Source organism: Symphalangus syndactylus, chromosome 23, assembly GCF_028878055.3.
Source record: "Symphalangus syndactylus isolate Jambi chromosome 23, NHGRI_mSymSyn1-v2.1_pri, whole genome shotgun sequence".
Classification (NCBI taxonomy): domain Eukaryota; kingdom Metazoa; phylum Chordata; class Mammalia; order Primates; family Hylobatidae; genus Symphalangus; species Symphalangus syndactylus.
The window spans coordinates 39,278,481-39,339,428 of record NC_072445.2 but is presented as its reverse complement, the minus strand read 5'-3'; the positions used below and the strand labels follow the sequence as shown (position 1 = coordinate 39,339,428).

The following is a 60,948-nucleotide window of genomic DNA, read 5'->3' as shown; positions in this document are numbered from 1 at the left end:
AATGTACATTTCAAATAATGCATTTCATTTTATGCAAATTATATCCAAATAAATCTGAATTCTTAACAGGTGGAATGTACCTCCCTGGGTCTAGAGAATATTTATTTAGAACTCTAGGTTTCCCTTTGGCCAAACTATTAGTGGCTCAATACTAATATTTATGCAATTGCTAATTGTGTCTCTGATTATCTGTAAACCTTTGTGACATGAAGAAACAAGACTTAAACTTGGGAAGAATGTGAAACAGAAAGACAATTCCTTTTGAGCACATTTTATTCTGGCACTGTACAACTGTGTTATAATTTCTATTCTACTATTGAAGCCCTAAGGTTCTTGAAGCACAGAGCCCTGCATTTCTGAGCTGTGATTTCCCCTGCACAGCTCTGCACATGTCCTCCATCGGTGAACATGATGTGGTCGGAGAAGTGTGCTTCTTTTGGTTTTATTTTTAAATCAGTTAACTTTGTGAGTTGAATATTGAGATGATCCACAGACCTGGATATCATACAGGAAGATGATTCCTGCTCCCTGAATAATGTGGTTTCAGCCCTTTGCAAGTGAGAGAAGGGAGCTACACTGAGTAGCTCACATTAGAATTCCTATCATTCTGTAGCTCAGTCCCGTCCAAAGTCTCCTGGGGTGATTTTTATTACTTCCACTTTCAAAGTAGCTGTAGAGAGCTGGGGGCAGACTGCGATTTTCTCCTTAGATTTGCTCTAGAACAGGCATTCAAAAGCCAGTGCATCTTGGCTTGACCTTCTTCGAGGAGGTGCAAAGTCTGTTTGGTCTATTGGCTGGCCTTGCTTCCTAGCCTTTGATCTGCTCGATTTTGCTCAGGACCAGTTTCACTCACATTCATTTCCTGTGCTTAAGACCTGGCAGCTCCCTCAGGCAATTCTGAGAATATGGATTTTCTTCCTGATTGCTTTCTGTTCCAGATTCCCAGAAATGTGTCCTTCCTGACAGGTCAAGGTCTGGTAGTAAACATTAGCTGTGTTATATTTTTTAGCCAAAAAGAGATGTAGCTGAGCTTCTTAATATATTTCCTCCATTTGAAGAACTGGAGTAGGACTCAGTGAGACATAAGAAGATCCATACCAAGTGATATTAGGTTAAAAAACAGCAAAATAACATATAGCCTTAGAAGTCAGGATGGTCATTATTCTTGAAGACCATCTTCAATAATTCTGGTAATGCTATGCTTGATAAAGGTGCTGGCTGCCTAGATCCACTTGTAAACCTGGCTTCTGGTGAATTAAAAAAGAGGGGAGGAAGTAGAAAGGGAAAAGAAAAGAATGAGTGTAAAAAAAAATAGAATACTTGACTTCTTCATGGACTACCTTTACCTGGATACCTTCATCTTTTAGATAATCTCTACTCAGAGGAATTAAGAAAATTTGAAAAAAAAAAGTACAAAGGGATATTGTTTAAGGAACTGACTACCAGAAGTCTTATTATAAGCTCAGAAAGATCATTTTCCTTGAGACTCCAATGAATGAAGTAGAGAGATATAGATAGATATATAAATGTTTTTCTGAAAGAACTCAACATTGGCAAATTTTACTCTGCCCCTTTTCTATTTTCTTCTTTCTCCTTGGGGAGAGAATGTGTGGCAGGCCCTGGTACAAGTCTTTTTTTTTTTGAGACCAAGTTTCACTCTTGTTGCGCAGGCTGGAGTGCAATGTCATGATCTCGGCTCACTGCAGCCGCCTCCCAGGTTCACGTGATCCTCCTGCCTCAGCCTCTTGAGTAGCTGGGATTACAGGCGGCCGCCACCACACCCAGCTAATTTGTTTGTATTTTTAGTAGAGACAGGGTTTCACCATGTTGGCCAGGTTGGTCTCAAACTCCTGACCTCAAGTGATCCACCCACCTCGGCCTCCCGAAGTGCTGGGATTACAGGAGTGAGACACTGTGCCCGACCTTGGTACAAGTCTTAGTGTAAGTTTTAGTATCAGTTTCAAGTCTGCTAAGGTTTTTGAACCCCAGATACACATTTCTCTCATGGGAGAAAGAAAGAAACACTGTCTTCCCACCAAAAACAGTGTGCTCCTTCCATCTCCCTCCACTGGCACTGCTGTGTAATGTTAGGGATTTCCCAATGAAGAGGCTAGGTCTCAGATGAATGACGCTCCTCTCAAGGCCCGAGTTCTAGTCCTCACATTCATAAGGTAAGTCCAGAAAATGAAGGAATCAAGCTGACATGCACAAACTAGGGTTTGTTTGTTTGTTTGTTGTTGTTGTTTGTTTGCTTTTGCCAACCTGAGGTGCAATGGAAAGATGCAAAGGGAGGGAACATATCATCTCTCTCTGAGGACAAGACCTATGATGATGATGCATTGTTTCAGATAGATGTATCCCTCATAGTGTGAGACAGCTCAAAGGGAAAAGTGTCCTGCTCCATGAAGAACTCCTTGTTTGGACAAGAGCAAATGGAAACCACTTCTATCTGAGGTTAGAGTTGCTTATTTTGGGGACAAGAGGAGAATAGGAAGGGAACATTTGGGACCTGGGATGGGATAGGCTTGTTGGTGCATGTTGTTGATGAGGTTTTGGGACCTGTGTCAGATCCCTTCTTCTCTCCTTGGGAGGCAGCATTTGCTGCAACTTTCCCCATACTTCTGATTTGCATGAGTGCTGTTGTGTTTTTGGCCTGGAAAGAAAAACAGAAAAAAAGAGGAGAGCATGGAAAGCCAAGAAGAAAAAGAGAAAGGAAGGCCAAAGGTAAATCTGTGACTCAGCCACGGTAGGGTTTGTGAATTCATAGGTTTGTAAGCATGGCTATGGAGATAGGTGGCACCTGTTGGAACATAGAGACGTGTAGGATTGTATTAGAACTCTAAGACCTCAACAAGTCATGGAGCCTGGGGCCCCCATGAGAAAAAATATTAGAATCCAATATAGAGAGAAAACTCATTGATATAAAAACATGAAGTGAGAAAAATATAGTAATCCTCAATTAAGGTAAATTCCTTGATCTAGTTATATAAAGGTGACATTTAGGATTTGAGCTTGTAATATAAACAAGAAAATAAACTTTGGACATTATTTTTCTGTGAAATCTGTTTTGTCATTTTCTCTTTCCCCTCGTCCTCCACCTCTTCCTCCTCCTCCTTCTTTCTTTTCCTCTTCCTCTTCTTCTTCTAGTTTAAAACCACTCAGGAAGGAGTTTAGTAAATTCTCTGTTTTCTCTGAGTTATAGAGGAGGTTGAGTCCTTACTCCATGCTGTGTACTTGGCATCTCACAGGCTGTTCTTCCCTTTCAGTAAGAAGGAAGGAATTGTATCAGCAAGGTGAGTTACGCTGAAGTGATGGTTGGGCTAACCATCTCATCTGCCCCACTGTTCTGTTGCCTTCTCTCACCTTGTTGGTGAGGGAGGAATCCCTATACTAAATAGTGTAAGTTGGTCAAACCCATGACACCCAACAGTGGACAGATGAGATGGACAGCAGTCGATTAGCCACATAAACTTGGACCTCGGGGAGGAGGACACTGCTTGCCGTGCAGGACCTCACGGGGTTGCTCCTTGGGAGCAGAGTGGACCAGCAAGGGCTATAGGAGGCAGGCTTTGTAGTAACAAGAGGGTGAGGTGTCCCTTGTTTTCCAAGGAAATATTGATTGGCTTGCTTGAATAAATGCGGGCTGACAGGAAGATGAGGCCTCATAGGCTGAGAACCAGGCAGGGTTCAGCTGGCTTGATGAATAGGGGAATTAACTGGGTGGGAAATTTTCCCACTTGGTGGGGGCATATCTGTGAGAGCAGGGGAACTCATGGTTATGCGTCTGGATCTATGTGAGGGTTGAAAGTGTCAAGGCAGCACATAAATATTTCGTCTTTGCAACACACCCCACGATTCAAGCCTATCCTCCTCTTCTCCCGAAAGGACCTCGTGTTTCATTGCTGATGTTGGTGAAATGTGGAAAATGTGGAAAGTAGAACAGGAGATGTAAAAAAGACAAATACCCTGAACTGTTCTTAAGAAATGATAAACCTAGAAATATAGGACTGTCATAAATCTTCAAGTTTCATGTGGTCTCAGTAATTTCATACTCTGAAGTGAAAGTTTTGTGAATGAGAGAATGTAATTCATTTGTTTTATTTTAGACTGGAGAAAAGCAAAGCTATATGCTAGTGAGTAACTCTAATGTTGTCTTGTGGCTTCGACTGCCCCAGGATTTAATGAGGCATTTCCTAGGCATTTTCCAGAGACGTGCCATCTTCTGGAAATTTTATTTTGAAGCCAGGAGTCCAGAAAGATACAGGGAGGAGGGAGGAGAGTATCTCAGTAGTACATAAGACGTGTTCTTGGCGTTATTTCCCGTGTAATTTTTTTGTTGTTGTTATTGTTGTTGTTTTGAGATGGAGTCTCGCACTGTTGCGTGGGCTGGAGTGCAGTGGCGTGATCTCGGCTCACTGCAACCTCCGCCTCCTGGGTTCAAGCAATTCTCCTGCCTCAGCCTCCCAAGTAGCTGGGATTACAGGTGCCCGTCACCATGCCTGGCTAATGTCTTCATATTTTTAGTAGAGATGAGATTTCACCATGTTGGCCAAGCTAGTTGCAAACTTCTGACCTTGTGATCTGCCCACCTCGGTCTCCCAAAGTGCTGGGATTACAGGCATGAGCCACAGCGCCCAGCCTGTTGTTTCTGTTTTTGACTGAAGAAAGGGTTGAAGCAGGTGAGTGACCTTATTATTTTGTCCCACATAATCTCCTCCATACAAATGGGAAACTTTTGCGTTTGTTTATTGGTTATTCATTCCATGGTTTTCACTCTCTGTCTATATTTCATGCTGGAATGTTAGCAGATTTTTTATGTTCTGAGACCATTCATTCATTCATTCAGCATAAATATATACAACCATTTATTCAATGTCAAGTAAGTAAAGCAGATCAGATTTCTGGCTTTATGAGAAAGTACACAAACAAATTGTGATGAATGTTATGAAGGTATAAGAGATTTCCAAGAGACAAAATAGTGCATTCAAAGAATTCCTCCAGTGAGGTGATATTTAAGCTGAGACTTGAGCAACCTGGTGGATGTATTCATAGTTTGCTCAGAAGAAGTCTATTGTTTAACCAGCCTGAGATGGAGAAGAGCTTGTTGCATCTCAGTGAAGTGGAAAATGGCCCCTGACCATCTTAGAGTCTTTCTAGAATTGTGGGCTATCAATTTCTAATGCATGTCACTTTACTCCAAATAGCCCTGCACCTACAAACATTTCCTAATTAATTTAATCCTCCCCAAATTCAAACATATTCTAATTTACAAATACAAATTCTGATGAGAAAAATTTTAATTACTGAGGATGTTTGGTTTGAAAAGAAGATTAATTACTACCAGTATTAGTACTATTGCTACTATCACCTCTGCTATTAGTGTTACTATAAATATTGGAAGCTAAAATGAACCAAGTGTTCATCACAGAGAAGTCATAGTATTAAGTTCCCTATACGCTATCTCGTTTATTTCTCACAATAGTCCTGTGCTGAATGTCATAAGTATTTGCCTTATTATGAGAGTTAGGTGTGCCTGAAAGAAGCAAGGTAACGTCACCAAGATCAGAGCGACTAAGGAAAGAGCAATTACCAAGATTCAGATCTTTTTGACTACAAGGCCTGGGATTTCAATCACTGGAAATATAATAAAGGTGTATGAGAAGTGGATGGTCCAGTTATTACATAAACCCACAGAAAATGAAAATGAAGAGGCTTAAATGAAAGTAGACACACCATGACTGGAGATACTACAGGACTTAAGTTTAAGAACAAGCAGTAAAGTAACCGGCATTTGAAGAATAGGGAGGACCCCATCCTGAAAGCCTCACCCCGGAAGAGTTTCAGGTGTGACAGCCGTCCTGGCTAGACAGTCCTAGCCTGGCTGGAATAGATGGTTACTGAAGATCCTGTCCGACCGTAGCCTTCTGGCACTTACACATCGTGTGTCTCCTAGGACGGAATACAGCTTTACCTAACCTTCCACTTTTCTCCCTCTTGTTTTTCTCCATTCTGCCTTCCCAGTATTTGCAGCTTTCCTCCCTTTTTTTTTTTTTTTTTTTTTCCAACTATACATGCAATGGCTGTTTCTCTGGATCCAGATGCAGCTCATCCCAACCTCAACCGATCTGAGGGTAGAAGATACACTTCTTCAACAGAGAATGTTCCCCAGAACTGTGATGCCCCCACACAGCAAGGACAAGGGGAATCCGAAACCATCTTCAGTGTTCTGGGTTTACCACAGGGGAGACATTACTTTACCACAGGGGAGACAGACATTACTGGGAGGTAGAAGTAAATAATGGGGACAGAAGTTGGACCAGGAATGAGATGAGCTCTGGGTGTTTGTTCAGCACAATGAAGAGAGAGTGGTGGTTTGTAGAAAGTCCAGAGAAGAATTTCTGCAAGGTGACATGTGAAGAAGGAAGGGTCATGGCTCTCACTTCCTGCCCGGAGACTCTGTCAGGAGCCTCCCTGTCCCCCCATAGGACAGAAGGTTTCCAGGACAGCAAGGCTGGAGATGTGTCTTTTCACAACAAGGTTGATTAGTCCCACATCTATTCTCTTACTGGAATCACCTTCTGTGGGATTTTCCATCCTTATTCTAGCCTTCAGGGTGCTGGCACGTCTGTGTCCTTCTGCTTAGATCATCGTGAAAATTGTCCTGATTCTTTTCCAGTTACCTCTGTAACTTCTTTAATGAGTTGTGATAGAGATGTTGCCCAGGAAGCTAATGTTCTATTAGCATAATAGGCAGCGAAGTGTTGGTACCTCTGCTGTCTCCACTGGAGCGTCTTCTAGGTACATTCACCAGGAAAGCTGTCCTTGGATGGTGAGTAGGTCAGTTTCACTAGGTGTGATTCCAGCTTCTATCAAAGAGGGAGAGGCAGAAAGTGAAGTGAGAGAACTGGAAAATGTCCAGGGAAATTTCCTCCAGTGCTACCATTTGTGGGCAGCAACTATTTCTCACAAGAAAACTCCAAACAAGCACATGCGTTTCTCATCTGTTTTCATGCTGAGTGTGTGTTGGAGTATATAATTTTAAAGCTACGTTTACAGAGGAAATCTCTTCTTACTATTTTTGTTATCAAATATGGAGGAAGGGAGGCGTTTGAAGGGAAGTATTGCAGTAGAGTGAAGTCTCACTACGTTACCACTGTTGGAGATGCACAGGAATCTGTTCAAGTCCTTTAATAGTTTAGGGTGTTTGCTCTTCAGGCTCTAGTGTACCATCAACTACTAATCTTGGACTTTGACAAGGGACGGAGAAGGCTCATGAATAATTGTAAATCATTGGAGGAGGAGCCCAAGCCTTCTGGAAGGAAAGAGCCCTTTTCTTTAGTAAGTTCTCACTGGTCAGCAAGTCCAGAATTGTGTCCTATGTGAGAATGTGAATGAAAGAGGAGTCAATGTTGCAGTTTATACTTTAGGAGAGAAAGCAGTAAAGTAGAAATAAAGAAACATCTGTAGCAAGAGTCATTGCTAACAGTAACATTCTTTTTCTTCCTGACCTGTTCTACCCACTGTTGAGGGTTTCCCTTGTCCTTGCTGCATCTAAGACTTCTCCAGCTGTTTATCATCAAGTTTGTCTTCAAGGATATAGAATATGAGCTTCTCCTGTTGTTTGTGGTTTTTTTTTTTTTTTTTTTTTTTGATGGAGTCTCACTCTGTCACCAGACTGCAGTGCTGTGGTGCGATCTCGGCTCACTGCAACCTGCGCCTCCCAGGTTCAAGCGATTCTCCTGCCTCAGCCTCCTGAGTAGTTGGGACTATAGGCATGTACCACCATGCCCAGCTAATTTTTGTATTTTTTTTAATACTTTTAAGTTCTAGGGTACATGTGCACAATGTGCAGGCTTGTTACACATGTATACATGTGCCATGTTGGTTTGCTGCACCCATCAACTCATCATTTACATTAGGTGTTTCTCCTAATGCTATCCCTCCCCCTCCCCCCACCCCACGACAGACTCTGGTGTGGGATGTTCCCTGCCCTGTGTCCAGGTGTTCTCATTGTTCAATTCCCATGCAGCCATAAAAAAGGATGAGTTCATGTCCTTTGTAGGGACATGGATGAAGCTGGAAACCATAATTTTTGTATTTTTAGTATAAGAGACAGGGTTTCACCATGTTGGCCCGGATGGTCTCCATCTCTTTACCTTGTGATCTGCCCGCCTTGTCCTCAGAAAGTGTTGGGATTACAGGCATGAGCCACCGCACCCAGCCGAGCTTCTCCTGTTAAATGATCCCTTTCTTCTTGATGTTGGAAGAGATCCCCTTAGTTTTTTTTCTACAGTATTTGCAGATCTGTAAACCACAAGTCCCTCTAACAACCTCTCCTGCAGATGTATCTCCTTGGTGAAATTTTGCGTCACACACTAAGTGGCAAAGCCAGTATTCGAAGCCAGGAAGAATCAATCCAGAGCCTAGTCCTAATTTCACTGACCCTAAAGGGAGGCTTACATATTTCATCAAGAAATAATCAAGGCAGGACAGAGGTAAATAAATGGTGATAAAATATTAATAGTTAAAATCAAATGGACATGGTGGATGAGAAGGGATTTCTGGACATGCGAGCCCTAAACGTGGGGGTAACAACAAAACAGGAACAAATGAGGTGGAACTGTGGTATAGAACACGAAGGGTGACAGGTTCAGCCTTAGACATTTTACTTTTTTATACACTTAGGACATTCAGCATGAGGTTCAAGAGGAGTTTTTACTATCTCTTCTTCAGAGTCTAAATTCTTATTTTTTCTACAGCAAGATTCTTAACTTGTCACTTCTTTACTCATTTTAATGGGTGTTTGTCCTTCTAAGCCTAGAGACTGGGCAGCAGTGGCTGGAGGTGGACAAGGTAGAAAATGTGAAGGTAGATGGCCTGTTGGACTCAGAGCTTTAGACATGTCAGGGATAACAGTGTCCATCTTATTTTCATTTGTAGCTTTGAGTAAATCAATAAGTGGTGCAGAGTCTCCAAGTGGCCTATCCTTTCTGGAAAAGTGAATTCACCACCTGGCTATATCAATTAATTCTTTATTGCTGGACTACTCTGGCACTCCCATTTTTAGTAAAGTTTATGAAGGTATAATAAGACATTCCAAAAACAGAGTGACTCCACTGCAAAAAAGACCTGAGGGAAGGAATTATGTCTTATTAAGGATTGTATCTCTAGGCCTTAGCATAGTACATTCAACAGGTAAGATATTCAATAAATATCACTTTTTGAGACAATTCATGCATTTTACAAATGTTTATTGATCAATCAATATCTGTCATTTTTATAGGTTGTGGGGCTAGACAAAAAAGAAGGAAAAATCACTATCCTCCTGGAAGTTAAATTGTACTGACAAAGGAGGAAAATGTCAGGGAGTTAACAATTTAGTCTCTGTGGCTTCCTCCTGTCCTCTCCCTGAAACTGAGATCCAGCCAATCTGCACATGTATTCTGAGAGTGGCCCCGCTTTAATGACTACACCCAGCTGTCTATACACCAGGAGGGGAGGGAACTGTATCCTGAGGCACCAACCCAATTACCCACCCATCAGCCACAGAGACTTCCAGTGACTGGGGCATCATCCTCACGCCCCCAACCCCTCTCCTTCCTGTGGCTTTTCTAACTGGAACTGGAACTCAGAAAGTAAATTAATCACCAATTGGGAAAGCCATAGGAAAGTATGTTTTCTAATATACAGTGAGAGAATGTGACTGATAAAAACCAATTTTCGTGAGATTTTCTCCCTGGAAAGTGAATATATTTATTCATAGGGCCTTCACGAGCACAGACTAACAAGCAAAGAGCTACATTCACTAGGAAAGAAGACTCAAAAGTAAGTGAAAGATAATAGTTAACCTTTAGATGTTGTGCAATAAATTATTTTTAATTACATTAAATCAAAATAATGTTAAAATATTTTCAGGTAAACCTAGTATATTTACTAATAAATTTAAGTCTTCATAAATATAAAGATAGATCAATATAAATGTAAAAATCATTTGTTAAACTCCAGAGATCATATAATACAAAAAGTGAACCTAGTGTAAACTGTGGACTTTAGTTGAAAATAATGTGTCACTATTCTTTCAAGGGTTGTAACAAATGTGGCACGCTAATGTAAGATATTAATAATAGCGGAAATGGGGGAAGAGAGGAGGGATCTAGGAGCTCTCTGGATTTTCCATTTTATTTTGTTATAAATCTAAAACTGTTCTTTAATGCCTGTTAAATTTTTTTAAAAAAGGAAAGAAGCACTGATACATGCTATGACATGGAAGAACTCTAAAAATATTAGGCTAAGGGAAAGAAGCCACATACACATACACAGATATTTTATGGTTCCATTTATATAAAATACTCAGAATAGAAAAGTTCATAGGGACAGAAAGTAGATTACCTGGGGAGTAGGGGGTGAAAAATGGGTAGTAACTGCTTAGTGGGTATGGAGTTTCCTTTAGGGCGATGAAAATATTCTGGAACTAGAAAGTGATGGTGATGGTCACACAGCAATATCATGTACACAATACCACAGAACTGTACACTTTAAAATGGTTAAAAGGGTAAGTTTTATTTTGTGTTATATATTTTACCACAATTTTAAAAAGTTTATTAAAATTAATGTGTAAACATTTGTGGAAGAATAATGTGTAGTTTCTAACATTTATGTGTTTAAATTTATGAGTTTAAAAATAGAAAAAAAAATGATGTTCCAGAAGAGCAAGTCCAGAGTGCAGTTCATGAGTGATCCGCACGGGACCGCGGTGCACCTGATGTCTGCCATCCTGGAGAGCAGCAGAGCGTCACTGGCAGGCCTTCGTCTTCTCACTTCATAACATTCTTTCCAAAAGTCTTGTTGACATTCTTCCGTCTTCCACATATAGTTTATCTTCTTGAACTCATTATGACTTTAAAATATTTTTACTGTGTTACATGTACTGCTTATATTTGTTTCTTTTATAATCATTAATTTTAAATTGTGCACTTTATTTTGCTCTAATGATAAAATTGACATGTTCATATAGATGATAAATAATTTTTCGCTTGGATCGGGAAGTCTAAAATTTTTTTCCTGACTCAATTTCCTATATTAACTTTCTCAAAAAGTCTGGAGGAGGGATTTTACAACACTTCATAAGATTTTCAAGATTATATTTTAGTGATCAGATTTTTCTCCCTCTTATGCAGCTGTATTTTCTCTCACTTTTTTTAACTGTATTTTTTTTTTTTAAATTTTCTCAGTTCCACCTATGTGGACAATTAATTGTCACCATCTTAAATAAACTGATCAGGCCAGGTGTGATGGCTCATGCCTGTAATTCCAGCACTTTGGGAGGCCAAGGCGAGTGGATCAATTGAGGCCAGAAGTTTGAGACCAGCCTGGCCAACAAAGTGAAACTCCATCTATACTAAAGATACAAAAATAGGCTGGGCATGGTGGCACACACCTGTAATCCCAGCTACTCATGAGACTGAGGCAAGAGAATCGCTTGAACCCGGGAGGCAGAGGTTGCAGTTAGCTGAGATCACGCCACTGCACTCCAGCCTGGGTGACAGAGTGACACTCTGTCTCAGAAAAAAAAAAAAAAAAGAAACAGAAAAAAAGAAACTGACCAAATACTTGATTATTCCTTTCATTTCTTCCTGTAGGCTAAATTGTATTTCCCATGGGGTTTTCTAAGGGTCCTTGATTATCAGATGTCAGATTGTGATTGATAGGCCGGATCTCAGAGAACCTGGAACAGGATAGGTCTCTGAAAAGATCAGTCTCCAGCAGATTTTCCTGAGTAGAATTAAAACACCTTGAGTTGGTACTTCGATGATCATGGGAGCCCCCTTCAAGCAGTTAGAGAAAGGAGAAATGATCAGGACTCAGAATATCATTCTGGTTTCCAGAATCCCAGATTGTTATTTTCCTGATATGTTGGAGATGTTCTTGTGGGTACAGAAAAAATGTCCAGAGAACCTACATTAGGGAACTAAAGAATGAAGCGGGGTGCAGAGTCCCAGAGAAGGAAGTTTTGGGGAAGGTGTAGATAGGGCACTTGCCAACCATGTTATATAAGAGGAGAGGTATTCAGAGGCATGGTCAGGAGGATTCTGACTTGTTCAGGGGCCACCTTCAAGGGGATGGGGCTTGGAAGAGAGGGGATGGCCCAGAACTCATTTCTTTTGCAATCCGTTGCCTAAAACTCACTGTCAGGTGACACAGAGACGACTCTTTCCTTGCAACATGTGCTTGGCAACCTCCGGGACCCATCGTGCCCCGTCCCCAGTCTCCACCTCTCAGTACCAGCTCCCTGACAGGAGTTCCCCCTGGCCCATGGAGCAGATATCAGATCTCTGTGGGATATCTGGCTGCCTGAATGTCCATGGATCACACTCTTGTTTTGTTCAGAAGAAATCAGTTTCAGGTGAGCTGTGTTTCAAGCGAATGTCACATTCACTGTAAAGAAAGAGAATCCATTCTGATAATTAATCAATATAATTTCATTCTATTAACAGCCAAATGGGAAGACAAGTGTTTCACGGACATAAGAAATTTAAAGTGGAAGCACTTTCTAGAGCACACAAAACAGCCTCCCTAACACGAGAAGTCACCAACACAGAAATCACCAACAAGTAGGTCACCACATTTTTAAAGATCATAGGAAATTGTTCATGCCAACAAATCTCAGTGAACCTCAGCTCTCAGCCTTGAAAACAAGGATGGCTGTACCACTCACTTTTTTCTTCTTCCTTAATTAGATCACTGGGGAATGGGCAGCAGGAAATCAAATCATTATCTTTTAATCATTTTGCTTCTATTACAAGTGGAAACACTGACCTCATGCATCACTGAGCCTGGATTGCATGATAAGCCCTGGGCTTTCCTGTTTCTCACATTTCCTTAGTTACTGGATATTCACTGACTGCCTCCCGTAGGTGACTTGTGGAAAGGGAGGCTCGGGGAAGTACGCAGTACGGTTCCCACTGCAGTGTGCTCTGCTGTTTCTGTTTCCCTGACTTACCTCTTTCAGCTCCTCTTCCTGAGCAGGCCTACAGCCACAGCAAGAAGCAATCCCCAAACAAGCAGTGTCTTCCCCAAAAACGTCATCCTGGACTCTAAAATGGAAACCCAAGAATCCCATGAAACTGTGAAACTGGGACAATATTAAGATTGCGCTTTTCATCTGAGCAGCTTCTAGGCTGGAGAGAAGGGAGAGAATTGGGCCTCCCGGGAGGCAGTTGGCCTGCTCCTCCCTGCTCTGGAGATGCAGAGGAGAGAATGCAAGTATTTCGTGTTTGCTCATCTCAGAAATGTACACATGCACAGACAAGTTGTTTTCCCTTCTCTCTTCCAACTATATCACACAATCACTGGAATGACTTGAGGAGGAAAGGATAAAATTACTCAAGCCGCAACCATGAAGATGGTATTAATAAAAATCAGTTTCTAATCCAGAAGAAAATCCCCCATGAGGGGGAAAACACAAAGTTCTGTAATTTAATTGTTTTCACATCAGAAGAAGGGAATTTAGAGAGAGTGAAGACAGGGTCAATTACGAGAATTTAGTGTATATCCAATGATAAATATGATTGCAGGGCGCTAGTTGAGGGTGTCAGAGAGAAACTCAGGGGAGTAGAATCCCTGGGTGTCCTGAAAACCAGCTTTGCAGAGGATAGCAGGAGACCTCGTCAGAGAGCAGCAAATAAAAATCAAAAAGGAAGAGCAATACGATGAGTAAGTCTGAGTTGGTCTTCATATTTATTTTCCAAACCTGAAGGAACATAAGGAATCACCAACCTGAGAGAGAAAAAGTTGCGATTTTCTCCTTGCCCGAAAAGGGGATGCTGATGGAACAAGTGACGTCCACAGTGGAGATGTTTGTGACCCTTAGCAATGTCTCCACGTGGAACAGCCCATGGCTGCCTTGAGTCAGGGCCTCGAAAGATGATGGTATCGTCTTTCCTTCCATGTCCCTCCACTGCACGTGGGGCTGTGGGAACCACCCATCTGAAGAGCACATCAGCTGCATTTCTCCATCTTCTTGCCCCTCCACAGTGATCAGTGGGGAAGAACCCAGATCTGGGGACAGAGAAAAAGGAACCAAAACCTGGAGTCCTTTCAAGTGGATGAGTGGGCAGCAATTTTACTGGGAGGAAAGAAGGGGATGTGGAGGGCTTGGGGAAGGGAGCAAAGCTTAAGGGGGATTGCACTCCACTTAGGGATGAGGCTGACTGGAGCATTTTCTTGTTTTGTTTGTTTGCTTATTTTTATTCTTTGTATGCCTAAATCATTCTGGGATGATTAAGAGGTAAGGTAAATGTTCAAATCCAACATTTATTCTGTCCCTGAGAACAAAATAACTATGGCCAGGGCATGGGTCACATGGACAGGATTAAAATAGGGAGTAGGAGGATATTCTCAAAAATTGAAACATTGTAAATATCTACGTCCAATGGCAGAAAATACGAGGCTGATGAAACTTCTCAATATACGCTCCCGTGGCTAAACGTGTTTATTAATTTAGAATCAAAATCCATGGGAGAAACATGTAGCATATCCAAGACTTGGGCCTATATGTACTCAATGGCATCTGCTAACCTTGGACATTTCAATTCTCACACACACGGACAGTGGGAAATGATGCTGCAGGGAGTGATTTCATCTTTCTTCCCCTGTCCCTGCCAAAACTGTCAATATTTATAATTTTGGTTTACACAGTGGATCCAGTTTAGTCTTCAAATGATTACAGTTTCTAGAATTTTATTGCATTTCCCAGAATTCTAATAACACACTGTGAAACAATGAGTCTTTGTAAAATATGTAGTAAGGTACTCAGATTTCCTTAAAGATATGGTCAGTTTTTGAAGATACTGGAGAAGATACAAGTTCTATGCCCAAATAATTACATTTCATCCATTTGAGTTTGTGGATTTGAAGTAACTTTGACAGTTTCACACACTGGAGAATTTGATATAAATTTGATGATGAATGAGCATTAAGAAAATTTCAAATGTCAGAGAAATTGTCCAGGAACTAGCATATTAAAGTGGTAGGAGCAGGTATTGAATGCAAAATATCTATCTAGAATTCTTACCTACCACCTTCAGATCCAAACTGGCCTCCTGGTAGACATCATCTTTTTCAAAAAGGCAGCGGTACTGCCCGTCGTCCGAAGGTCTGGCACTGAGTATCTGCAGGGTCAGTCTGCCCTCGTCAATGGCGTCACTCACCAGCACAGTCCTCCCTCTGTATTCTGCCATCTGCTGTCCAGCCACATGGTCCCCATCCATATACATATGCACAGCAGGGTAACGGTGGGATCGGACCCACCTCACCTCCATGCTCTGTGCATTCGCCTTGGGGGACAGGTAGCAGGTTAGCTGTATATCTTCTCCCACTCTGACAAGGATGGGCTAGGAAGGTCCAATCGCTTTTAAAGAAGCTATTAAATAGAGTGGACAAAACACAATGAAAGAATCAAAATGGAACCAATAATGTCGTCTCTAAGAACAGCTCCATTGGAGTTTAGAAACCATGAGCATCCCAGGGTTGCTGTGAGGTTCGAGGTCATCCTTAGGTTAGGTGGGGGTTTCATGGACTCAGGATAGAGGTTGTTCTTCTTTAAGGAGGAATCATTCCATGATGTGTGTCAGTCCGAGTAAAATAGTAATTGAATCCCTACCTACTTCTACCTGTATTTTTTTTCAGTTTACAGACCAATAATAAAATAATTTTGCAATTAAAACTCCTAGAATAGGCCAGGCATGGTGGCTCAAATCTATAATCCCAGCAATTTGGGAGGCCGAAGTGGGTGAATCACCAGAGGTCAGGAGTTCAAGACCAGCCTGGCCAACATGGTGAAACCCCGTCTCTACAAAAATACAAAAATTAGTCGGGCATGATGGTGGGTGCCTGTAATCCCAGCTACTCAGGAGGCTGAGGTGGAAGAATTGCTTGAACCCCGGAGGCAGAGGTTGCAGTGAGCTGAGATCATGCCATTGCACTCCAGGCTGGGTGACAAAGCGAGACTTTGTCTAAAAACAAACAAACAAAAAACACCCAGAACAAAGTGAACAGTTTATAAATTTGGCCCCAGATGCCTCTGTACCTGACTCCTTATATAACAAACTGCAATCTAACTTGGTACGTCAACTACTGAAAGCCTAACTTAGGCTGCAGTTTGTTACATAAGCACTCAGGTACAGAGGCATCCTGGGGCCAAATTTATAAATTGCTCATTTTATTCTGGGAGCTTTAATTGCAAAATTATTTTATGAATAAGCCTAACTTAGGAGCTAAGCCTAACTTAGGAGTACACTTTTGTAATAAATAGCTGAGTAGCAGCTGCTGCACTTCTGTCAGTTGCAGGCGGCCAACTGTTGAAACCCTGTTCAAATCGACAAACGCCAGGCTGCAACCAGTAGAGCTGTCTCTGACCTCACTTCTGTTTTCTGTACCTTATTTCCATGTTCTGTCCATAAATGCTGTCTGACCAAATTGCTGCTTTGAATTCTCTGAAACCGTTCTGATTCTGAGGGATGCCTTGTTTAGTTTGCCTTTGGGATGCCCTTGCTCAGTTAGACTCTGCTAAATTTAGTCTGTCTAAAGTTTTTCTTCTGACACTTCCATTCTTTATGATTTTAAACTACTTCTTAATCTGTCTTAAACTACTTCTTAATGCCTCAGTTTCTTAAACTATAAATTTGCTATAAAACTACCAAAATCGTAATGTTTCAGCGTTGAACAAAATAGTTTGCATTAAGTGCCTGGAAGACCCTGCAGTGTGAGCAGAGGCACACAGACCTGTGAGACTTGAAGGCATTGGAGCCATCTCCACCCTCTGACGTGGTAATAGGGAGGGGTTTAAAAACGTGTCTCATGAGGATTTTTGGTAATGATATTTGAAGAAGCTTTCCTCTAGGTAGTCTTTATAGTACCTTGTAAGTCTGGTCCAGCCACTATATTTTATTTTCCCAATGCCCCACATGGGTGGAGTTATAGACACACACCAGTTGAATGTCCTCAAATGATTTTGAAAATTAAGATTAACATTTTAAGATCAATAATTGGGGAAGTCGGCAAAGTACAAATTGTGAAACAATGATGAATGTAAAAAAGGGGTCTAATTCTCCCACTGTGCCAAGTGGGGAAAGATGTTCTCTGAGGGCTTTCCTGGGCCCAAGCTATGTTACATTTTCCATTCTCATCAGGCCCTGCCCATGCCAATTTTTCTCTATTCTAAATTAAGTGTCGTCCTTTTCTATTAAATGATAAGAATGGTTTTGCATAAGGTGTGATCATTTATAATAGAAACACAAGCATAAAATTGTAGGTTCTCTGCACAGAGTCACTGGCCAAAGGCGTTAACATCCCATTATGTCATTGGCCAAAAACTGCCAGCTACCTTTGTAGAGAGGAAAGTCACTGTCAACACAATTTGAATTTTCAGATTATTACCTTCCATTCCAGGTAATAGTTGACTCCCAGTTATTTCCAGCATTTTGTTTGCTTTGTCCTGTAATTTTGCCTAAAACAATATTCTTTTCCTCTCCTATGTATCTATTAAAGTCTGAAGACAAGAATCAGAAAAAATGGACTAGGGATTAGTTTGGGGCTGTTTCTCCATCCACATGTCTTATGGTAAATTACTTAATAAAACAGACTGTTTCCTCATCTCCTTTATCCATATGAGGATTTTATTCCCTGTCCGTGACCTGTGGCACATATCAGATCTTAAACTGGCTTGCCCTGCCTGACATAGGTAATTAAGAGCTAAGATTGACTTCAATGGAGACTGAAGGAAGCAAAATTTAAGTATGGAGATTCAATTAATTTGGTGCATTATAGATACAGACAAAACTCCTTTTGTCCAGAATCCAAGTAAAGCTAAAGTTTAAAGTGCTAGAAAAATCACGCAGCCCTGTTTGTTAGTAATTGATGTTCTACTAGAATATAAGCTCCTTGGGAGCTGCTATGCCTAACCCTCTGTTTTTTTCTTTCAATGTTAAGTTCCGGGGTACATGTGCAGGATGTGCAGGTTTGTTACATAGGTAAACGTGTGCCATGGTGGCTTACTGCACAGGGCATCCCATCACTCAGGTGTTAAGCCCAGCATCTGTTAACTATTCTTCCTGATGCTCTCCCTCCCCCCATCCCCCAACAGGTGTCCAGTGTGTGTTGTTCCCTGCCATGCATCCATGTGTTCTCGTCAATCAGCTCCCACTTACAAGTGTGAACATGCAGTAGTTAACCTCCTTTTTCTATACAGTTTTGTACACAGCCTTCCAGACAATTTTGTGCTGAAATGTATTGCTTTGTTTTGTTTTGGTTATTGTATGTATGTTCTGAAATGCCTTCTGAATATCCATTGAAAAATTAATTCCCTTCTGGAGTGTGAAGTATACTGAATTATACACTGATTCCTCGAAACCTGATAATCTCATCATCATACCACATAATCCTCTTTCAATCAGCATATTCAATTAATGCACTATCTCATTTCTCAAATATGCTAAGTTATATCTAATCTCTTAGAACTGGACACTACATTAGAGATTAAATTCAACCTGTTCACTTTAAAGATGAGAAAAATAGAGATGAATGAGCTGACAAAGTCACACGTAAGTAATTAAGGACTTGCACTCTTAAGTTAGACAGATGTAGATTAGAAGGTCAACCACCATTTCTTCATGATTTTTGGCAAACCATGTATGTCTCTAAGATTGTTTCTTAGCTGTAAAATGAGGATAAAGCAATTAAACTTTATAATTATTGTAAGAAAAAATGAAATAATTCCCATAACACATTCAGCATCATGCCTGGCATACAATTAATATTTTTAAAAACTATTATTTTTATAAATGGAAAACATTATTTGTAAGAGTACGAGCAGCGATTTCAGTGTTAGGACTTCCATAGAGAGCTGGGTGTCCCATCACCAGAGCGCAACTGCAGAGCTTCCGTGCCCAGAGCCCTCCTCTCCCACCTGACAGGAAGCAAAGGGAAGCTCCATCTTTCCACCTTGGTTAATTGTGGCCCTGGAAGGTCACCATGACTTAGGAACAACAGGACATGGGGTCGTATTTTGTGTGCTGGGTCTCCAGTGGGTCTCAGAGAACTCAGAGGAGTGACTCTTCCCCTAAAACCTTGAGAGACAGACTTGTGTCAACCTGCCCCAAACACTAGCTTGGCTTCCTGATCTCAGAAGGGTAAGGTACACAGGTATGTGTCTCTCTCCAGATTGTGGAGTTACTTTGAGCCTTCCAGGAACCCTTCCCTTTATGTTTATGGCCTAATGTGGTTGAAGGTGCCATAGTAGACTCTGGTAGAGATTGGGTTGTGTTTGTTATCCTGATTTTCCTCAAAAACTCTTTTGTGGGCTGAAAGGTGTGCTTAAACTCACCTAAAGCACACACATGGGCACACATTCCTGGAGCAGGTGACTTGATGGAGAGCAAGGTATTGATGGAAAGAGGACATAAGGGATCCACGTTTTATGCACCTAGGCAGGGAGGCAGGCTGGTTGCCTTGGGCTGGGAGAAGAGGCCATAAAAAGGTGGGAGCAAGTAAGGAGGTAAAGGGGAAATTCAAAGAGGCTCAGACATTGGCTGGTTATGTTTTAAACCACTTATCTCAGGTACAGCAAAATAATACCCTCAGTCCAACTCCAAGATTTAAAAAACAAAAATTAGGCTGGGTGCAGTGGCTCATGCCTGTAATCCCAGCCTTTTGGGAGGCCAAGGCCGGCGGATCCCGAGGTCAGGAGATCGAGACTATCCTGGCGAACATGGTGAAATCCCATCTCTACTAAAAATACAAAAAAAACCCCACCAAAAAACAAAACAAAAAACAAATTAGCTGGGTGTGGTGGCACGTGCCTGCAGTCCCAGCTACTCAGGAGGCTGAGGCAGGAGAATCGCTTGAACCTGGGAGGCAGAGGTTGCAGTGAGCCAAGATGGCGCCATTGCACTCCAGCCTGGGAGACAGAGTGAGACTCCGTCTCAAAAAAAAAAAAAAAAAAGGCCCGTGTGGTGGCTCACACCTGTAATCCCAGCACTCTGGGGGGCTGAGGTGGGGGGATCATGAGGTCAGGAGATTGAGACCATCCTGGCTAACACGGTGAAACCCCATCTCTACTAAAAATACAAAAAATTAGCCAGGCGTGGTGGCGGTCGCCTGTAGTCCCAGCTACTTGGGAGGCTGAGGCAGGAGAATGGCCTGAACCTGGGAGGTGGAGCTTGCAGTGAGCTGAGATCGTGCCACTGAACTCCAGCCTGGGTGACAGAGCGAGACTCCGTCTCAAAAAAAAAAAAAAAAAAAAAAAATTGCCACAGTCACAGGATCCCAGGTTGCACTCTGAAAGTAACAGCTCCCTCCCAATAGTGATTAGCTTAGGGGTCTACTGGGGTGAGGAGCAGGTGCAGGACCCCATAGCAGAGTTGAGCAGGGAGGTGGTGGGTGCAACCCTGGTTGTCATAATGATGCTACCCTTGTTCACACTTGAAATGTTTTCAAAGGGCCTCCAGGCCCGGCCAGCTGTCTGCCGTCATCCCCCACACACTCTGAGGCAGCTCCCTTTCCCCTCAACACATAGAGCAGAGATGATGCCGTGCTCCCTATAGGTGTCCATCTGATGCTCACTGGAATCTCCATGAGCCCCCAAAGTGTCAGGTAACACAGCTGAAACCTCCTTGAATGAGGCCATCACTTTGCTGGTCTCCTCTGGTATTTAATGAACATAAAACCTGGCAAAATCGTGCCTCGGTTTCTCCTCTGGGTTACATGGTCTCGTGGTAGCTCCCCTCCCTCTGCTGGGGAGGGCAGAGGCTCCCTCCGCAGGTGTGTGCCAGCACCTCGTACTTACCCAGCTCAGTCTGCAGTTTCTCTGGAAAAAGAACAAGAATAACATATTAAGGAATTTGGTGTAAGGGAAAGGAAACTATTTTTTTAAAAAGAAAGCAATTTATACATTATATAGGAAAGCTCAATTCATAAAAAAATTAAATGCAGAAAAATACTGATTCTTTCCCACAGAGTAGCCAATGATATAGCTTTTTTTCCTTTTCTCTGCACAACAAAAATGCTGTCACTTCTATCTCCCCATGATTCTGTTGGTTTCTTCTGATATTTACAGCATAAATACTTAGCTATCAGCTATGAAAATAACATATGTTCCTTTTATAGATACACAGAAAGTACAAAATTATATGGACATAAACAGTATCACCTATAATTACAAAGTGGAGAGACTAATTATAAGTAATATACAATCAGCTTCATTTAAAATTAAAATATAACATTAATTTTAAAGTTTTTTAAATCTTTCCATTTATATGAATAACTGTATACTTATACCCAAATGAGGAGGGTATCCTGAAAGTTTTAGTGCAGTTATAAGTTATTTAAGGCCAATAATTTTTATGTGATTGGAAATGTCAATTTATAGGTAGATGTCATGTTTATCATTGAATAGTGCATCATGAGGATTTTTTCAACCATTAAAATTATTTAAAAATATCCTTTTTCATTAATGCTACAATGTATAGTAAGACAAGATTCCACACTGTACTGTTGTATTGGGGGGTTGGTTATTTTTGCTGCTATTTATAAGTAAGGCCATAATTAATATTCTATTATGCAAATAGTTGTCTACATCTGTGATTATCTTCATATGATAGATTTCTAGAAGTAATCAGCACAAGATAGCATAGGAAAACACTTCAGTTGAAGAAATATAGCTTTATTTTCTTTACAATGCAATGAATACTTGTGAGTAAAAACAATCAATGCAGAAGAAGGAAAGGTAGAACTCAAAAATAACGGAAGCACCATAACAGCTATTCGATTAAAATGTAGTGCATATATTTCCAGTCATAAATGTTTTATAGCTTTCAATAAATATTACTATATGATAGATAATGTCTCTTGATAAAAATATGAGGTGCTGTGGTGCAGTCCCTGGGACCTCTCCTGCTGATCTGAGCATGTTGGTCCTACAGGCAGAGCACTGACCTGGGAGGCTGATGACCGACCCCTTCTCCTCAGTGAGGATGGGGTTGTGGACGAAGCAGGACACAGACTCTGCAGAGGCGTTCCTGACCACAAGGGTGGCTTCCACATAGAACAGGCCATCTTCATCTTGGATGTGATGCTCAGACATGGCCAGCAGCTTCTCTCCCCGGATGTCTTCCCAATACACCTGGGGCTCTGGGAACCAGCCCCTTGTAGTGCACACAAGCTGGACTCCACTTTCCCCAGGTCCCTCCATGTGGATGTTAGGGGCAGACTCCAGACCTGCGAGGGAAGCCACAGCTCTGACACCCAGGGCCCACAGAGGCAGAAATCACAGAGGCTGAGATCCCAGTGATGTTGCTCACAGGGAGATGGCCGGAGTTCAGGAGTCTGAGGAGCAGAAAGTCGACCACAGTCTCCCCATTCAAATCTGAGTTCAGATACACTTTATTTGTTCCCCGGTCTGGGTCTTTACATTTTAGCATCTGACCAGTACTTTTCTCCAGATCCAGAAAGGGGGATCAGAGAAGGGGGACATCATGACATTTTGCAATGCCTCTAGTACTGCAGACACAGATGTGGTATAATTTATGCATTAATTCCTCTGTGCCATGAACTCTGCCCTTTCCATCTTAAAATTATCTGTATTGGGCACGTAGTCTGACATTTTAGATGATGTCTCGAACCCAATTTAGACTGAATATTTAACACAAAGTCAGAAATCACTCCCCTGGGGCCTGTTTTTCCTGCATCTTTTGCGGGTGGCTGTGATCTTCGGAAGCAAGTGGATAAACGGGAGCATGTGAAATGCGAATCTCCATGAGGAATTATTTGTAGCTAAATATTCTATTCTCCAAGAGGAGTTATTTGTAGCTAAATATTCTATTCAATGGGTAAGATGGTTTTGAGAAATCCTAGTTTAGAACAATTTATGAAATCATGAATTTTTTTTTCTCTATTTAACATGAAACTCCCAAACCCAAACTAAGGGGCCTATATTTTCCATAAATGGGAATTCTGTCTTAATCACTTGCTGATAAAGGAGAGACCCGTTCCCTTCCCTTGGAGCCTTAGAAAATGTGTGACTTATTTGTAAATGTTCCTGATATTGAAATACATCAGTACGTTCCCTGTCCCCCCATGTCAGAAATATATGTATTCCTCTATCCATTTTGAATCATCTTGAACATAATAACAGTAATGGATGTTAAGAAAAAAAAGTTATGAGGAAACAGCCTCCCAGGGAAGTAAAGAAGGAAGCAGTATCAGCTGGAGACATTAACATCTCCAGGGAACGATTTTCCCCATTTACCTTAGTAATTGGATTTACTTGATTTTCTCTTTAGAGCATGGAGGAGTTAGCCCTGTCAGGGAATCATATGATGGTTTACTTTTCATAAGACAGATCCATTCTTCAGTTGTCCCCTTCCTCCCTACCCCTTCCTGCTTAGCCAATACAACAGCAATCTGAAGAACCTTCCCATTCACAGTGGGTGTGTCCAAAAGCATCTGTGAGTCCCCAGTTCATTGAACACTAGTATATGACAATCTCCAAAGCACAACATTCTTAGCCTCTTCAGTCTTGTTGCTAGCTTTCTAACTGAGGGCATTTCACAAAGAAAGAACATTTTCACGTCTCAGTTTCTGCATAGATGGGATTGGGTAGAGAACAACCAATGCCCTGTGATACAGATGCGGGGACGTCAGCTGGGTTCACTCACGCAGCAATTGGTTTGCTCTTGCGCACCAGCCTTAGGTAGCACAAATGTGTGTCTCAGCAAAATTGCTAAAGACTGCATGTCATGGATTTCAAATAATCCTCAAGAACAGTCAAAACTGTGCAAATTAAATTTGGGAAAATATTTTAACACTAAGCTTGCTTTGAAGACTCCAGAACCACTTATTTTTAAGTAAATCAGGGTAGAGGACTAAGCATTAGGAATTACCTTGATGATTCAAAAGGAATTGCTCAACTGTCAAAAAGCTTATCACAAATTAATATATCTCTGCCTCTTGAGACCCTGTGTCTTTCCCCAGATATTCACCTGCTACTTTGAGCAGCAAGCTTGTTTCTCCACAGTAGTTCCCATCCTGGAAATGGCACCAGTATTGTCCGTTGTCAGAGGGCTGGATGTTGTGTATCTTCAGTGCCACGTTTCCCTTTGCAATGCCATTCTCTATCCACTCTACCCGGCCTCTGTACTCCTCCATCTGCATCTCAGTCACCTCCACTCCATCCCTGTACGCAAACACAGGTGTGCTGGGCTCTGAGCCGTACCACCTCACCTCCATGCGCATTGCGGTCCTCTTGGGGAGTAGCTGGCAGGTTAAGAGGGCATCTTCCCCAACCCTGGCCAGGATAGGGTGAGCAGGGCCAATGACTCTAAAGTCTTCTATAAAATAAGTGAAAAGGAGGAATGAGGAAATGCCAATCAGAAAATCATATGCGTGCTTTGGGGTGTCCAGCCTGTCAAAATGGAGGCAACTAGAAGAGGGAGAGATATATGTTTAATGTTTTAGAGAAATCCAGCATGAAGATTTGCACATCTGTTTGTTACAGAGTCAATTTTGTGTACTGAAAACAAATGCAGTTCAAAAATGTGGGTGAGGTTGCTGTCTGTCACCTACCAGCTATGTGATTTGGGGGCAAATCTATTACTCTTGGTAAGATTTTGAGATTTGAAGTCCTAACTTCTTCATCTTTAACATATTAACACCAGCATACCTGGGTTGTTTTTATTCTCAAGTAAATTATTTATTCCTTGAGTCATTTATTCTCATGTAAATTGGCTTTTTAAATTGGAAACCTTATTCTTGTTATTAACATTTTATTTTCCTGAAGTTTAGATAATAAATCCATTTATTAGCTTTTTTAGCCTTTCAGGATTCCTCTTCTCTTAGATATGAAACTGGTTTTTTTTTCCCCTGGGGAGCCTGGAGTTGGCAAGAGGCCAATTACTGGGACTATGTACAATGCAGTTTTCACAAGGACATTTTGTGCTGGATTAAGGACACTGGTTTGTCTAGAGATTTTTGAGTGCTCCAAACAAATTCTAAGACATGTCTGATCTCTTCCTTGTTATCTGCAAATTGAAGAGATGTTTAACTGTTATGTATGTCATTATGTTTGGTCATTTTATGTCATGTATGCTATGTTCTTTCTCATCCTAAATGCTCCAGGGCCATGTGCTCTTTCTCTGTGCAGATCCAGTCCTGCTGGGACGAACCTCACCCTACTTAGCAGCTGCTGGGTATCAAATAGATGCTGCCCAAAAGGTGGCTAAAGAGCCTAAGTGGAGATCTGCTTGTATTCTTCATTGATGAAGTCTAAATATGAAGCTAGAACTGAAGACATTCCATCAGATTGACTGTTACAGGGTAGGGAGCTGCAGCACAAGCACAGAGAAGCCAGCAGCCTCATCGCATCACACTAGCTCTGCAGCGCCAAGGCAGAGCCTGCGCCCTCGGACGCTCTGTCCAGTGTTTTTTCCCACTGCGCCATGCTGCTTGTTCCTCAGGGCTCTGACGTTTCCTTCTGACACTGATTTTTTTTTGACACTGAATTTTTAAATAATTATTTTTCAAGGTGCAACATTTTGACTGTCAAAATTCAGCTAGTGAGATTTCCAAGTCCATTTCTTGGAGGTCTTCTTCTAATTTCTTATTTCCAAGTATTTTTTTTTATTGCAGCTTAATTTATGGTAAGAAGCAGCTGCATTTCTTGACCCCAAAGCACTAGAGTGAATTAACAATTTAACGTGGTGCAACCACTGATTCAAGTGCTTTTAATGTCTCATTTAATCCTAAAGCCTGTGCTGGCCTCTGAGATGTAGTTACTGCTGTTATTCTCATTACAAAGATGAAAGAACTAAGGCATGAGGTGCTCAAGTAACTTTCCAAAGGTGACTCAGCTAGGAGTGGAGGAGCTGCTGGGAGTGGAGAGGCTCCTTAAAAGTGAGGAGTTCCTTTTTGGATACAGGTGCCTTAGCCCCAGACTTACACTCTTAGATGTTGTTCTAGACCTTTGGACCCAGACTAGCTCACTGGGACATTAGACTATACAGTAAAGGGAGAAAGGAATCCTACCTGACTGCTTCATTGTCAGCAGGATGAATAGAAAGGAGGCGACTGCACCAGACAGACTGTACCCTGGAAAATCCACCATCCTCCCTGGAACAAACACAAGGAAACCCTGTGCCTAAGTGAGGCTGTGACACACCCAGCATACTCCATGGCTTCCACTGGTTATGCAGTCTTAGCAGAGAATCCACATCAACCCCTGCACAGTCAATGAAATGGGCTCAGCTCCATTTCTCTGCAGTTATTGGTCACATCCAACCCTTTACCTAACGTGTTATATTGTGAGACAATGTAGCAAATGTAAGAAGCCTTGTTTGCTCATTTCTGCTTGCTAGCATACTTTCACAAAGCCCCTGATTCTGTGATGACCTGCAGCTCTCCAGAAAGATGCTTCAAAGACAAAACAAGATTGAGCACACGGCCTCCCATCTCTCTTGCCTGAGTCACTCTGCTCCTTAAAAGATAAGCAATCATAGTCCTTGCTTTTTCCTACACGTAAGATAACGTCTGATTGAAGGATGCCTCTGTAACCTATAACCAGATCTGCTCATACGCCCAAACGTTGATGTAATTCGGCTTCAGTGTAGCTTCTGAGCTAATTTGATGTAGTGATTAATATGTAACCTCTTGACATCGAAAAGGATATGGATTTGTTTCTGAAACATAAAGTTTTACTGATTGTTTTGTGCATGAAATATTTTGGTCTATATATTGTCATCTGTGTCCAATGATTGTAACCTTTGTATTGCACCCTCCAATGAAAAAAGACAACTCCAATATGAAGAGCCCCTTTCTTTCCGCCTGAACTTCCTTACAAAAGCCTTCCAACTTGTAACAGACTTTGGACCACCCTCAACTTCGTCGGTGTGTCTTCCTACATCAATCCTGACATTTGGCTTCCAATAGATCTTTATGAAATTATTCCTGCTTCAACAACCCTAATTTCATGAGACAATATTTTAAGCATTTTTTTAGGCATAAGGAAGTCTTGTGACTGAAATGAAAAAACACTTGAGGTAAAGGAACAATAATATTAAAAAAAAACCCAAACCAAACCAAAGCAAACAAAACTCCTTAGGTTTATCTGTTGTGAGCTTGCAAAACTTACAGAGCAAGATTCAAATATTTTTTCCTGTCCTCCTCCCAGCTCCTCCTGCAAAGCCTTTCTTTACCACAGTTTTCTACACGTAGAGGGAAGGGCAGGAAGGCTCTGTGTCTCCACACTGCAGCCAGAAAGCCAACATTCAGTGCTAGCACTCAGAGAACCCGGGACAAAGAGATGCAGTGGAAAGTGAAAGAAAGAGTAGTAGAAAGATAGTCGGGAAAATATCTGTAAGTGGCCTTTTAGAATAGACTTAAAAACACGAATGAATTAAAAAAACAAAAAACCCAACTGGCAGAAATTGGCAAACCCAACAACCCCAATGTACCAGCTTAACAAAAATACTTCACACACTAAAAAGTTTAAAACTTACCAGGACAAGGATAGAAGGCTAGTTTTACCATTGAAAAATACAAACTTCAGAGTGAAAGAAGTCTAAGACTTATTATATGTGAGGTGTCAAGTATTTTATTGAGAGAAAACTTGCTTCACACAAAGTATAGAAACCAGCTCAGGAGCAGTGTCAAGTCAATTACAGCTTCCTCCTTTCCCAGAAACTAATGCTAGTAAGATTTTATGGGACAGGGGAAAAATCAACATTCTGAAATGGAGATTTAACAATCAAATGAGTCAGGAGATTGTTGTTACACAAATATTGCCCATTTGCTTTATAAAAAATATGTACTTTCATATATCTCTAAGGAAACTTATATGAGCCCATTCACAATACCTAGATCTAAAAGGGCAGTATGATATTTATGTGAAAATGGGGTTGGGTGTTAGCAGACAGTGCTGGCCATGAGCACCTTGCCACCTGAAACGTATCAGTTACCTCCCCTTAGACGGAAGGGTGTTGCTGATGCCTCCTTGACTCCTCTTGTGAAAAGCAGGAACTTTTTTTTCCACCAAGTAAGAGAAAAGAAAGCCCCACAACATCCGTACCAAGCATGATTTCTCAGTTGTGTGAACTAAAACGAACCCACACTTGCTACAGACCACTTTAGAGGCTTGTGTTCCTGTAGATCTTTCATATAAAAGTGATGGGAGGGAAAATCTACAAGTGAACTCTCAAAAAAATTGCTCAAATCAATGAAGCTTTAGAAGAATGTTGGGAGAATCCATCCTAACCTTCTCCAGTGCTCAGATAGATTGGTGAGAGAATATATCAGGGAAAATAACCACCTTGGACCAGGGTTCTTAATGGGGAAAGAGGCGGTTTTGCCCTTAGAAGACATTTGGCAATGTCTGGGGACATTTTCAGTTGTCACAACTAGGCGGAGGGGAGATATATTGGGTAGAAACCAGGGATGCTGCTAAACATTCTATGATGCACGTGGCAGCCCCTACAACGAAGAATCATCCAGCCCAGAAGGCCGGTGGTGCCGAGGAAATGCCCTGCCACAAGGTTTGCAGTCAGGATGCTGAAAAGCTTTGGCACATTTTTTGAAAATAGATAACTAGACTTAAATTGCAATCTTTAAGTAAAAACCTTTTAAAATGATAAGCTTTTGACCCCTTCATTTTACTATTTGATTATAATGCAAGAATCTTCTGAAACTGCTGTTCCTATTAAATATAGTAAATTTTGGTGTTGTCAAGATATATGATCTAACATGCAAATGTATCATCAAATTCTCAAAAACCCATATTTAATGTAATTTAATTTTCTGGATAAAGTATAAGTGTTAAATTGTAATAATAAGTGGTAGCTTATGTTTAGGCATTAGATGATGAACAATTCTGAATTTCAAGTCCTATCCTGCACTACTAAAACTCACATCAAAGCAAACTGCAAATTATGTATCATGGGTCATTAGAACTTTTTTCAGTAAAAGCCTCAAACGTTGCTCCTCAAAATGCCAAGCAGCCATAGTAACTAAGTGGTAAGAATAAATTAACTTAGTTCATGAAGTTGGAAGCTTATGTATCTATGCAGACATTAAAAACAGCTATAGTTTATCATATGTTAAAACAACACATTTTTATAGAGAAAGCTAAAATAAGATTTCTAGGAGACAAAGTGAATTGGTTTTTTTTTGTGTGTGTGTGTGACCTTGGACATCTTTCTTTACTTTCTTGAGACTATTTTCTCTACTGTGTGGTGGAGACAATCATCCTAATGTTTTCCCAGCTGTGTCATGAGCTTGTGACAGAAGAGGATGTCAAGGCTCAGGGACACATGCCCCACATCATCCATGATAAATGAATAATGTGATCCTGGTTTTCTTGTTTTTAATCTAGTGCTTCTTCCTCACTCAGCCTGCTTCACAGGAACGCTGTGAGGGTCAAATGGGCCACAATCGCACTTTGAAGAATGCACAGTGGGATATAAATATAACATATAAGTGGGAGGCAGTGTAACAAGTGGCAGCATTTCCCTGAAGGACATTGATTCTGTCCGTATGTCCTACTCTCTAATCTGAGACAATGTCCCCAGCTTCCTGTGGCCATCCTTCACCAGGGATCCAAACCACTCACGTGTCTCCCTCTCACCTTTGGGGTGAAACCCGGTGCTACTGGGTCTTCTTACTTGGCCCTAGATGTATCTTCATCCACATAACAGGTGGTCAAAACCAGGTCAGAGCCCTGGGGTGTGCTGATCAAAGACAGAACTGTGGGAGAGCCAGAGAGTGTGGAGGACTCCCCCAGGACTTTGGGTGGAGGAGGATTTAAGCTGTCTCACCCCAGTTGAAGGCAGAGCCAAATCCCGGAGGCCCTCTGAAAACGAGATTGCATTCTGAAAATCAGAATAGCACATTCACCTCCTACCAGCTATAATCCTCTCAAAAGTGAAACTCAGGGGACAAGTGGACTTTGGCTGGGTTCGGCTGTGAATTCTGCAGACGTGCAGACAAAATCATGACACTGACAATTCTCACCTTGCCCAGAAAGCCAAGGCATTCATGGAGGCCTCATCTGCAACCCCCCAGTTAGGTCCTCACGCAGACCCCACCGTCCCACAGCACCTCGTGCGGGTGCTGTCCACCCTTCCCTCCACCTTGCCACACATCAAAGATTCCCAACTAGTGCCAAGTCTCCACCAGAGCATGGCACTCATAGGGCTGGAGTTGGAAGCAAAACTGAATATCAAACGTGCCATCCTTCATTCCACTGATGAGAAAACAGAGGCCCAGAGAAAGGAACTGCCCTCTCCAGGATCAGAGCTCCAGGCCAAGGTCCCTTGTTGGCTACTTTATTACTCTTTTTACTCACGTACTTTATCTCCCTTTGCTGAGTAATAAAAGGTTTAATTACTCTCAGATTTTTACCAAAGAAATGTAATAAGCTTCTCAGCATAATATTCGGGCATGAAGAGTATAACGATAGGCACATTTTGTGTGTGTTTTTGTTTCTGCCAGATTTTCCTTTACATTCCCCTTAAGTCTGTGTTCCTTGAGCTAGAGGGGATCTCAGATACAGTCTCAGGATTTCAAGAGTTCTCCAGAACAATTTTTAATTTAATTATAGATTTTGATGTCAATGTAATAATAAAAGCATATGCAGCATTATGATGTACAAGGTTTGAGCTGACTTTTTCCTGAAGTTTCTTTCCCTCCCATTATGAGCAGCCCCTAATTGGGTCCCCTGACTTACGGTTACAATTCTCAATGTAAGGGTTTCCCTCTCCATCCTTCAGTCTAGACAAAGAACCTCCCCTCACTGCAGAGGATGAGAGGTTTGGAGAGAAGAGAAACATAATTAAACATGGATGAGAATAGGAGGGTTTCTTTACCCTGGTTCTCTCTCAATTAGAGTAGAGGGGAATGAACCCCACTTCACCTCTGGCTCCCAGAATGGTAGCGATGCCCACAGACGTCCCTCTCAGAGTAGCAGCAAAGGAAAAGTTCTCCAAGGCAAGAAGTGGCAGACTCTGGAAGGTTCCAACAGTGGGATGAAAGTTTGCTGCCTAAAATGCTGGCATGGAATGTTCCAGCAAGAGGAGAGTGGCATCAAGGACATAACAGTGATCGTCACCACTGTGGGAAGGACAGTGACGACCAGGAAACATGACGGGATAGTGACATATTGTGGGAGCTGATGATGCAAATATGAGGAGAGACTTTTACACCAGCCCTGCACCACCTCCCACCTCAGAACTTAGAAATGACACGGCTGCTATTAAATCAATTGTGTGAAAGCCACTGAATTTATCTGGAAATTACCAGATGAACTCCTCTGTCAGAAGACATAATGGTGCTTGGCATACAAATTAAAATCCGTAATAGGAAAATATAGAAATTTATACACCTGAATGTGTGAAAAGATGCCGCTCATTGCAGGCATTCTGTAGTATCATCTCTAGGTACCAAATGCTGGAATTATTTGAATTTTTGTTTATGGTCAGTCACATCAGCGCCAACTCACCGCGTAAAGAAGCTCTGTTTACACTCGTGTGTGTGTGTTCTCACAAAGCATCTGCATACACTTTCTCAGAGGTCTGCCTGTGCTAAGAACTGTGTCCTAAATTATGCTACCTATTATGGGAGGCCATTTTGTGCAGGAAGATGTTGGTGTGTGGGAGAGAAAAGAAAGAGTCACAGTCTCTGCCATTCTGACTAGAGTCCACCTCCAGGAGAAGCGGGAAAACAAGGCATAAACTGCTAGAACGGAGGAGAGGGAAAAACAAGCATCCGGCGAGGGCAGGAGGAACAGGAGAGGGGAGTCATGGATCGGCCTGGCCACCAGAGGGCAGCAGAGACGGGCTCACTGTCGGCTTCAAGGCTGTTCCGCAAGTCGATTCACTTACAGATCCTTCTTCAAATGCGGAGGTCACCTGTGACCCACATTCATAACTTCCTCAGCCACTAGACGACAAAAGAAGCCCTGAGTTTAGGCTGACTGAGATTTTCATTCTAGCTTTGCTATACATTTGGGCAAGCTTTACTTTGGGTAAGTCTGTTCTTTTCAGGGGTCTCAATTTTCTTAGTTTTTACACAGGGATAGTATGTGGGTGGCTCACGTTAAAGCACCGCTGTAAGGATAGAGTAAGAATCTAATCATGATACAAAATCCCTATAATGCTATAAGGTGTCATTACTGGGAGTGGAAGGCCTTGGAAAGAAGGTGGATAGAAAAATAGAAGAGGTTAGAAATGAAGATAAGAAAACAAGGTCAATCCAAGCAATGTCAGGAGTGCTGCTATGAATATGGAGAAGTTCAGGCGACGCCATCAGCTGTTTCTTGCGGACCTGGTTGAAAGATGTTTTGAGAGTTCTCAGATCAACTCACCAGAAAGATGATTACTTTGTGGAGTCCCCCAGCAGTGAGACTGATACAGGTATCGTTTCCTCAGGGAAAGGAAAGAAAAATCAGCAGCTCTCATCTCCTGGAGGCACAGTGGCTTGTCCTCCACAGCCCCCTCGGTTGGCTGCCTGACTGGAGGAGAGAGAGCACCTGCAGAAGCCCTGCGACTCCTCCCCCGGATGTGAATGGGGGGCCTGGGATTCCCGAGGCCAGTGAGGGGAGGGTGGTGCTCACGGGACGGAGGCCTTTCCTCACAGCGTGGCCACGGTTCAATCTGCACCTCTGGTCATTTTTCTTGATTGGCAAAAAAAGAAGGAAAGAAGGAAAGAAGAAAGGAAGGAAGGGAGGAAGGGAGGGAGGGGGCAGGGAGGAGGGAGGGACGGAAAAGAAAAGAAAAGAAAAAGAAGAAAGAAAAGAAAAGAGAAGAAAGAGAAGAAGGGAGGAAGGGCAGGCCGTAGAAATTCTGAATAGTAAAATGCCCAAACATTTAGGGATGAGGACTGAGGTATTCTTAGTTCTGGCTGACCTACAGTCTAAGTTGAGCTCTTTACATACATGGCTGTCATACACTTTACAAAAAGTGTCTGACAAGTCAGTTCCTCTAAAACTTTAAATTTTAAAAAATTTAGATTGGGCGTGGTGGCTCACACCTGGAATCTCAGCACTTTGGGAGGCCAAGGCATGTGGATCACCTGAGGTCAGGAGTTTGAGACCAGTCTGGGCAACATGGTGAAACCCTGTTTTTACTAAAAATACAAAAATTAGTTGGGCATGGTGGTGCATGCCTGTAATCCCAGCTACTCTGGAGGCTAAGGTAGGCGAATCACTTGAACCTGGGAGGCGGAGGTTGCAGTGAGCTGAGATTGTGCCACTGCACTCCAGCCTGGGCGACAGAGTGAGACTCTGTCTCAAAAAATAAAATAAAATAAAATAAAATTTTACTTTTAAAGTTACTTTTGTGAAAGAGTTACAGAAGTTTAAGACAATCATAATGATCATCTATTATTTTTGAAAATGATGAAATTACCTAAAATTGATTCTACTGCAGGTGGGAGCCTATAAGTCTCAAGTTCCCAGGAAGAGATGTAAGCTTCGGTGAAACCCACTTCAGTTGACTCCTAAACTAATGCAGATGCCCCCTTGGGGAATTGCGGGGAGAGGGTGTACAGAATGTGTTAATACCATCACACTCCTCCCAGGACCCCGAAGAAGCTGCACTCACAGAGATATCCGGGCATGTCTCACACTGGAAATAGGGGACCCTTCCAAATATTGGGAGAAAGAAGGCTAAAGAAAAGCACACCGATCTACTAAGCCTCCTGCATTTGCACCCATCCGGCCTGCCATTCATCCTGGGTTCTTTTACTTGGTCCTCTTGGGGCCTCTGACAGGATCTCCACCCCTGCGAAGTACATTCTCCACCGGGCTGTTGCAGTTCCTCACATGGCCAGTAGATGACAGGTTTGTTCAAGAGCCGCCTCCAAAATTTTACGATGGCACCGCGATTTCAGAGTGACGGGAGGGACTGAGAGATCCATTTAGAAAAGTCCCAAATCTTAACTGCCAATCTCTTTCTTTCTAAAATTGTGTTTTTATATTTCGTGGTAAACTCAGTTCAAAGCCGCGGATGGGGGCAGGAATAGGAAAACTGCTGTTGCTGCTGCTGCTGCCGCTGCTGCTGCTGAATATGCTTCTCGCTCTTAAAGGTCCCCGCAGAATTCTGCCGCTGAACCACCCTGGGAGAATGCAGGGGAGAAGGAGGAGGAGAGAAGGACAGAGAGAGAGAGCTAGAGAGGAAATGAGGGAGATGGGGAGAGAGGACTGCTTCATTGTCTTAAATTCGTTGTGATCACGTCGCAATACCAGGCACTCTAAGGTAGCAAAGCAGAAAATATTATAAATTCAGTTATTAATGTCATTTGCACTTTTGAGAGTAGAGAACATAGGCACTAATATTATAATAATTCAATCACTTTGAAGGAATCAAGACAGTCTACAGGGAGGATGTGGTGCATGGGATGGAATGTAAGGAATCGTTCATACTTCATGTAGGTTTAGCATTTCTTGATTACAAGCTAAATAAGGGGCGGATTACTCATGAGTTTTCCGGGAAGGTGGTGGGCAATTCCTGGACTAAGGGTTTCTCCCCCTTTTAGACCATATAGGGTAATTTTGGATGTTGCCATGACATCTGTAAACTGTCATGGCGCTGGTGGGAGTGTCTTTTAGTATGCTAATACATTATAATTAGCGTATAATGAGCAGTGAGGACGACCAGAGGTCACTGTGGTGGCCATGTTGGTTTCGGTGGGTTTTGGCCCGTTTCTTAACTGCAACCTGTTTTATCAGCAAGGTCTTCATGACCTGTGTCCTGTGCAGACCTCCTATCTCATCCTGTGACTGAAAATGCCTTAACCTCCTGGGAATGCAGTCCAGTAGCTCTCAGCCTCATTGCACCCAGCCCCTATTCAAGATGGAGTTGCTCTAGCTCAAACACCTCTGACATTTGTGGACATATAGAAAAGGATAATTAATGGATTAGCAGGATGAAAGGAAAACTATACCCCAAAGAATAGCCTAGTCATTGAAATTGATATCAACTGGAATATGAAAATAATTGGGGACAATTTAGTTTCATGACCATATATAAAACATTTAACTATGTCTGGTTGTATTTTAACATAAAATTGGGCATGGGAAACTATTTTAAAAATATTTTTTATTTTTAAAATTGACCTGGCTTTTTATTTCAACTTTTATTATTTTAAAAATTAGTTTGAGCCTAGCAGATTTCACATAATTTCAGACTCCTTCTGGCAAAGAGTAAACATTACAGCCTGGAAAGCTTGATTGCTTATATATAAAACCCTAAGAGAGCTATTGAAAATGCCTAAAATGTGTGAATTTAACAATGGTAAAATACAAAAACAAATTGTAATTCTATACACCACAGCAGAATATCACATATAAAATTTAAAAATCACTTCATTATGACAGCAATAGAAACATAAAATACTTAGACATAAACTGAACCAAAAGATGTGTGATGTGAAACTATAAAATACTGATGAGAGAAACTGATACAATTCTAAATGTGTAAAGAGATATAATATATTTTGATTTGGGAAGAATTGATATTTTTGAAATAACAGTTCTCAACACAATCTTGATCAATATTCCCACTGGGTTTCTTTGTGGCAATAGACAATTCTAAAATTTATATGAAAATACAAAGGATCTACAATAGCCAAAACTTATTTGAAAAACAACAGAAGAAATATGCAAAGCTTGGTTTCAAGCCATGCTTCAAAGCTATGGGCAACATGTCAAGGCTAGTAATGTAAGTTAGAGAAACTTCAACAAAGAATTGTGCTTAGTTATGGGAATGCATGAGAGCTTCTGGAATGAAGATGCATAGGAAACAAATGCAAGAGATGAGTCCTGGGCCCTCAGGCATTTAGAGGTTGGGAAGATGTGAGACTTGGCAAGGCAGGCTGAGACCTGGCTGTTATTCTTGTGTGATGAGAATCCCAAGACAGTGAGGTCTAGTAACAAGTCAAGAAAATACATCAATGATGCAGTAGTAACCACACAAAATGCTTCTGATATGATGAATAAAATGACATCCTAGAGATGACCATTGGATTTGGTAACATGGAGCTAACACATGTCAGTGACAAGGAGTTCAGTTAAAGATGTGGACTGTAGCCTGATCTGCGAAGAGTGAAAGAAGAATGAGGAGGAATGGAAATAACAGGTGCAGCCCAGTATTTTTAAGGGTTTCCTTCAGATTAGAAGTAAAAATTCATTAGCAGAGTTGGATTTAGGGAAAAGGAAATGCAGTGGCATGTTTATATGCTGATTGGAATCACTCACTAGAGAGAGGAAATTTTTTGGTAAACTGGGTAAAGATACTTACAACATATTAAACCATGACAACGATTAGTACCCAGAACATAGAAAGACCTCCTACAAATCAATTAGTAAATGACTATATTTCTCTGAGAAAAAAATGGTAAAGGCAAGAAGAAACATTTTATAGCAACATGTATAAATAACATGTAAATGTGTGAAAAAATTTCAAACTCTTCATTATAAGTCAGAGAAATGTAAATAAATGCCACACTGAAAAAACAATAAAAATATCAAAACCCGGCAAGGATGTGGGTCAATGTTTCTACCAACAGACTTCTGAAGGAAATAGAAATTGTTAGGATCATTTTGGAAAACAAGTCAGCATAACATAGTAACGTTGAAAATATATATACATTATCATACTACGTTACTACTACAATACTACTCTTGAACATACATCAAGAAGAACTATTGCAAGTTCATGACAACTTCATTCCTAATAGCAAAACATCAAAACAACTTAAGTATCCATTAACAACTGAATAACTTTACACATTTCCATATCAATTATAGTTATTTATACTATATAGTTATTTATAGTTAAATTCATAAACAGAAATAGCTTTTTTTTTTTGAGACAGAGTCTCGCTCTGTCGCCCAGGCTGGAGTGCAGTGGCGTGATCTCGGCTCACTGCAGGCTCCGCCTCCCGGCCTCACACCATTCTCCTGCCTCAGCCTTACGAGTAGCTGGGACTACTGGTGCCCGCCACCACGTCCGGCTAATTTTTTGTATTTTTAGTAGACACGGGGTTTCACCGTGTTAGTCAGGATGGTCTCGATCTCCTCACCTCATGATCCGCCCGCCTTGGCCTCCCAAAGTGCTGGGATTACAGGCGTGAGCCACCGCACCCGGCCAGAAATAGCTTTTTTAGGGCTGGTAAAATGGCCTTCATCTAGATTTTCTCATGCTTGTTTGCGAATTGGCTCCCCTCTCGATGAGCTGGTGCACTATAATTATGTGTTTCGTGCAACACTGAGTTCTTGCTTGGCAAGTTTTGTAGAATTTCTTTCCTGGGTTTTGCATGCTGAAAACATGGCTTCATTGGGCATTGGTAAATCAAACGGGGAGGAGGCAGTGTGGCAGGTACAAAGACCATAGTCACAATACTTTAAACCAGAAAGTATCTGAGACAGGTCTCAATCAATTAGAAGTTTATTTCGCTAGGGTTTAAGACAATGCCCAGAAGACAGGTCTGTGGCTTTCTCCAAAGATGATTTAGAAGGCTTCAGTATTTAAAGGTGAAAAGCAGACCGGAGGGAGAACGGAATAGCTCCAATAGCGTACTTTCCTTGGTAATTTTCACTCTTCCTTGGACTATCACATAGGTTGAAATTCTGATATATGTCAAGGTTGTAAACCAAAAAGTATCTGAGACAGGTCTTAAGCAATTTAGAAGTTTATTTTCCCAAGGTTAGGGACACGCTGGAAAGAAAAAATCATCGAATGACACGGGCGATCTGGTCTGTGTCTTTCTCCAAAGGTGATTTCGATATTTAAAGGGGAAAAGTGGGCTGACGGGGAAAGAGAGAAGGTATGGCAATCCACATGTTGCAAGGAAAAAGGGGCAGGTAGGGGAAGAGTCAGTTACGTATTCATCTTGCACTCAGTAAATCATCGCTTTGCATGTGATTAGGTGAACGTAGAGTAGCTACCGGTGGGGATATTTTTAACCTTTTATCTGTAGCTATCTGCTTGGAAACCAAAGGAAAGGCAATTTCTTGCATGACTCAGCTTTCACCTTAATTCTTTCCTTTTGACATGGTGAACTGGGGTGCCAAGTTTTTAGTTTTCTTTCACAATTTATACAAAACACAACTCAACAGACATCCTCATAACCCAGTGTATGTGGCGGCCCTGGATTCTATTCCTGCTCACCTGGACCTGATTGATCTGATACAGGCAGCCTGGAAACTACTTAGGTAGATGGTGGGGAGGGAAACGTTCCAGCTAACCACGAGCAAGTAAAATACAACTTCACATCCGTCATTATCCAGCCCCAAATCATCCAACATCTAGATAATTCCTTGGAGTCAGGGAACAAGATAATGGCCACGACCAAGTAGGAAAGAATCACGTATACAGACGATTTTCATTCCCAGTCAAAGATCAGAAGACGTAAAGGCAAAGAGAAAAGGTGCTTCCTATGATGCCAGCTGCAGCTTGATAAGAATATATGCTATTTATTACGTGAGGGGGAAGCATGTTCAATACAGCTAGCTGCTTCAGCTTCCATGTGGTGTTTGATACCTGTGTTCCTTTTCATTTGGCTCAACTTCCATTAAGCACAAAAACCTCACAAAATGTTCAAAGGGCTGGGGGGACAAATTTGGATTTCATGCCTCACAAATAAAGGAAGGACTCCATAAGATAAAAATACACTTTCCATAGAAACCTTGGAAGTCTAATACGTGGAATAAGGTGAAATAGAAACAGATCATCCTTCATAGGAACTGAATCCTGAGTTCTAACTAATCCTAGACTAGATTTGGGTGATTTGAGATATTAATGCCTTTAGCCTCATTGGCTGACACAAGCAAAACTAAATAACCTCTAGAGAAATATAATATTTCCTGGAGCCTCAAATTATCACTCATATTTTTCTTCTGCATGGCCTCAATTAAAAAATATATAAGAAAACAAAAAATAATAAAAGCCAGGAAAAACATAACAGAAAATAAATATAGGACTTTGACTTCTCTGTGGGATACTGCTAGATTAACTCAACACTCCCAGTACAACAGCTAGAAAAGTTAAAAATTTAAAACACAAAATTCATACTTTAAAGAGAAAGGAGAGCTGTGGAAGCAACAAACACTAGATGAAATACAATTGCAGAGAATAGGTGACCCTTTTGAGGTGAGCTGACAATCACAGCTCTTCCTCTGCCACCCATGGGGCATTTGCCAATTCATTGTTCATACAGAAGAGGTGTCATGGGCTCGGCAGGGAATCTGCTGGAGAAAGGGAAACCAAGCAAGGCACACAGGGACTGACTAAGAAATTAGATATTCGAGGTTCTCAAATTCTCAAATTCATGGCCAGATTTTCCCACAGGATGTTTCTTGAGCTGTGGTGCAGCACTGAGCTATGAGCCAGGCCCCGAACCCCAAAGGCAGAGTGAGGCCTCCTCCATGTTGCTTGTGTTCAGGACACAGAGAACTGCCTTCAGCCTGGGTCTGCTGGGCACAAGGTGGGTCTCCCCCTTTTCACATGTGTCCGCTCCTGAAGCTACCTGAGAAGGAGGCCAGGGAGCTGGGCCAGCAAGTACTGAAGTTCAAGGCTGAATCTCTCACTGACATTTGTAGGAACAAAGACCTACCTGGGTCTTAATTAAAAGCTCTGGAAGGAGAGCTATGGCCTCTGGTATTGACGGAGTAGTTTGTATTGAAATAACCCTCTTGCTGGTAACAATGGTAAATTCTGGACCACCTTCATTTTCCAATTTATTTCATTGTGTTGTTGTGATAAGGACACCTTACATGAAATATACCCTCTTTACAAGTTTTTAACTATAACACCGTATTGTTAACTACAGGCACAATGTTGTGTAGTAGATCTCTAGAACTTATTCACCTTGCATGACTAAAATGTTGTATTTGCTGAAGAGTAACTCCCCCATTTACGTTGCCCCTAGTCTCTGGCAACCACCAACCTACTCTCTGTTTCTATGAGATTGGCTACCTAGACACCTCATATAAGTGGGATTGAAGCAGCCTTGTTTGTCTGGGGTGACCTGAGGTTTGTTGTCTCATGGCCATGGAGATCAAGGATGCAGACACACAAAAAGTGAGGCTGAGTGGAAATTTAAAGAATGTCTGTATTCCTTTCTTCATTTTGTTATTTACCCAGTAGTCGTTCAGGAGCAGGTTGTTCAGTTTGCATGTGGTTGTGCGGTTTTGAGTGAGTTTCATAATCCTGAGTTCTAATTTGATTGAACTGTGGTCTGAGAAACTATTTGTTATGATTTCCATTCTTTTGTATTTGCTGAGGAGTGTTTTACTTCCAATTGTGGTCAATTTTAGAACAAGTGCAATGTGGTGCTGAGAAGAATGTATATTCTGTTGATTTGGGGTGGAGAGTTCTGTAGATGTCTGTTAGGTCCGCTTGTTCCAGAGCTAAGTTCAAGTCCTGAATATCTTTGTTAATTTTCTGTCTTGTTGATCTGTCTAATATTGACAGTGGAGTGTTGAAGTCTCCCACTATTATTATGTGAGAGTCTAAGTCTCTTTGTAGGTCTCTAAGAACTTGCTTTATGGATCTGGGTGCTCCTGTATTGGGTGCATATATATTTAGGAGAGTTAGCTCTTTTTGTTGAATTGATCCCTTTACCATTATGTAATGACCTCCTTTGTCTCTTTTGATCTTTGCTGGTTTAAAGTCTGTTTTATCAGAGGTGTTTATAGTATTGTCTGATGGTAGTTTGTATTTCTGTGGGATCAGTGGTGATATCCCCTTTATCATTTTTTATTGCATCTATTTGATTCTTCTCTCATTTCTTCTTTATTATTCTGGTTAGCGGTCTGTCTATTGATCTTTTTTTAAAAAAAAAAACAGCTCCTGGATTCACTGATTTTTTTGAAGAGTTTTTCGTATCTCTATCTCCTTCACTTCTGCTCTGATCTTGGTTATTTCTTGCCTTCTGCTAGCTTTTGAATTTGTTTGCCCTTCTCTAGTTCTTTTAATTCTGATGTTAGGGTGTCGATTTTAGATCTTTCCTGCTTTCTCTTGTGGGCATTTAGTGCTATAACTTTCCCTCTACACACTGCTTTAAATGTGTCCCAGAGATTCTGGTATGTTGTGTCTTTGTTCTCATTGCCTGAAAGGAATTTAATCCATAAGAAGGCCAAGTCAATGCTAGCTTTCAAGGCTTTTAAGTACAGATAATGGTCTTGCTTGAGGGCAATGTTGCAGGCTGCAAATTAAAGCCCTCTGTGATCTGGCAAGGTGAAAACCCGGGACCTTCCTTAAGAATATAAAAAGAGGCCAGATACAGTGGCTCACGCCTGTAATCTCAGCACTTTGGGAGGCCGAGGTGGGCAGATCACGAGGTCAGGAGATCAAGACCATCCTGGCTAACCTGGTGAAATCCTGTCTGTACTAAAAATACAAAAAGTTAGCTGGGCGTGGTGGCAGGCACCTGTAGTCTCAGCTACTCAGGAGGCTGAGGCAGGAGAATGGCGTGAACCTGGGAAGTGGAGCTTGCAGTGAGCCGAAATCGTGCCACTGCATTCCAGCCTGGATGACAGAGCAAGACTCTGTCAAAAAAAAAAAAAAAAAAAAAAAAAAGAATGTGAAAAGCATACCCTGCCAGTACACTACAGGTGTAATAAAACGTCATGGATGATCCATCTCCTCTTCCATGATTACATCCTAAATTGCTATGCCAGAGAAATAGAGAGGCATTGAGTGAAGAATACCATAACTTTCAAGATTTTGTTTATGGTTATTCGTATCTCCTGCACATCCTCCTGTTATTAATGATCTTTATCCCAATATCGAAGTGGTGCTTCTCCCTCTTTAATCCAACCAATGGATCAAGGAATTATTTTAAGGTTTTACTATCTGAGGAGGGCCTTTGCCCAGGTTATCACGGTAACTCAGGAAGACATTGAGAAGACACTGATGCAATTCTGGGAGGATAACAACAGCTATGGCTACATCAAGAACCTTGCTTGGGATGGGGATGATGTCACCAAAAAGTGTGTGAATGGCATCTGGAAGAAGACACTCAGGAGGTTTGTCTGTGAGTTCAAAGGGTTTGCCAAGGATGAGTAGATTGCAAAAATCTACAAGGCCTTGGTTGAGACAGCAAACAACTTTAAACTGAGTATGGATGAGGACGGCACTAGGAGCTCCTAGAGGTAGTTCCTTGGAATTGACTAATGAGGAGTTGTTGGAACTGAGACAGGAATGCATAGTTGAAGTAGTGGTCAGAAAAAAAGGAAACTGAAGGAGAAGAAGAAGAAGAGCCCCAAATAAAATTCCCTGTGCAGGGTTTAGCAGGAGCTTTTGCAGACCTCAACAATCTCCTTAAAAAGTTTGAAAACATGAACCTCAGCACAATATGGTTTTCATTAATAAAGAGGAATGTTCATGGTGAACCATCTGCTTATAAGCAAATCTATGATGAAAAAAGGAAACCAAGCAAACCACCATGGAACTCTTTCTGAAGAGTGACACCTCCTCAAGAAGAGCCTCAAGCAGGTCCTTCAGGAGAAATTCCAGAAGAAGGTGTAGTTATCATAGGAGATGGCCTCTCCATGTGTGCTATGGCCCCTGAAGACATTTTGGTAGGACAAGATGTGGAAGTGGGAAACAGTGATATTGATGACCCTGACCCTGAGTAGGCCTAGGCTGATGTGTGTGTTCCTTAGATTTTTTTTTTAAGTTTAAAAAGTTAAAAAAAAAAATAAATAAATAGAAAAAAGCTCATAGTATAAGGATATAAAGAAAATATTTTTGTATAGTGTGTTTGTGTTTTAAGCTGTGCTATTACAAAACAGTCAAAAAGTTAAAAAATTAAGTTTATAAAGTTTAAAAAGTTATAGTAAGCTAAGGTTAATTCATTATTGTAGAAAAAACATTTTTCATAAATTTAGTGTTGTCTTAGTTACAGTATTTATAAAGTCTACAGTAGTGTATGGTAATGCCCTAGGCCCTCGCATTCACTCACCACTCACTCACTGACTCACCAGGGCAACTTCCGGTCCTGCAAGCTCCATTCATGGTAAGTGTCCTAGAAAGATATACCATTTAAAAATCTTTCATATAGTATTTTCACTACACCTTTTCTACGTTTAGATACATAAACAGTTAGCATTGTGTTACAATTACCAATAGTATTCAATACAGTCACATGCTGTACAGGTTTGTCGCTAGGGGTAATAGGCTGTACCATATAGCCTAAATGTGTAGTAGCCTATAACATCTAGTTTGCTTAAGGACACTCTGTGATGTTCACACAAAGATGAAATCACCCAATGACACATTTCTCAGAGCCTGTCCCTTTAGCTAAGTGACGCATGACTTAAGTTTTGCCCCATTTCTAGAGCATGGTCCTCCATGACTTTCAATGAAAAACCCAATAGTTTTCATCTTCTCAATCCTGAAGGGCTGAAGGAGATTTAGGCTGAACTTAAAAAAATTTTCATCTTAGCTCATTAGTCTTCTACTCCATACATCTTCAACATTTAACAAGTGTTTTGAAAAGGACACCTACAAAGTGCTTGAAGTCATCAACTCTCAAATCTTGTCATTTCAGCACCACATCAAATGACAAGACACTTACTATTTTCTTAGTCCATTGGAGGAGCCTATTGTCAGAGGCCAAATCTGGATTATTAGCTCCAAACAAGCACTCAGATCAGTAAGTGTCCTCAGGTGATAAGTGGTTGTTGCTACTTGGCATCAATTCACCAGTTCTTCTGAAACTTATGTCTGTTTTGTTTTAGGCCCCTTATCAATGGTATGTCTTTGTTTCCTCAACACCACTGGACAGTGAAAGATTTTGCACTGCCTTTCAGAAGTTGACACTCTAGTTTTTGTTTTACCTTCTACCATAGCATCAGAAGTTAACCAACGCGTTTTGAAGAAACCAGAGGGTTTGAGATGCCTCGGTTTTCTAGTTACATCACACTGACCCCATAATTGCTGCTGATTTCTTTCTTACAGCAGAAAACTGTAGGAAAATTGTAGCAGAAAACTTTCCTACAGCAGAAAACGGTAGCAGAAAAATGGCACTAAAACGCAGCGCACACTTACAAACAGCAAATGCTACCAAGAGAAACAGTGATGTCCAAACATCAGCTTACATTTGCATGGTTCTTCTTTGGAATTTTAGTTCATCTAGTCTTATTTACTTTCTTAGCTAAACAATGCTTTTTAAAAATATACCTTTAAAAATTTTATCTTATTTTTGTAGTTGTTGCCAGTGGGACAATTTGTCTTACTGTGACCCTAATGCATCTTATACTGTAGTGGAAAAAAGAATAAGATTTTAAGTTGTGCTTACTGAAAAACTGGATATAGAAACAGACAATGGCCAGACCATATATAAAAATAGGCCTGGCTGGGCACGGTGGCTCACACCTGTAATCCCACCACTTTGGGAGGCCAAGGCAGTTGGATCATGAGGTCAAGAGATCGAGACCATCCTGGCCAACATGGTGAAACCCCTGTCTCTACTAAAAATACAAATTTAGCTGGGCATGGTGGCACGCAGCTGTAGTCCCAGCTACTCGGGAGGCTGAGGCAGGAAAATCACTTGAGCCCAGGAGGTGGAGGTTGCAGTGAGCTGGGATCGCGCCACTGCACTCCAGCCTGGCAACAGAGCAAGCCTCAATCTAAAAAAAAAAAAAAAAAAAAATAGACCTTTGACCCATAGCCTACAGCAACCTGCCTGGGGAACCAATTCCCTTATCTACAATAAACAATCCAGCAAGGTAGTCTGCCGTTAAGTGCGACTTGCAGGAAGTCAGATTGCTGTCTCTAGTGACTATCCAGGAAGCTAAATAATAACTTTTATAACAATTGTTCTAAAATGGCCAGGACTTGATTAATAACTGACAGTTCCCCCAATATTTGTGCCTGCTTCCAACTTAGGACCAACCAGGGAAAGCTAAATATGCATCCTAACCAATTACACAGGGTACGCCACTTCTAGTTACCCCTTAAGCATTCCCCATGCCAACAGCCTCCAATCAGGTCCCTTTTAACCACTGTAAAGTTTCCTACTTCTCTGCCTGCCTTTGAGTCTCTGCCAAAATGCAAATGATGGTGGCTGACTCCTTTGTTATAGCAATTTGTGCATAATCTTTGCTCTTTTCATTTGGTTGATCTTCATGTATTTTCACATTATTAAGCTTTATATAAATTAAAACCCAAGAGGCTAACATTTAATTAATGACATTTAAGATCTTCTATATCGGATAATGCTATACATTATATTAGGTTTAATATTTCTATTGAATATAGATTTAGTAAATTACTAAAAATTCATCAAATATATATGTAAGTACAAATAAGGAAAATGCAAAGAGAGATATTAGAAAGGGGTAATATATTCAGGAATAAATATTCAAGATATTTTAAGTTGGAGATACTGTCTGTTGGTACTAAATCAATTTTCCCCTGTTTTGTGCTTTTTTCCATATCACTTGGGGTTGAAGCCTGGACACCACTTCTTCCAGAGTCCCTTTCTTAGGAAGGCACTCACTTGTGATTAGAAGGCAGTGGAAAATTCCTGTCATTCTGCTTCTGACAGCAAGTAGCAGCAGCTGCCAGGAGTGTGGGTCTGTGCTGTAGGGCCAATAGTAGCTTCCTGCACTTCCTGATCTTTGGAAGCACAATTTTGCTTTTTCTGTCCTTACAAAACTTTTGCAATGCACTTCACTGTATTACATGTCTCTGGGCTTAAAATACCTTGAGTGTGTTTTTTCCCCCTTGTAAATATGTGCTAGACTGAATAATCTTGTAAGTATGTAAATATAAGCAATGATTTTAAAATAACCGGGGTTTTTAAATGTAATACAGACGCTCTTTAACTTATGATGGGGTTAGCTCCCAATAAATCCATTGTAAATTGAAAATATTGTGAGTTGAAAGTGTAGAGTATAAATTGTTCACCTTCATGATCATGTGGCTGAGGCTGCCTGGCATTGTTAAAGAGTATCATACTGAGTAGTGCTGGTCTGGAATAAGATCAAAATTTAAAGTATGGTTTATATAGAACGGATATTGCTTTTATACCATTGAAAAGTCAAAAATCCTAAGTCAAACCATCTTAAGTCAGGTGTGTCTGTAGTTTAAAAAAAAATACAAATAAAGAATATCCAATGTTGTTGGGAGTGCAGAGAAGATTTACAAGGTAAACATTGATTTGTTTAAAATTTGAGAGAAAAAAATTAGATAATATGCTTTATGATTTTTAAATGTTAATTTCAAAATAATTATATATTCACAGGAGATGATGAAAATAGTACAGAGAGGTCCCTTGTACCCTTCACCCAGTTTCCCCCAATGGTTACATCATACATAACTATAGCACAATACCAAAATCAGGAAATCCACACTGATACAATGTGTTTGTAGTTTTCTACTTTATCACATGTGTAGATTCATGTAACCACCACTGTGATCAAAATACAGAACTATATTCCATCACCACAAAGATCTTCCTTATGCCATTCACCCTCCTTAAGAGTCACACCATTCCCCCACCCCCCACCGTCCCTACACTGTGCTAACCACTAATTTGATTTTCTTCTGTATAATTTTATCATTTAGAGAATGTTATATAAATGGAATTATACTATATGACCTTCTGAGACCGGCATTTTGTACTCAGAATAATTCCCTTGGGATCTGTATTAGGTGCTCCAGTGCAGTTGTACCAATAGGATATGTATATATAGAAAGATATTTCTTTTAAAGAATTTGTTCACATTATTGTGGAAGCTTACTGAGTCCAAATTCTGATGGAAGAGGCCAGCAGTGGAGGAGACTGGGGAAAGAGTTGCAGTTTGAGCCCAAAGGTAGTCTGCTGTGGAACCAGGAAGAGCCAGGATTGCAGATGGAGTCTGAGGCAATCTGTTGGAGAGTTCCCTCTTATGCTAGTCAGGCGTTCAACTGATTGAATGAGGGGAACCCAATTATGGAGGGCAATGTACTTTACTTAAAATCTACTGACTTAAATATGGAACTCTCACCCCAAAACTGACAGATGATGTGAAATTCCATGTCCTCTACTTGGCTCCATTGACACCCAGATGGAGTAGATTAAACAACAGACATTTACTGAAAGTCTTCACTTAACATCATCAATAGGTTCTTAGAAGCTGTGACTTTAAGTAAAATGACATATAATAAAACTAATTTGACCATAGGCTAATTCAGTGATCCCCAACATTTTTGGCACCAGGGACTGGTTTTGTGGAAGAAAATTTTTCCATGGATGGGGGTCGGGGGCTAGCGGTGGCAGGGAGTGGGATGACGCAACCTAGATCCCTCGCATGCGCAGTCCACAATACAGTTCACAGGGTTTGCACTCCTGTGAGAATCCAGTGCCTCTGCTGATCTGACAGCAGGCCATTAGTGGTCTGTGGCCCAGGGGTTGGGAACCCCTGCGCTAATTGATGCAAACAAGATTTAAGTTCTTATGGCTTATTTCTGGTCACAAACACATCACCAAACTTCTAAATAAAGACTCAGAACACTTCTAATATTAAACATTAAAATAAATGGGAACTATATATACATTTAAGGTAGGTTTATAATAACAAGTAAGATAATTAATTACCCAGTTTTTGGTGAATTCGTGAGTGATGGCGGTCACAGTGGTGGTGGGTTACATTAAGGAGCAAATGTTTGTAAAATGAAAATGGTAAGGAGCACCTCCTGCCACCACACAGCTCAAACGCAAAGAACAAATACTTTGAACTCGCTGAGTACTTTTGTACCCCATGGTTTACTATTGTGCAGTTGTATGAATATCATGTACTTTACAAATTTTTATTTTAGAAACATTTCTATTCATTCGCTTATTCATTTTCCAACCTGCTTATTCCAGTTCAAGGTCGTGGGTGACTGGAGCCTATCCCGGCTGCTCAAGGACAAGACAGGAACTAACCTTGTATAGGATGCCATCCCATCCATTGTGGGATGCAGACACACACACACACACACACACACACACATACACACACGCAGAGTCACTCTGTTGGGACAATTTAGACTCACCAATTAACCTAATATGCATGGCTTTGGCATGTGGGATAAAACTCAAGTACACAAACAAAACCCATGCGGACGTGGGGAGAACACACAAACTCCTCATGGACAGTGGCCCTGGCTAGGAACCTATTTATTTTCTCTCCAACATTGTAACAAAACAACGTTGAACAAAACAATGCTATAGGAGGACGCTCTGTGTTTCTCACAGTCCTGGAGGCTGAAAAGTCCACGATCAAGGTGCTGACAGGTTCAATTCCTGGTGAACTTAGAACTGAAGGCTCTCTGGCAGGGGTGCCTTGTGGCTGCAGGCTGGGTATAGAAATTCAGGCTCCCCACTAGGCCTCCACTTACAGAATCCTGACCGGGAGGGAGAGGGTCTCATCAGTGCTCCCACGGAGCCTCTACTGACACCGGGAAGGGAGGAGTGCCTCCTTACACCTGCGCAGTGGTGAAAGTCTCAGCTTTCTACTTAGCCTCCTCTGACAACACCCTGGCAAAGTGGGTGAGGAGTGCTTCCTTGCAACAGGGCAGGTGGAAGTCCAGGCTCTTCACATGGGCTTCACTAACACCACAGTGTGGAGGTGGCTGATTACTGATAGGCAGGAGTGAAAGTCCTAGGTCCCCAGCTGGCTTCCTCTGACATAAGCCTGATGGGTCTAGGTAGTATCTCATTATCACCAGGCAATGGGATAAGACAAAGCTCCTCACTCAGCGTTTGCTGACTGAGGCGGGATGGGAGCCCCTGATTTTTCTGTATTTGACTGGAGTAGTGCAGTTACTGTCAGTTATCTGCCTGGTCGGCTGCTCTTTCTTGTTCCCTTGGATAGGGAAACATGCTTTCCTTAGGATATTTTTGTCTGTGACTACTGATGTTTCCTGTTTTCCAGTTTCTCCAGCACTCACTCCTGGATATATTAGGTAGAAAGAAAACCCATGGAACTCACCACTCTATCATTCCCCGATCCCATGGTCTGAGGCCAACCTGCTTCTCCTCTCCGTCATTCAAGGGCTTTTTATGTCTGTCTGTAGCTGTACTTACCAGGAGGAAGAGGAAGAATTGTACCTACTCCATCCTGTCTTGGAACCAGAAATCTCTCACCATATTTTTTAAAATATGTTTTTGGCATATATTAAAATATTGTACCTCTATCCTTAGATCCTTAAACATATCATCTATCCTGAGAGTTAAGTAAATTTGGTAACAAAAATAGAACAAGACTAAAACTATTAATTATGTTAAAGCCATAAAAAATATGCAAATTTTTTCCCAAAATATGGGAAATGTGTGTGTGTGTGTATCTCCTATGTATACACATATACCATGTGACATATACACATGTAAAAAAAGACATAAAATGAAAATTGTCGATGTATCAATACCCGGGGGCAGGGAGTATTCTCAGGTTTAACTAAATACTCATATTCAAGTTTTTACCATAGGCCACACCTGGCTCTCAGATTCACTTAGAAGGATATTAGACAGGAGTCATAGTGTGCCAAAGTGCTGAATCAAGTCTTTTTCTTCAGTGGGAGAAGTTCTTGAAACAGTCCATAATTTATTCCAGGTGCTAGTTTCATCCTCTGCCCCCATCCCCCAAGTGACAACTCAGGTACAAGGAGCTGAATTTACACCTGTGGGAGTGGTGTCCACCCTAGCTTAGAATCCTCATGCCATCTACGAGCTAGTACCTCTTATAACAAACCCATGGGCACAGCTTCCAGAGTCCCTGTAAAGGGCATGCTCAGTTACAAGGGTCACTGTGTTTGGAAATACCCAAACTATGGGTCCCTGTCATTTGTTATGGTTCATGAAATATTCTTCCCAGTAAAGTTACAAAATGCCAACCAGAAGCCATTTGTGCCACAAGCAATGTTGTCTAAAAATCCAGCTGACGTTCTTCCTCCATCAGGTTTCCAGAAAACAGCTAGAAAATTAGCCTAAGATTAAATATATCATGGAGAAGTAGAAAGCATGTTATAAAGCATTTATCCACAAGATTCAAAATGAAATACAGTTAATTTTGTCCATTTTAAGAGATTATTTCAACCTTCAGATTATTTAAAGAATTACATCCTGTATTTTGTGTGCTTATTCAAAAAAGGCATGGTAATACTTACAAAAAGACTTTAAATATTTTTGTTTTAAATATTTTATAAGTAATTTTATAAATAAAATTACAAACCATTTAAGCGACCTAATTAAATCAAACACACTTTGAGTATGCACATAAGAAAAAAATTAGTTGAAGCATCCTGACTTAAGAAATCCTTGATCTTTCATAAGGTGTCTGAATACTCAATGTCAAAAACACTTATGAAGAATTACACACTGTTGACCACAAGAGGGAAACCTAGCTCCAGTTATACTATACATTAGACAATCAAGGGAAAAAGATGTGTCCTGAGAACCTTTGAAATAGTCACATATAAACATAGTATACAAGAAAAAACCAACCGTCATCCCTACCCAAGGATACGTTTGTGGTTTGAGTGGTTTTAGTGTTTTGAGTGGGCTGGTTCTTGGACTCCACATATTATTATTGGCTACAGAACTAGAGACTTGATTTAGAAAATCACAGTTGCCGCTTTCTAAGTAAGCCCTTGACCAAAAGACTAGATTTCTTTAAACCCAGTTTCTCAGGTAAAATGGACTACAACGATAAGCTTTAGTGTCACAGTCATGGTAGTAGTATTTTCAATTGGTAAAAAGAAACTGGACCCCAAAAAAGAATTTCAGTGAAAACAGTAACAATCTTCTGGCATATTTCTCGCCTTTCTTTCTACCTTAAAGGTTCAAAGTTCCAAAGTAATCTCAGAAACCTAAAATAGTTTATTCTCTATCCTCACTATTGGTTTTTAAAAAACATTTTGCAGCATGGACCACTGCTCGTGTACAGATGCTCTTCAACTTAACAATAGGGTTATGTCCCAATAAACCCATTATAACTTGAAAATATCTTAAGCTGAAAATGCATTTAATACACCAATAAACCCATCATAAAGTTGAACAATCATAAGCCAAATTATAAGTCAGAGACCATCTGTATTAGCTTAAGTCTTGGAATGGTTTAGGTTTTAGATGCAATTTAGCCACTTATATTCTCTTCTATTTTATTGTGAGAACTAATTCCCCTCTTACATTCTGTGCCTGACCCATGCTATACTTAGTGTGAACAGAGCCATCTTCTTCTCATGACTTCTATTTTTTTTGTGAAAGTTTCCTTCACTCATTCACGACATTTGGATTTGAAATCTTACCTACTTAAGTACTTTAAAACATCACTTTCTACTACCTTTCTTATCAGGCGGCTCTAGTGATTCCTTCTTCACACTTCTAACTTCTCATCTTCACACTCCTTGTCTTCTTCCCAACTTTGCTACAGTAAGTGTTTTACGTGTTTAGAACCCAGCTCCTTTACTATGATTGCTGACCGTGTACATTAAATAAACCGTCTTCTAGTTTTTTGTTTCCTTACTCTCAATTATACCTTTTAGAAAAGAATTAAGAGTAGAAAAAGACTGCTACACAGACATTCTTACGATCTTCAGAAATGAGCAGAGATCATGCTTAATGAAAAAAGATTTCCAAATAATGCTGCATATGTCCAGAGAAAAGGTGGCAGAAATGACTGTCATCTGGGGGCACTATTGTCTGGACATGGCCAGTTCTCAGAACTCCAGTCCCTAAATTCCCTTCTAACTAAAGGAAAAGCCTCTTAAGGGTCTTATAGAAATCCTGCCACTTTCACCCGAAAGAATAATCTTCAGTTATGTGGCACATGGCCAAGAGTAAAAGTCTTTAGTCACTTGGAAGTAGACAGACACTGTAATGCTAAATAATTGGACATAACGTGGAACTTACTGAGGCCTCAAATATCAATTTTACTTTGGGAAAAAGAGCAGGATCCTTAAAAGTGGTTGAAAGTAACTCAAATTTATTCCTTAACAGAGTGATGCTTAATCTAACAAAAAACATGTTATATGCATTCTCTTCTCCATTATCTTATAAGAAAACTGGACTAGGAAACACAGCTTAAATGGCCAGTTCTGCCTCCATTTCCTAAACTGTGTTATAATTATGTCTATGTGGCCAGTAACAGACAATGACCATGATTTATACTTTTTCATATGTTTGTTGTTTTGCTTTTAATGTTTGTGGTCTTTCCTCAGTATCAACTAAGAGGCCATCAACACAGATATCTATTTACGGACATACAAGACTGTTGTTCACCTCTTTTGCAGAATTCATAAAGAAATGATGGGGAAAACACATCAGTGATAGAGTGGATAAAGCAAATGTGCCACATATACACCATGGAATACTATGTAGCCATGAAAAAGAATGAGTTCATGTCCTTTGCAGGGACATGGATGAAGCTGGAAACCATCATTCTCAGCAAAATAACACAGGAACAGAATACCAAACACTGAATTTTCTCACTCATAAGTGGGAGTTGAACAATGAGAACACATGGACACAGGGGCCTGTTGGGGGGTGGGGGGCAAGGGGAGGAGAGCATTAGGACAAATACCTAGTGCTTGAGGAGCTTAAAACCTAGATGACGGGTTGATGGGAGCAGCAAACCACCACGGCACATGTATACCTATGTAACAAACCTGCATGTTCTGTACGTGTATCCCAGAACTTAAAGTATAATAAAAAAAATAAGTAAATAAGGAATGATAGGAAAAACAATCTTCTGTTATTGTCTCTCTACTGACCAAAGGGTGGTCAGAGAGTATAGGATGAAGCAGATTTGTGATATCCTTGAATAGATCTGCTCTTTACTATGAATTCTATCATCTACCCCCAATGTATGTGGGAAAGGGCCCAACTTACTTGCCTGGAATTTAGTGAAACTGTTTTCTAGGGGAACCAAGAGTTTCCTCTACTTGATATGAAGTTGGGTGGTTGAAGATGATAGAATTGGCTTCTGCTCCCATCAGAATCCTAAAGGGCAGGGTATATGGACTAGCTGGTATTGGATCTGGAAACTGTGATGCATTGGGAATGGTCACACTCCCAGAGTTTGTGGACACAAAGGATATTTTAGTGTTCCCTACACACCAGACATGGGCCATGAGGGAATCTGAAGAGCCTACCAAACCTTGCACAAGAGAAAAGCTTTACTTGGAACATCATCCAGGTTCAGAGAACACAAATATTTCATTTCAAGTAAGACATTTCTGGTCTTTTTCTCTTCCTCCCCTTCCCTGAACCTGCCCTGGATGAGCTATGGCCTCAAAGTGCCAGTAGAATGTAAGAAGGAAGGAGAACCACACTCATTCCTGCCTTCAACAATTTATACAGGGATAGAAAAAGATTTATCTTAAATCAAGTAGGGACTTTCAATTATTATATAGTACCAAACAATCTAATTGCTGAACTAAGATATACTTGTGCAATTTAAGGGAATTGTAGAGTAGCATATTAATTAGAATCGAGCAAATAATTCATGAAGTGTGCTATAATTCCTACCCAAGCGCAGGGGAATAGCATCTCTAATGAAATTCTCTAAAGGGGCAATAGCAGGCACAATGAGTTTTTGTTTGATTAAAGATTCCATTTAGTGCTTATCCAACCTAGCAATTACATTTGTATGCTTCAGATGTTTTAAAAAATAAAAGAAAGTACCTTAAATAAAGAATATGATCAAATAGTATTTAAACAATTAATGAGTAAATTAAAAAATTATATGAATTAGATTGATTGAAATTGATACTTTCCTAATTCTCCTCCTTCAACACACACACACACACACACACACACACACACGCATACAAACACATCTGAATTCTATAAAATCATTCTGACCTTGATGAGATTCCATAGTTTACTCATGCAACAGAACATAATGTCTAAATGAAGTTTCTGGACTCCGTTTTACATGGATGATTGAGTAAAATCATTCCCTATTCCTGGAAGAATAGCTAAGAAAGGATTCACAGGTGAGGACATGCATTTTTTCAGAAGATGAGAACAAAGATGAGAAGATGAAAGCATCAGCATGTCCTATATCCTAATTCTCTGTGCTGGCTTTGGAGTGGCCAATATGATAGAGATGGAAGGAACTCTGAAAACAAATTGCCAGAATTTCTAAGGAACAGGAGGTGTTGAGTGAGTGAATCAAGCATGGACTGGCCGTATGGGGGCAGCTATTAGAGACAACTACCCTTAGACTTCTTTGGTGATTGGTCAAGCTAATCTTTTCCTCCAGAGTCTCTCAATTATAAGACTTAGCTTGTGCCATTTAGAACAGACAAGAACACAGAGAATTATAGAACAATCTGACTATAGGTGCTCAAGTTATAGCAATGAAACTTGTAGTTGGCCGGCAGGAAAATATTCTGAGATGTGGATTCAAAGTTTCTAAGTGTGCACACGTACACACACACACCCCTACCTGCATGCATTTTCTAATTTACAAAGACTATTCAAGTAAAGAGGGGTAATTTCACACCCCAGGAGGTCTGTATAAAGATAACTCTGGTCTTTAAAACATCAGGTTTCAGGTAGAGGTGAAGAGAGAATGAATCAAACTCAAACTGCCATCCTCCCAGGTTAAAGATGAGTCCAGTCATCATGGAGCCCTCTATTAACACAGGACATGCTAGGAAGGCCCATTAACCCACTGCCCTAGCACATTTGTTAATGTCCTAGTGCACTTGTTGATATCAACAGTTCACAGTTTTTATTCTGATAGGGATCTATTCCAGCAGACCAGCTTCTGCGACCTCTCAGGATGCGAAAAAGTGACACAAGAAAAGCTTCTTATGTAGTGAATTGAGAAGGAAATACCTATATCAATATTCCCTCAGCACCTCTGGTAGGAAGTCCTTAGTAGGAGAAAAACACCACGAAGACCCTTAGTGCAGAAGGAAAAGGGGGTAGGGGGTGGTGGAAGGGAAGCTAAAAGAAGGGGCTGGAGGTTCTCAGAATTCAAACCACACAAATGAAGTATTGAGGTCCCAGACTTGATCTAGGCCTAGTGTGAAAGCCCTAACTTATTTCTCCAGAAGAATATGTCCTCTGCTTTTAGACTTGGCACTGTGGGGAGAACCAGAGTGATCTATGGTGGATATACACACAAACACAGACACACATATTTGCATTCAGTAATTTTTGTAAAATTTCCATTTGCTTCTCTGGTCCTGTCTGTATCTTAGGGAATAGATGTAAGAATATTATATCTCTCAGGCTTGCTCTGCCCCAGGTTTCTGAATGTGGAATACATTTCTCCAGTTCAACTCAGTATTATGAGATTTGGGAGGTGGAAGTTAGGCCACAGCCATCTCAGGGACAGGTTTCACAGACATGAGTTTTGGCAGCAGCCTTGTGTTCTAAAGACATTTACTCCTAGGGGCTCTAGAGGATCTGCAGCCATCAGCAGAGGCTTCCTGTGGGTTCCTGATCTTTTAAAATTAGGGGTCTGCAGTGACTTGTGCTCCTCCAGACCCCCTAACAGTTTTAAGGGCTAATTCCCTGTAATATATTCAGTTCTGCTTAGACTGCTTACAGGGATTCCATTTCTTGACTGAATTCTCGTGGCTGTAGTGGCTCCTCACCATTTGACATCACCAAGAAGTCCTCACTCAGGTGCCTTTGGAAATTCCCTCAAACACACAGGAAATTAGAGTTTGAAAGAAAACGGAGAACTATGAGCACTGTCCAAATAGGAACTTCTCTCCTATCACAGAGAAAGGGAACTGAAAGTCATTTCTCAAGTCTCCCAAATTTAGCAATCTCACAAGAAGAACCAATCAGTGTTTTCGGACTAAACAGTGTCATAAGTTGCTGAGCAACAATGTGGATTGAAGGTGCTATTATAATATATGAAATGTCTTTGAATTTACCATGTTTTTCTCAAACACCATTTAAGAACAAGGCATTATGGCAGCCAGCAAAGGGCAGACATAGAAAATTATACATGGTTTTGCCTCTAAAAGAGGAGATGACAAGCTTAAATCATAGGATCAGACTCTCAGCACAGACTGATACCATAGGCTCTCACCTGGCCCATCTCCTGACTCTTTACCTTTCAGGAAAGGTATTCCTGAAAAATTGCAGGAGAGACCATGCTGTAGGTCTCTTTCTAGTGATCTAGGAGTTAATGCCACAGTGTATTCAAAGCCCTTTGATGTGATCAAATAATCAGTAATATATGGAATATTTGTGTTCATAACTTGTGAGAACGGCTGCATAGCAGGATAAGACCTCAGCACAACAGTGTGGAAAATCCACCCTAAGCAGATGTGTCATGACTGATGTTGAACAATGGACTCACCGGCCAGGCGCAGTGGCTCATGCCTGTAATCTCAGCACTTTGGGAGGCAGAAGCGGGCGGATCACGAGGTCAGGAGATCAAAACCATCCTGGCTAACACGGTGAAACCCAGTCTCTACTAAAAATACAAAAAAAAAAAAAAAAAAAAAAAAAAAAAAATTGGCCGAGCATGGTGGCAGGCACCTGTAGTCCCAGCTACTCGGGAGGCTGAGGCAGGAGAATGGCGTGAACCCGGGAGGCAGAGCTTGCAGTGAGCCGAGATCGCGCCGCTGCACTCCAGCCTGGGCGACAGAGCGAGACCTCCAACTCGAAAACAAAACAACAACAAAAAAAGAACAATGGACTCACTATCTGATGGGCTCCCTCACTGCCAGGTCACTCTTCATGGAAGTATTTGTATTCCAGTCCTTTCTACGGAAAGAACTTAACATTTTCCTTTTCATAACACTGTATTTTCAGAAACATGAGAGTTGAAGTCTCTTATTTTCAGGACTGTCTATGTTGAAAATCAAAATATATTCTTTAGAGCAGATCTTTAATAATCATATGACAAGAGAAAAACTTTCATAATCTTATGACATGAGGGAAGGAATATTAAAGCCCTCCTGTGGGTTATTATCTCTAACGTTCACAATAGAATAGGCTTTGCCAGCTGGGTGCGGTGGCTCATGCCTGTAATCCCAGCACTTTGCGAGGCCAAGGTGGGCAAATCAAGACGTCAGGAGTTTGAGACCAGCCTGACCAACATGGTGAAACCCCGTCTCTACTAAAAATACAAAAATTAGCTGGGCGTGGTGGTGGGCGCCTGTAATCCCAGCTACTCAGGAGGCTGAGGCAGGAGAATCGCTTGAACCCGGGAGGTGGAGATTGCAATGAGCTGAGATCATGCCACCAACTCCGGCCTGGGTGACAGAGCAAGACTCTGTCTGAAAAAAAAACAACAAAAAAGAATGGGCTTTGTCCACTATACTCTCTCATATTCATTGACCTGAATCCTCAAATGAGGTGTGTCCATTAGTCAACTCCAATCTCTTGTCATATATAAGATGGTAGAGATGAGAAGAAGGTAGCTCCTTTACAGCCCACTATTTCCACTAACTACTACTTGTGTTTCAAGATATAGCCTTCCATCCTTCTCCAGTGTTGAGAGTGTTGAACCTCAGAGTTTCTCCTCTGATTTTCTCTAAATGAGACACAATGCCAGCCATCCCAAGCTCTTGGCCTGAGTTGATCATCTTGAAGTCTAGGACTCCAAGAAGCATGAAAGAGCTTCTTTAGTGAAGCTCTGTCCTCAGTACTGCCAAAATTCAGACAATCTCCATGGCCTGACAATTTCCCTTCTATTTGGGTAATTTATTGTCCCTTACACAAACTCTCCAGCTGTCATGGCACAGACATATGATCTGTATTTAGCTCTCACTTTAGGTGTTTCCATTGATTCTGTTCTCACTAATGTGCTTCAGATATATCCCTGTCTAGAACTCAGATTGGGATTAAAGAGTCTGTCCGTGATTAACTAACAGTCTTAAATACTTGATTTGTTGTCGTTGTTGTCCTGTTTGTTTGATTAAGAACTTTACTTCTTTATCCAATGAACTGAGTGTCTTGTGTCCTGGACCCTTTGCAAGAACCCTTCCCCTAGCAACAGATGCGTCATCTCAAAATATTTTTCTGATTGGCCAATGAATAATTTATTTGCATTTTAATGGCAGACTCTATTACACCCCACATTCTCTTTTCTTTTATTCTTGTCTGTTCTGCCTCAATCCCGAGCTCTACTGACTCCCAAAAGAGCACCCAAGATGAAAATGGCCGTAAGTGGAGTCCCCGTGCTAGGATTTTTCATCATAGCTGTGCTGATGAGCGCTCGGGAATCATGGGCTATCAAAGGTAGGTGCTGAGGGAATGAAATCTGGGACAATAGACTATGAAGCATTGGAGAAATGACCTATGGACATTTGGAATATAATGTGTGGAGTGAAAGAAAAGTGTGACAGGTATTATGTGGTCTAGACAGAAAGTATAACAAATTGTGGTTTGGTGGAGTTCTTCCCTCACCACAAACTGAAGTAAGTCAAATTTGGTTTAGAGGATCAAAACTGAGTTGTGTATTGATGAATAGCACGGTCCTTCTACAAGCCAAACTGGGGGTGGGGGAGGAAGAATATTTTCTGGCAAGCATTAACAAATTGTATTTCTGGGCTTTAATTATTCTTTCTGGAAAATTAGTAAAATTAAAAACTAAAAACCACACATAGTTTTGCTAGAATTAAATGAAAAAAAAAAAAAAAGAAAAGTTATTAGCCCTGTTCTTACCTGAATACATGATACAGTGGTTATTTTTTGGAGTGTAAATCCTGTCGGTATATATTAAGCACATATATTGTGTTGAAGATTACTAGAAGGAAAAGTCATCAAAAAGCAACAATTTACCCAAGGAAAAGGGGAGGGAAGGCATGCTGATATGAGTTGCCTCATGGGACAGTGATAGCCATTCCCTGCCTTCGCATCTCCATGGTACAGTAGATCTTATATCATGTTAACTTAGTAATATTTCCAAGACAGTAGAAAAATAAGTAAGGAAGTGGGGAATCTGATATTATTCTCTCTCATCTCCAGAGCAACATTGGTGCTGTCGTAAAGATCTACTGTAGAAAAGTATTCTCCACCCAGAGTGACCCCCACAGAAGGTGTCAGGTAGACTTGAAATAAGCAAAGCAATAACCCAGCTCCCATACCCATAGTGGCAATTGTAGATTTCTATTGCCCCAAGAAAGCCATACATAGGGATACTTACCTGGAAAGACAGAGGCTCTTCCCTTGATTTGTGAAGAGGCAGCTAGTATATTTGTGTGTGTTTGCACAGATGCAAATGGTAAATAAATTCCTAGGTTTATCAATATACAGTCAAATATTAAAATCTCTCACCTTGGCTGGGCACGGTGGCTCACGCCTGTAATCCCAACACTTTGGGAGGCCAAGGCAGGCGGATCACGAGGTCAAGAGATCGAGACCATCCTGGGCAACATGGTGAAACCCCGTCTCTACTAAAAATACAAAAAATTAGCTGGGTGTGGTGGTGCATGCCTGTAGTCCCAGCTACTCGGGAGGCTGAGGCAGGAGGATCGCTTGAACCCAGGAGGCAGAGGTTGCAGTGAGCTGAGATGGCGCCACTGCACTCCAGCCTAGTGATAGAGCAAGACTCCGTCTCAAACAACCAAACCAAAACAAAACAAAATATCTCACCTTATTTTTGAAGACTAAGGAAAAAAAAATCTCCCACTCATTGACACACTCCACAGAGACAGCATACTCTCCAAGTGTAGCTTTCCTTTTTCATGTTCATTATTCCCTTGGTGTTGGTTATTCTCAGTGTCAATCATAATAGAATATGTTCTGTAATAACAGTCCCAATTTAAGGAGAATTAAGATAAAAGGTGGAATTGCCAAGGTCAATCCAGACGTGAACCTTCTCATAGAGGTAACCACCGTGTGGGTTTGGATGCCGGGAAGCAGGGGCTCTATGACACTACAAGGTCTCAATTTTAATTTTTGGAGTACTTCAGTCCCCAGTTATATTTTCCATAGATTTGGCCCTTAAATAAAAAGGAGCTTCTGACTCTAAAATGTAAACACTGCTTGTTACAGGCTTGTTGATATATTAAGAAATTACTCACCTTATCTCATTTAATCTTAAAAACAAACCCCTGACAAGATCAAAACCACAGCAGGGCTACATAATAGGAAAACTACACATAAATAGGTAGAATAATCTGCTCAGGATCACTAGGTAAGTTGCTGAATAAGAATTCAAGATTTTATTTGATCCCAGAGTTTAAAACCCAACCTTTCAAACAGCGTTTCTCTCTTCTTAGAGTACAATGTTCTGAGAAAGAGATGCTCTGGAATTCTGGCCTAAGTGCATTTAATGCCTGGGTAAAGAAAGTGAGAGAACATTTCTCTTTAGGGGCTGCTGTTGGATTTCTAAAAAGAAAATAATTTCTCAGCTAGTAACATGGAGCCAAACAACAGCTTCACAAGACTCTGGGTTCTTTAGCCCTCATCTCCTTCAATTCACCCTTTTTATAACCAGTGCTTCTTGTTTCTCCCCTCCCAGCTTTGTTCAGCAGCATGCCCTTCACCTAGACCTTGTCTTGTCACTCATCCCTACTCACCATCATTCTTTCATTCCTCTTGGCCCAATCTCTTTCCACCACTTCCTGCCTAAATGTTTGTGGGTTATTCATTTCCCACTCCTGATTCCCCCCACCCAACTCTCTTTCTCCATTTCTTGCCTTTCAGAAGAACACGTGATCATCCAGGCCGAGTTCTATCTGAATCCTGACCAATCAGGCGAGTTTATGTTTGACTTTGATGGTGATGAGATTTTCCACGTGGATATGGCAAAGAAGGAGACGGTCTGGCGGCTTGAAGAATTTGGACGATTTGCCAGCTTTGAGGCTCAAGGTGCATTGGCCAACATAGCTGTGGACAAAGCCAACCTGGAAATCATGACAAAGCGCTCCAATTCTACTCCGATCACCAATGGTACCTTCCTCTCTGCTGCACTCCTGGACATGGGAATCCATAGTTTGAAAGTAG

At 41.1% G+C, this 60,948-nt stretch overlaps 2 protein-coding genes and 1 long non-coding RNA gene across 3 annotated transcripts in view; 2 read left to right on the top strand and 1 right to left on the bottom strand.

The window, feature by feature from the left end:
* Window positions 1-12,367: 12,367 nt before the first annotated feature.
* On the top strand, window positions 12,368-27,803 carry LOC134735700 (uncharacterized). Its single transcript, XR_010119080.1, has 3 exons — window positions 12,368-12,403; window positions 12,495-12,611; window positions 25,196-27,803. It is a non-coding gene; the product is annotated as an uncharacterized lncRNA (long non-coding RNA).
* Window positions 13,006-26,155, bottom strand: BTNL2 (butyrophilin like 2). Its single transcript, XM_055264735.2, is given in 7 exon segments — window positions 13,006-13,094; window positions 13,777-14,058; window positions 15,074-15,421; window positions 20,843-20,863; window positions 21,991-22,272; window positions 24,036-24,383; window positions 26,077-26,155. Coding segments are annotated over 7 exon segments (1,449 nt in total).
* A 30,237-nt stretch (window positions 27,804-58,040) lies between the features above and the next one.
* The window catches only part of LOC129473394 (HLA class II histocompatibility antigen, DR alpha chain), a 4,079-nt gene continuing 1,171 nt past the window's right edge, over window positions 58,041-60,948 (top strand). Inside the window, exons 1-2 of the mRNA XM_055263856.2 lie at window positions 58,041-58,236; window positions 60,649-60,894. Coding sequence (XP_055119831.2) covers window positions 58,149-58,236; window positions 60,649-60,894 — 334 coding nt within the window. The 5' untranslated portion in view covers window positions 58,041-58,148. The remainder of the gene's footprint in view (window positions 58,237-60,648; window positions 60,895-60,948) is intronic.